Here is a 72089-nt window from a genome sequence, read left to right on the forward strand (position 1 = left end):
ACGCAAAATCAATTTGGGTGTATAAAGCTAGCGAACAGGCCACGAGCGCACCATAAGCATGGTATGTAAGTCCTGGCGTACATGACATGCATGCCATGATTTTCACGTTACCATCTGCCATTTATATTGGTCCTACAGTCACGTCGCTGAATACCAGTTTTGGTGTATATGAAGGTAGCGAAACGGCCGCGAGCGCACCATGACCGTGGCATGTAAGTCATATCATGATATTCATGTCAGCAGCTGTCATTTATGTTCGTCGTACAGTCGCGTCGCGCAATTTTAAATTTGGTACATCTCAAGCTAGCGAAACAGCCACGAGGGTACCACGAGCGTGGCACGCAAGTCATGCCGGCATGACATTCATGCGTGATTTTCATGTTACCACTTGTCATTTATGTTCGTCATACAAAAATGTCTCGTCATACCAGTTTTGGTATACATTCATTTTATTAAACGTCCGCGACCACCCCGAGGTCATGTCATGTAAATCATGCTGTACATGACATGCGCGTTATCGTTTGCACGTTAGGTTTTCTAACTTAGGTTCGTCATACACTCTTGTCACGTCACATCAATCATGGTAATGTGAAGGTCACGAAACGGCCGCAAGAGCAACCAGACCATGGTATGTAAATCATGCCGTTCGTAACATGCATGTCATGATATTATTGTTGTGACCCGTCAGTATTTTCGTCATACAGTCCAGTTATGCCATACCAATTGTGTTACACATCTCGTGTATGGAATGGCAAGGAGAGCACAAAGTATTAGGCGGATAGATAGATAGATAGATAGATAGATAGATAGATAGATAGATAGATAGATAGATAGATAGATAGATAGATAGATAGATAGATAGATAGATAGATAGATAGATAGATAGATAGATAGATAGATAGATACGCTCAATGTCGCACTAGTTCGCTAAGAAATACTTCGCAATGAAGATTCACAACCAGCACAACTGTACTTGTGCACTGTGTATCTCAGCCCACGCTTTCGTAGCTTCAAGGATCAAAATGCAATTGTGCTGCACTTGCAGCTTTTATCGTTGCGACAATCCTATTCGCCTTAGTAATTTAGTCCCGCAAGCCAGGATTCTAGGAAATCTGCAACATTTATTAGATTTCGCATCCTGAATAAGTGCGCCAGATAGGGGCTCAGCTCAGCCTATCATTTTGATGAACACCACCGAGTAAGAACATGCTTAAATTTCATTTCTCCCGAATGTTTCAAATAATCCACCTTGCAGAAATGTAACGAATAGGCGGAAATGGGGAATCTCTGCTCGGTTATCTAAATGTAATATTCGAGCAAACAATTTCTTTTCAGTTGATAGGAACGTGTAAGAAGAGCATCACATGATGACATGAAAATATTGGCAGCCAAAATTATTACAATGAGGAAAAGAAAGTGGCATTAGCCGGTCGCGCATGTGGAAATAGGCAGCAGGAACATTTGTTACTATGAAACTTTAGTTCTTGATTACAGACTGGCTTAGTCTGCTTCCAATATTGCCTTTAAGGTAAGATTGCAACGGAGAGGTGTATTTTGTTACGTGAAATGTCAAGGTATCTCCTTTTTCTTTTCTTTTTCCTTAAAAATCACAATTGTTATTCACTCTGTTAATAATAATTAACAGGCACTTGCGAGAGTTGCAATTCCAGAGTATGTGCGCCTTTTCAATGCAAAATATTTCACAGCGTAGCTGTTGAAGCTCGCTATGATTTGTCGGTCGGAAACAGAAATGATCCTCATCATGAACTTGCACGAGCTCTCTTCGCCATCTTCGTCGTAGTCGTTTATTCGGCGTGCCATCTGCTTTCTTTTCTTCTACATGTGTGCTTCTTCTTGTGAGTTGTCACCTTTACATCTTCCGCGGCTCCACATCATGGTGCAACTTCCGTTTATCATACTGAATAAAAAGAGCTTGCTGATATTTTCTCATCGCTGTATCACTCAGGCTGATATATAGCATGAGAGGCGCACGGTTCTTAAATATTAGGAACGCAGGATGGAGGTTCAGTAAAGAACGCGAAGAAAAAACTCCAACTCTGGTCTTGAGCATAAACACTTAAATATTGGCGCCACGCTCGTGTTTTCCCAGTCCTGGCTTAAATATTTTGGCTTAGCGCAAAGGCAGGTGAGAAAGAAAACAAAACAAAAAAAATTGCCGCGTATCTGCGTGCTCTGCTGCAAATGCCATGTAAAGACGATAGAGGAGGCGCTGCGTGAGATATGGACGCCATCTGGCAATACATCGGGAAACATGAGCTTGTGCAGAGGGTTTCCTTCCTGAGCGGCAGAGGGCGTTCGTCGGCGCGCATAGCATGGTATTTTCAGCGCAGCCGCAGCTTAAGAAACTAGGGTCTTTAGAAATATGTATCTATGTATTTTCTATTAAAAGAACACACCACCTAATACTTACCTAGTGATGTTGCGCCTCAGATACGCGTAATATTTACTTTTTGATCGACAACGTTCACAAGTATGAACAGCCGTACCAGTTCAAGATGTGTGGGCGGTAAGCAACTGGTTCAACTTTGGCCGGGTGGCTGAATCGGGTGACAGACAGACAAACAGACAGGCAGACAGACAGACAGACCAAACTTTATGCGTTTAAGTTCCCCAAGAAAGACAATAGTCTTTAAAAAAAACCTTGTGGTGTGTGGTTCGCTGCTACGCTTTGTCCTTGTTTTCACTGCGCTGTTTCCTGATACAAAAAAAAAAAAAAAAACTTTCATTTAACGCGTTTCGGTGTCGCTTCGTCCTATATTTTAAAAGTTCTCTACGACAGAAGGCGGGTCTTTGTGCTTCTACTATGGAAAAGCGTCTAATGTTACAGCCCAATAAAGAACGACATTGTACTTTTCAAGCAGCCGTAGGCTTACCCATTACCTCAACTTCTGTCTTCCCCTAACGTATTATTTTTAGTGCAACGGTGCGCGCCGTGCGGGAATCGCAGAAAGAAATGAAGGTAAAAAATGTATGGTTCCAAGATTTTATTGATAGGCTAAGAAATAAAATTGTGGTTGTGTGTTTCCTGTAGAGCCATATGATCTAGGGCTTTTCTGAATATCCTTCTCTACTGCTGCATTGAAGGTTGTTGTATTTTAAGTTCAACCCACTTCGCTCCTTCAGTGCTTCTTAGTAAAGCATGACAATAACCAATTGCGAAATCGCATTTCACAAATTACAGAATATAGTTATGTTAATACTGTGTGAACAAACCACATCATTACAGATTGCGTTAAATTGGCACGCCGCTTCTTTACGTTTGAAGGTGCATGTAATAAATGACTTTGATAGCAAATATAAAAAATCCGGCAGATCCCATGCACTATGGGAATCGATGTAATGCGAAGCAGCCAGAAAACAGCTGCGCACATCGCCTCGTTTACCTCTGACCCAAATGAAATCATTCATGCCATGGCATCTAGTTCACCATATGTCGCATGTTTGCCATGCACGTATGCATGCACAATTTGGTATATACCATGCTCATGAAACGTATATACTAATATATATACAATGCATGACCTGTCATTTATGTTCATCACGCACTCGTGTCACGCTATACACTTTTTGGTATATGTTCAGTTAACAAAACGGCTGGAAGCACTCCGTGACAGTGTCATGCAAATCATACCGCACATGGCATGCATATATTATGATTCGAATGTTAGGACCTGTAATTTATGTTCGTCATACAGTCACATCGCGTAATACCAATTCTGGTGCGTATCAAGTGAGCGAAATGGCCACGAGTGCTCCATGAGTATGGCATGTAAATCATGCCATGTATGACATGAATATCATGGTTTTCATGTTACCACCTGTTATTTATGTTCTTCACACAGTCACATTGCGTAATACCAATTTTGGTGTATATCAATCTAGCGAAACGGCCACGAGTGCGCCAGGAGCGTGGCATGTAAATCATGCCTTACGTGTCATACATGCCATAATTTTCATGTTACCACGTGTTAGCTATGTTCGTCATACAGCCGCGTCACGCAATGCCAATTTTGGTGTATATCAAGCTAGCGAAACAGCCGCGAATGCACCATGAGCATGGCATGTAAATCATGACATGCATGTCATGGTTTTCATGTTACCACCTGTTATTCATGTGCTTCACTCAGTCACATCGTGCAATACCAATTTTGGTGTATGTAAATCTAGCGAAACAGCCACGAGTGCGCCATGAGCGTGGCATACATGTCATACATGTCATGATTTTCATGTTGCTACGTGTCAGTTATGTTCGTCATACAGAAATGTGTCGTCCCACCAGTTTTCGTATATATTCATTCACTAAAACGACTGCTAGCGCCCCAAGAACATGTCGTGTAAATCAGGCTGCACACGAAATGCGTGTCGTGATTTGCACGTTAGGAACTGTCATTATGTTCGTCATGAACTCTTGTCGCGCCATACCGTTTTTGATATATATAAAATTAACCAAACGGCCGCAAGAGCCCCAAGGCCGTGGAATGTAAATCATACGGTTCATGACATCCGTGTCATGATTTCCATGTTATGACCTGACAGTTATGTTCGTAATACGGTCATGTTATGCCATACCAATTTTGGTATACATCCGATTAACGAAACGGCCAGGAGAGTCCAAAGTCGTAGGCGGCTAGATAGATAGATAGATAGATAGATAGATAGATAGATAGATAGATAGATAGATAGATAGATAGATAGATAGATAGATAGATAGATAGATAGATAGATAGATAGATAGATAGATAGATAGATAGATAGATAGATAGATAGATATGCTCAAAGTCGCAGATGTTCGCTAAGAAATGCTTCGCACTTAAAATTGTGACATTTGTAGCTGTGCGCGTCTTGTGATTACAGAGAATCAATGGTGGAGTTATTCGTGCAAGAAATATATTTCGAAAGGGTGGTCACACGAGCTTGTTGGCACGACACACATACAGCGCCTGCGTCGTGTCTCCCCTTATTCTGCGATCCGCTTTTCATGCATTAGCAGCCGAGGAAAATCTAGCTGATACAACCTAAACTATATATCCTGAACACTTCGCAGCTTAAGCAATTTCGGAGAATGTATTTCAAATATTCAACTCTAAATTTTCCGTTATTCAAATAAATATTTCCGATCTTATATGAAGTATCTGAGCACTGCACTGCCTAACATGGTGGTTAACTGCGTTACGTAAATATATCGCTTCAAAGGAGAAGAAAATTTTTATTCAGCTTGGAGGCAACGTATCAATTTGCGTTAGACTATTTGCTGTCTTGGGGGAACTTTGAGGTAATGTGACATCTAATTCACATTTTCTGAGAAAGCACTTCCTTGCTGGGTTGTTTATCATGCCGCATAGTATTGCCCTGTATTGCTGGCCTTGCATACACTGAGTTTTACAAAACCATGAGCTTTCTATCCCTGGACAGCACCGGCCGTCAGAAAAACAACGGAGCAATAGCTGTCAGCCGTGGTCGTTATTATTACGGGCAATCGCACGTGTCCACTACAGTCGGTCGATCGATATTAGCGAAAGCCTTCGATGTCGCATACTCGCGTCCGTCCGTCCGTCCGTCCGTGCCCTGGAACGGTGCCGGCTATGTCCTCTCCCCCTCACACTTTCTCAGCAATCACGTGATCACGCGCCCAGCAATCACGCGCGCGGCAATGCTTCTTCGTCAGACGTCTCGTTGCCGCAGTCAAGTTAGTCGGATGGCTCCCAGGCAGCTCGGTGATGATTCCACGGCCAGCGCTGAATGTGCGTTCCCCCGATACCATGGAATAGTAAGTCATTGGCCAGAGGCTTTCGCCAAACACACTTTGGAAATTACAGTGTGCTTCAATTTTTAGATGCCAAGCAGCTTTTGCTCGGGGCTGTGTCCGCCGTCGGTGATGGCATCCGTGCTCCACTGCGCATGCGCCTACTCTCTCTCCCGCTCTCCTACTTTACGCAGGTGTTCGGTCGCCTTCTCTCCTCTCCTCCCCCGCGCTGCAGCCGCGGCGCAGCCTCTCCTCCGACGTGATGCAGCCGCACCGCAGCCAAATACAGCCTGTAACCCACTCTGTCCTCTCTCTCCTCCATTTCATGTGTATATAAGCGCGTGCACTCGGTCGGCTTCCCTCGTTCTCGCTTCGCTCCCGTTCAGATGAGTTGCAACTTCAACGTCGGCGCCACTCATTCACTTGGTGGTAACGGAAAGCAGCACACAAACACAACGTAATGATAACACAAACACTAAATACAAAGCTCACGCACTAGCGGAAACGCCGAGTGAACGTAACGGAAACGATGTGCGCCCCCAATGTTGCTTTGCATCCCCTCATTGTTCCCTTGAGTGGGATATGGTGTAATTTTTTTAATTGAATAACGATTAGTCGTTCACCGGTTTATCGAGAAATCGAACAATCACTAGAGACGAGGACTTCATCATTGTTGAATGGATTTATAGATATAGTTCGCAGGTGCCTTGAAAGTGGCGTAAACACTATTACATGCTCGTGTAAGAACCTGCGTTGTTGTTGAGAGGAGGAGCCAGAATAAAAATTACACATATATGAATGGTTTATAGACAGCAATATTTCATTTCGGAAGTTACCATTCAAGGGCGCAATGACTGGGAAGATGCAGATTTGCAGCGATAGGAAACCATCTAGCACTGAATATCGTGATATTATGCAGTTTTTGAATGAAACACTGCTGACCTAAACAAACCATAAGATATAATGACATAAGTGAAAGTGAGGTTGCGGAAAGCTATGCAAAAATGCAATATATAAAGGTGAAAAATCAATTTACACGCCTTGATTTTTTGAACCGCATGCTTTTCTCCACAGAGCGAAGGAATGTCAATTTGCTGAGACGTTAGTATCGGTACGGCTGCGCTGGAACCCTGGGTGACAACGCATGCCCCTAATTTTTGCGAGCCTCCGCCATGCCTTTTCATCCATATGGTTCATACCGAGGCATGGTGGCTCCCAAAGAAAAATACACGTGTTTATAAACCGATGCCTGAGAGGTCACCCAGGTAGCACGTGAGAAAAGGCGCTGGACAGCTTCGAGTATGAATACAATCGACAACACTATTGTGATATATGGGCGTGCGCGTGGAGGGGAGATAGGGGTAATAATTAAATATCATAACTGGCAACTTTTATTTATTTGTTTGTTTTAAGTAGTACCTGGAAGTTCATATTTCTTAGTTTACATTATGAAGAAGAGCCCACAGAGTGCGGCCAACTAATAACGTAACTCTTTATGCCCGGGCATTAGTTAAAATCAGGAAGCCTCTTTAGCATAAGATTTGTTCTTTAAGTACCCTCACCAATACATTTTTATGTAGTTTGCATGGTAAGACAATTGGTAGGATAAAGTGAAAGACTTAAATGGCAGCGCAAGCACGTAGCATAAATGTCGCTAAATCTGCGTAACAGGCAGCCCCCCCCCCCCCCCAGTGAAAATTATGTTTCGTATGTATAGATGCACACAACACACGCATGTACATACAAAAAAGGGTTCTAAACCACCTGACATCTGATACCTGATATCTCCCAAGGTGTACACTTAAGGCTCACCCTCCGCGTTCTTGTCTCAGCTATTCACTAAATAATTGCCGGTAGTCACTGCAGTCGTACAAGTCAAGAGACTGGCAGAATAAAGTTGGGAGGGAAGCTCGCGTAATCTACGTTCTTCAACGCAGAAAAAATACGTTTAGCTTAAGACAACCATCATGACCTTAGACAAACGAGAATATAGAAAATATCTACCCATACCACTGAAGACGCAGACATTTCAAAGACAATGAGCACAGTTTGCGGAAACTAGGTTCCAGTTACTTGCTCGGTAATGGTGCGATAGTATCAGACACATTGCTATGGTGATCTCAAGTTCCCCGGGCATTGAAAGAAACTGAGTAGTCGCCGGTGCAAGTGAGCACGAACGATCGGGTGGAGACCAATCGTACAGAAGAACGGAACCAACGACGTCACAAAACAGCACCCTATATTTCGGACGGTAGTGCACTCCTTCACTTTATCGATGGAATAAAAAGCCGTGTGAGAGAGAAATAGGAAGGGGATAGTAGCCGGCGAGGCGTTCGCATGCACCAAAGACAGGGAGGCTGCTGCCGATGGGCTCCCTTCTTTTTCCAATTTACCCTTTTCGGTGGGCGCTCCCGCCTTGGTCACTCCGGCACTTTGCCGGAACTGGTGAATGGTGCCACCGTGTCACGGCTCTCGCCTTTAGCGAAATGAATTGCCCAAGCCGAGAAAGCCGAGATTTCTAGCTGCCGTGGAGACCGCCTGTTTCCTGTTCTTGCACATCCCTCTGGAGAAGAAACCACATCTCACTATTTCTTTGTTAGTGGCCCATATGTGCAGATTATTTTGTTTGATTATCCTTTTCTGCCACTACTCTTATATTTCCGAGGTCTTTGGAGTGGTAGGTGTAGGAACGTATCTAGAATAAGCGGAAGCTTCGATCAGTTAGCGTACCAAAACCTAAGCAACCTGAGTGTCAAATACGCAACTTTCAGTACAGACTGCCCCGTTTCAAAAGCTCGTGACGAAAGTGTACCACATTGAGGCCCTAAAAATTATTGTGGTTTCAAACAGTCCTACCGTCCCGATGGCATCGTATTTTCACACAACACTCAATATATGAATTGAGCTTCCTGTTTTTGTGTTATTTCTCTCAGCGCCACCGAGACCCGGCAGCGGTATGTGCGCACCGGATTGTTACCTAAATCTTACATAGCTTGAAGCTCATTTCAAAGATTACTGCTCATACTTTACTTCACCTCATATTTCTCTTCTTATGTTATTTCATCTACATTACCGTTATTCGGACGCGTAAATGAACACAAAGTACTCAAATTCTGGCGGCAAACTGCACGTACAAATATTTTGCAGTGCGAGACGCTTTTATGGTCACACATTAAAACAATGTATGCGTTGGTTCGCAGAAAGGGCGCAAGAGAAGCGGATGAAAATTTGTGGCTGACATCACATAAATAGGGCAATATTGGAAGCTAATTGGTGTTACCACTACAGTAGAAGAACAGTGCAAATCATAAATGTACGTCGTCATTGCCCTAAAGCAATGTAACTGTGAAAAATCAAACAGAACGTAACGCCCTTTTCTGCTTCTTTTTTTAAGTGACGCTGAACTCAATTGACAACACGGAGCTTTTCAATATGTAAGACATCTAATACGCACTTATTAGTTCATTCCTTTACATTCACGCCCCGTTGATCTCTTTTCTGTGAACTCGCTTGTCCAATAAACTTTTAAAAAATACTGTTGTATTATTAAGACAGTACCTATGTTTACACATTTTTGATGGATGACACCGCAATTGCATTCTTGAAAATCACACGCGTTTTTGGCGGGCAGCAGGTCCCTTCACAGACAAATCCGGAACTGGCAGTACTTAGGGTAACAAAGTACAAAGAGCTGAAGGCGCATCAAAGAACGACGAAATGTTCCATTGCCTGATCCCCTCCTCACCCTTCTCTTCCCCAGTAAGACATATCAGTGATGAAAACAAAGAAACATGTTGTTATGGTGGAGCGAGTACCGGAACGCCAAACCTGATCAGCGTGCTTCATTACCGCTGTTGATCCGTACTGCAGCAGGATAGGCGGAACAGAGTCAAAACCATTCTTATCCGCTGTACTAAGGCACACGTTAATGTTCGAGGAGTAAAGCATAATATATCTCATATCTCCTCAGTTGTTCTCCTCGCACGTGCTAAATGCTTTACCTCTCTTTTATTGCACCCGAAACAACAGAGCGCCGATCCATTGAAGAAGCAAATAGCGATCGTGTCACAAAACAACTTATTCAGCTCCCTAACAGCGCCGCCACGTCATCGCGTGAGGACGTCCTGCTCCAGCCGCCGCTTGGTACTGCAAATATTCTGCGCCTTGAGTGTCGAGAAATCGAGGCCGCATCTCCATCTGCTCCGCAGGAACATTCGCACGATGAACTACGCCTTTCAGTATCGCAAGGTCAAGATGTCGTGCGTACAGAATTGGTGAACGGTGTTATTGAGACTTTCTGTGGCTTAAGTCGTCGTGCAGTGAGCAGTGCCCCATTCTACGGCCCATACATGAACTATCCCAGATACCATGGTTGGAACGAGTGGCCCACACGTGCCGATAGGCCAATATGCTTCTCTTGCAAAGGAGCAGGTCACATTTCCCACCAATGTCGCTATCGTGGGCCACCGTAACACCGATTAACTTACTGTTCTGAAAACTGTCGATCCTCACATTTTCACATCGGCGAGGGCCCCCCGAACCTAAATGTCCTAGCCCCGATGTCACAATATGAACACAAGCCGGTTGTTACAGGAACAATGGACTTCTAGGTCATCATTGCCCCGTCGCCAACACTCACTGTCCATCTTCGGAAAGCTGAGCAGTGGAACTATCAGTGTGATGCTGCAATGGCCTAATGGCCAACGTATCCTCTGTTGATTCGCTACATTACAAAACCTTTTGGACGTAACAGAGTACGGCGTGCCTCTTTCGGCGCTCACACACACTTGATCTCAATTATCATTAATGAGCGCTCGCCTTTCCTGCCGTCTCACGTAAAGTTCTAAAAACTGCTTCGTCGCCTGTTCTTTCTGGTGCCGATGGCGGTACACCTTGAGTTGTTGGCAGGCGAAGTGCGCGTGTGAGCTTCGCTACCCCAGACCTCAGTTATTTTCAACTTTCTGTACGAGTGGGCCCGGCAAGTCATCCTCCCCTATCACTTTGTGAGCACGCATACTGCCCTTATATAGTGTTGCTCGGGTCCTATACAATTAGATCCTCCTCCTGTATCCGCTCTCATCCCCGAGTCTCACTGACCTCAGGTTCTCCGGAGTTGATGGTGAATACGCGATTTAGGCTAAAATGAACGTTAAATTCAAGCGACGTGTAGTTTTACCTAACTCGGTTGTGGCAATGTGCGAAGCTGGCATGCATGCCTCTACTTAATTTTGTCTCCATAACGGCTGACCGAACGCATCACGTTGAACAGTATAGCACATTTACACCAACGCTACCCTGTGGCCCTGACTTTTGATCCTCTGCAATCGTTTCCTGGAAGCACTGCCCCTAATACAACGCCTGATTACCCGTTTGCAACAAGGTTTCTTCTGGCCTTTCTCTTTCTGAGATCGATGACCTACGTCTTTTGTTAGCATCATGCCGAACGTGTTCAATTTTGCTTCGCCCAAACCTCGCCAAACGTATCTGGTGGTATTGCAGCAGGGGAACGCACGATCCAATAATAGACGTCTCTATCGATTGAGTGCGACCGAGCACCACGTTATCTAAACGGAAGTCGTCAAAATCCTCGCTAACCACAAAACCATACCATCCGTGAGCCTTTGGGTGTCCATTGTGGTACCTGCAGGAAAGACAAACCCTGGTGGCTTTACGTCGACTATCCGTACCTTTAACAGCGGAGCTATTCTTTGTCGAGGCTTTCATGTCCGGGAACGTGGTAGCGGTGATCACGTGGCCTCGCAGTGTGACGACAGTGAGGCTTGGTAGGAAGGTGAGGGCTGCGTGTGCTGCAAGAGGTGAGGGCGAGCCAGGAGGACGTCGAGGGCTGAACCTTCAATAAACGCGCCACGTTGGGTGGCGGTGAGGAGCAGTGGAGTGTAAAATAGCGTGTCAGTGTCAGCGTTCAGGAGTTTGTGCTTTCAAGATGGCGAACATTGCCCATTCTCGCGATCAAGGAGCCGCCCGACGTGAGCGTCAGTGAGAGCTGACGCGAGAAAGTGCATGTCGTCGCCGCAACAACTGTGACGATGGCGCAAGAGAGGCCGAAGCTAAGCGTCAACGAACGAAATATTTCAAAAACATAGAGTTACTATACAGCCTTATGATGAACGGGCATAAGCCTCGCTGTTTCGACATTGTTTGCGTAGTGGAGCTGGCTGGATTCTTTTTAGATGTCCAAGAAGGACGTCTACCTTTTGCAATGAAGAGACAACGTACCTGATTATCTTTATGACACATGCCACGTTTCTGCTAAGACTTTCACTGCGGCTTATTGCAATTGACCGTGGACGAAAATGATAGGGATAACAGCGCCTTCATTACAAGAGATGGGCTCCACCAGTTTAAAGTCATGTCCTTTTACTGTGTAACGATCAAGCAACATATTTACGAATGATGGACTCCCTCCTTCGTGGTTTCAACTGGTCTACGCGTCTAGTGCCTCAACGATGCCGTTGATTTTCACCTATGCTCACAAGTAATCTGAAACGCTTCTCGGCTTTTCTTCAAATATTTCGCAACACTGCTTTTCAACTAAACTCTTCGATAGGTGTTTTGGCCGTTGACAGATTACCGTGTCTGGTAATATTCTAGATGCTATGGACGTACGACATGACCCTAGCAAAATACACGCTATTACAAATTTCCCAACTCACCGTTGTCAGATTCCTTGGCGTTTACTCGTATTTGATGCGATGCGTCAAAGATTGCAGCAATAGAGAGTTTTATCGCTGGGTACACAAGCGGTTTGCATACGCAAGACGCTGGGGTGGCAGTACTGCGCATATGTGAAGTACCAAGCACATGTGTTCCCGGGACGCCGGGACCACGCGTACGTACCGCCAAAACATCGATGCCACAACTGACCTCATAGTGGAGATCAGCTGTCACTAGAATTTGACGTTACCCGTGACGTCAGCTACGTTGCTCTCACGGCGAGTTAAGCCGTGGCGGGCCAGATGCGCCAGATCAATTCGCACAAGTGCAAATGTGCCAAATCCAGAACGTCATGGCTAGATTGGCGCAAGCGACAGAAAAGGTGTCACCGCCGGTGAAGCAGAAAAGACGGCGCCGATCACACCGCCGCAACATCTCCACGTGTATGTCGTTTTAGGAATAGGACCAGCCTTCTGGATTGCATTGCACCGGCTTCAGTCGCAACTTCGACTCGTACGAAAATCCTTCTTGCCTCGCGTTGATAACTTCGCCATACTAATTTATTAGTTCATCACCAATTATGACAAATGTCTAACCATAGTTACATTGTTTCCGTTTCAGTTGTAGTGCTTTTTCTAAGTTATTAGTTCTCATACATTGATACCTAGGACGCAATGAGGAGCAAATGGGCGTGAAAGAAGGAGAACATAAGAGTGAGTTCAAGCTTGAAACATCTCTTCACAGCTATCTATAGCCGTGGCTTCTGTGCTGCACATTACTGAAACCGCCTTGGGAGCATCCTTGCTTGATCTCGACTTCAGTTCTGCACTCCCATGACTAAACAGGAATAACTCCTCAGATGCGTCGTTACAGCGAGCGAATACAACAGAAACAAAACAAAATTCAGCGTACCGGAAGCAGACGGAAGTAATCCCAGCAGCCACTATGCAGACAGGAGAAATAGAACTTTATTTATTCTATCCGGTTTTTTCTTTTAAATGACAACCACTCTTTGTCTTGACTACGGTAGATTTACATTCTTTGCATAACTTGGCACTGCATAGTCCGAGAAGAAAGTAAAATAAAACATGTGCGCTGTTTTGTAGTATGGTCAACTCGGCAGGAAAAGTAGGAAAGGTGATGTACAAGATTTTCTAGGAGGAAGTACTCTGTCTTGCCTATACCTCGTCCCTTCCTGCTCCTCAAGACGAGCTATTCTCGGCAAATCCTCGCGGAGACTGCCGCTGAATACAAATGAGCTCATTAGCATACAGGACTGTCGCAGTAATTCGCAGTCGTATTTTATATTACTTTACCTTTAGAGATTATTTTTGCGCAGGCAACACGACAGAGCATTTGCAAGAAAACAGCGCGGAGGTAAGCGTCCCTATCACGAAATTTCAAAGTATCTCTCACTTTGTAAAAAAAAAAGGCGACATTCGTTTGTTCCTGACAAACCCCCGCACGCTTCAGCGCAAAACCTGCACCTCGTATTCGCTTCAGTGCGGGACGCTCGTCAGAGCGTTCATAATATGGGTCTTCATAGTATGGTTTGACGGACTACGGCTCAATAAAGTAAACAAAGAGAAGCTCTTTATCGAAAGAACAAAATATTCTGAAGGTGGAGCCTCCAACTGACCCAAACTAAGTGATGCGTGGTGATAAGGCTCTCGTGCCGAGTGATATTTAAAAGTTACGCGCATGTCTATTCAGCGCAAGTTTAAGCACGAGTTTCGAGAGAATGTAAATAACGTTTAAAAACACATTCATTTGAAGATTTTTTATGAACCTAGCGACAATAAGTGTCCCAGGGAGCACACCGGAATTTTCCCCCAGGTTGAACTAGACCGCTGACTCGTATGCTATGAGGCCCCACTGAAGAACAAGAAATATGAAAATTCGGCAGATGCCACGTACCGTGGGAACCATTGTTATGCCAATCATGAGCGGGACGGTGACTGTGGTGTAATTTTTTTTTTGTATTGAGCGAAACGTTACGAAATGACGCTAAAGATATGTACAAATGTTGTACACACACGTATATGTTTAAATGGACACTAAAGAGAAACAATGAATTGGTTTAGATTGATAAAGTGTGCTCGGAGATCTCTTGTGTAGTTTATTTCACCACCATAGGTTTATTATTGGAGGAGAAAATCAAGTTCAAAGTTTCATTTTTAAATTTCATTTTTAAAATCAGTGAGCACCAGCAGCCGGACGTGACATGTTATCGGATTCGTTCGTGATCGCGGCGACGTGGGGTCTATGTTGATTGAAGTATGGTGTATAGTATAGCTATAGTATAGTACAGAGTGCTTAAGTTTGTTGCAACTTTTGAACACGAGCAACTTATACTGAAAATCCCAAAACTTCATGATAACGGGACGCGGTAAGCTTCTATATTACTGCCAAGTCTATGACACCTTTCTATGTGCGGATGTGCAACCTCAAGAGTGTTGTAAAACCACTTAGAAATATTGGCGGAAAGTTCTTCATGATTCTCGCTAGGCCCTTCACTGAGACCATGAAGCATGATATTGTTTGTACGTGACCTGTTTTCCAAACTGTCGTTCTGGCTAGAGAGAGTTGAGATGGCGCTTGTTAATTGTTGAATTTGAATATGCAATATTCTGAGCTAGTTTCTCTTGACGTCTAAGAAGGTGAGTGATCATTGCCACAAGCCCGGGTTGATTATAAGTATCTGTCATCTGGTGTTGTGTAGCAGCATTGCGCTGAGAACGGGTTTGAGGGTCAGGGTTAGATACCACAGCTCCGCTTAGTAGAAATCTCCGGGCGACATTTAGAAGCACAGAGTATAAAGAAGTACACACAAAACCGTCATAGCGATCCCGTGGGCGAGCGAACCGCACCATATATCGGTCATCGGAACGAATGCACCGAGGATTGGCACGTTAACATACATTTCTATGGTATGGTATGAATAACTTTATTGATGTCCTGAGGATTCCGTGATGCGGGCCGCTCCCACGTCGGGACAGAGAGGCCAAGCCCTTCTGCCGCCACACGGACCCTCTAGACAGCCCTGAGTTGGTCCGCCAGCGCGTCACTGTGCAGCATTCGCTGCCACCACTGTTCACCTTGAGAACCATCACCAGCCAACGCTGAGCAGTGCCAAAGCATGTGATCTAAATTGAGAAAATCCCCACACTTACTACAATATACCTTTCTATGTCTTGCTCCCCTCTTTGTGTGTATCCTGATGTATTTGTGTGTATCCTGATGTTACTGTACCTTTTCCACCTGGCAATAAACAAAAAAATAGCTTGTCTCCGTGGTACAAGACCTGCTTGCCATATAGACGGCGTGGGTTCGATTCACACTCGAGCCAATGTGTTTATGTCTTATTTTGTTTTCAGTTTTCTCGATTTCTTGGTCACTGACAAGATGATGATTTTTTGCTCACAACCAACGACACCGCCATCGACACCGATGCTGACGCCGGAATTTCTGCGAAACGAGCTCTTTAACGCTATCGCGTTAAAACAAACAGAAAGGGAACGAATATTCATGATTGGATACGCGTGTAAATGACTTTAAGCCCGTAGTGGGGTCATTTTGCTGAAAGACAGCGGCTCACGAAACTATCCACCAGACAGTGACACGCCGTTTCAGCTTTCGTATTGGGGGTTTCAGATTGAGATCGCAATGAACGGCGATTTCGTAAACGCGTTACACGACGACTTTCGAATAAACCGAGTCCTACTTCACGAAAAGAAACTAAAAGCACACGCAAGGTATTAACCGCATGTCTTTTCAGCAAGCACGCTTCGGCAGAGTTCACTGAGGAATGCCGAAATTCCGTGGACACCCTTTTATTTTGTTTTTGTTTGACAGGACAGTGAGAAACCGAATATTTATCGGGTTTTTCACGGGACATTTACGTCATTACTAGCCATGACTTCTCGCGACTCTGACACGTTTACTGAATGAGTGAGGATTTATTTAGACGTTTATATTCCCACGAAAGATTAAGAATTGCTGGCTCAGACAGAACCATTAATACGGTACGGCTTTGTTTAGGCCTTGCGGTATTTTAACACGAAAGTGTTTTATGCCGGGGTCCACCAAGACTTCAGTGACGTATTTCCGTCGCGGAAATGGCGTCGAAAAAATTTACACGATCAGATGCCGAAGAAAAAAAATGTTCCGTCAACGAACCCACGACCAGTCGATCCGCAACAAGAGATGCCGGGCACACTATCCACTACGCCACGGTCACGTACTCTAAATCCTTTGCAAACGCTGATTACGCTTTCACCGTTAACTACTACAGATGCCACAAGGGCTTGCTTAATCATTTAACATGGACGTTAGTCGTCGGGATGTAGATGTACCACCAATCATCAAAGTGGGTGCATGCACATTAAACGGTGCCATTAGCTGCCAGACATCCAATATAAATTGTACAAACTCACTTATATCAACGTACAGTAAACATTCGGTTACTTTTGTAAGGGCACGCTTTACTTTCGTGTTATTCCGATTCTTATGACGGAGGGATCAACCATGTTTTTTTTTTGACAATTTAATCACTATGCTGCCACGGAAAGCAGCGCACATCAGTGATTTAGCGGAATTTGAAGGCCGAGCACAACAAATGTGCAGACACCACACAAAGCGGATGTCAATTTCATCTGAAGCTATCAGCGAGGGCAGCCTGAGCCTGATTCTTTTTTCTTCTTTGAGCCAGCTGTGGCGAGTTGGATCGACGTATTTGTGTAAATTGAGTAGTTGTGCACACTTGTGCGCTTTTAGGGCAGTGCACGTACACTGGTTTGAGAGCAACTCATGATCCGTGTGACGTTGGCACTTACGTGAGAGTGAGAGATAAAGCGACAGTACAACTTTATTAGAGTCTGTATAGTTGAGATGCTGATGTTGTCCCGCGCCACCCGGCTACTCCCACGTGGGCAAAGGCAGGTGTAGCCTAACGGCCCTCTCGCGGGCGTACTGGACGGCCAGGATTTGCTCTTGTATGTTTGGGCTGCGCAGAAGCGCATCCCACTCGGCCTTGCTGGAAGTCGGGTCGAGCGCCCCGCCCTCCCAAAGCATGCGTGATAATGTAGCAGCCTGCCTGCAAGCAGTGGAGGCGGCTTCGGGGAATTTGTGTGACGTCATCTTTATGGCCACGAAGATCACGATACGATGTGATGTTAATATTGTCATGGGTATGGAAGTGTCACTACGGCGCGGGCTCTGAAATGGCACCCAATGGAGGAAGACGACAACGTTGTTGTTGTGGGTTTGAGTGTGGAGCTGCCCTATTAGGCTGCAATCCTGTGCGCCTTGTACAGCGTTAGCTCTATCAGTGCTGACTGAATAAATACTCCGCGTAACAATATCATAAATAGCGGCCTTGGGCATCTACGCGCAATGCTTGTCTATAACTTGCCGAATCATAGCTGTAAATATTTGATGTTTATTGCTTCGATATAGAAGCACACAGCCAACAGTGCAACTGGGCGTGGTCTTGTCCTGACATGACGCTTGTATAGGGTCCTTTTCTGAAGCAGTTTGAAACACTGCATGGCTCTGTGGTAGAATACTTGACTGCCATGCAGAATGCCTGGGTTCAATTCGTGCTTGAGCCTTGATTTGTATTACTTGCTTTTATCGGAATATTTCACGCATCGACAATGCCGCAGTCGCCGGTACCGCGTTTTTAGCGACTAGTGCGCCTTCACGCTATCCCGTAAAGATTTTCAGAGCCTTGGCGGCTCATACCCACATAACAAGGGCAGCGATATGCTGGTATGTGCCACAATTGGCAGGTAGAAAGGATTTGAGGATGTACGTGACAGTGAAGTCACGTTAGTCATGCCATGATCTGCGAATCGTGTGCTTCACACACTCACGTCCGCCTCTGCAAATTTTGGTATATACCAAGTTAATGAGGCGACCAGGGCAGCCCCAACACGTAGGCGCCTAGATAGATAGCTCATAGATAGTTAAACAAGGTCAAAGAGACTTTGGTTTGCTAAAATGCTTCGCATTTAAACGCTCCCTCTGTAGCATAATCGAAGCGTCGTTTCCATTCGCGTAGTGATGCTTTTTTTTCCTAATATTTTATTAATGCACCGCGGTTCCCGGTTGAGTGCAGCAGTGTTGGTGCTGATGTACAAGTGCCACACAATCAACGCGAAATGAGATTTCCCACAAAGCAAATTATGCAGCGTTTCCATGCCTAGAAACCCTCATTATGTCGCGTTACGCAACGTTTGTGCCGCATAAAGGCATTCGTACGTGTCGGAAACACGGCAGCACCTATCGAGGGCGACCTTAACACCGTTGAAGTGACGCAACGAGGCGTTACCTTGTATCGAAATCGATCGTAGCATGCGCAACCATTCGAAAAGAACGGTGAGGAAGCGCGTGCCTCATCTGAAACAAAATCATTACGGCACAGTATTGTCCTACGCGCTTCTTTTCATGCCAAGGGATAATTACGGAGTTTTCCATGCCCCCTGCCATCGTTTTTCTGTGTTACGAAATGTAATCGCTTTGTTAGAATATAGGGCTTTCGAAACACGCGCGGGTGATAACTCCGTCATTTATACAGATAGGCTCTTCATTTTCGAAATTGAATTCGTTTCGCAAATGGGTATTAGGTTACAATCCTATTTACGCAACACATTTGCGTCGACAGTAAATGAGTGATCACGTATAATGGTGCCAACACTGTTATTTGTTTTTCTTTTGCAAGCGACGGAGAAAGAGCAGCAAAGACGTAGATGCGCGAGGGATTCCCCGAAAATTACCTTTTAAATGCGAAGCATTTCTTAGCGCACTTCTGCGACTTTGAGCGTATCTATCTATCTATCTATCTATCTATCTATCTATCTATCTATCTATCTATCTATCTATCTATCTATCTATCTATCTATCTATCTATCTATCTATCTATCTATCTATCTATCTATCTATCTATCTATCTAGCCGCCTAAGACCTTGTGCTCTCCTGGCCGTTCCGCTAACAGGATTCACACCAAAATTGGTATGGCGAAACATGGCTTTATGACGAACATAAACGACATGTCATAAGAATAAAATCATGATATCCATGTCATGAACGACATGATTTACATGCCACTGTTTTGGTGCTCTTGCGGCCGTTTCGTTGATTTGCTATATACCAAAATTGGTATGGCGTGACAAGAGTGTATGACGAACATAAGAGACAAGTCCTAACGTGCAAATCATGACACGCATGTCATGCACAGCATGACTTACGTGCCACGCTCATGGTGCGCTGGCGGCCGTTTTGCTAGCTTGATATACACCAAAATTGGTATCGCGTGACGTGACTGTGTGACGAACACAAATAACAGGTGGTGACATGAAAATCATGACACGCATGTCATGCACAGTATGACTTACGTGCCACGCTCATGGTGCGCTGGCGGCCGTTTCGCTAGCTTGATATAGACCAACATTGGTATTGCGCGACGTGACTGCTTCGAACACAAATAACAGGAGTTAACATGAAAATCATAACACGTATGCCATGTACAGCATGACTTACGTGCCACGCTCATGGTGCGCTGGCGGCTGTTTCGGTAGCTTGATATAGACCAAAATTGCTATTGCGCGACGTGACTGTTTCGAACACAAATAACATGAGTTAACATGAAAATCGTAACACGTATGTCATGTACAGCATGACTTACGTGCCACGCTCATGGTGCGCTGGCGGCTGTTTCGGTAGCTTGATATAGACCAACATTGGTATTGCGCGACGTGACTGTTTCGAACACAAATAACAGGAGTTAACATGAGAATCATAACACGTATGTCATGTACAGCATGACTTACGTGCCACGCTCATGTGGCGCTGGCGGCTGTTTCGGTAGCTTGATATAGACCAAAATTGCTATTGCGCGACGTGACTGTTTCGAACACAAATAACAGGAGTTAACATGAAAATCATAACACGTATGTCATGTACAGCATGACTTACGTGCCACGCTCATGGTGCGCTGGCGGCTGTTTCGGTAGCTTGATATAGACCAACATTGGTATTGCGCGACGTGACTGTTTCGAACACAAATAACAGGAGTTAACATGAAAATCATAACACGTATGTCATGTACAGCATGACTTACGTGCCACGCTCATGGTGCGCTGGCGGCTGTTTCGGTAGCTTGATATAGACCAAAATTGCTATTGCGCTCCGTGACTGTTTCGAACACAAATAACATGAATTAACATGAAAATCATAACACGTATGTCATGTACAGCATGACTTACGTGCCACGCTCATGATGCGCTGGCGGCTGTTTCGGTAGCTTGATATAGACCAAAATTGCTATTGCGCAACGTGACTGTTTCGAACACAAATAACATGAGTTAACATGAAAATCATAACACGTATGTCATGTACAGCATGACTTACGTGCCACGCTCATGGTGCGCTGGCGGCTGTTTCGGTAGCTTGATATAGACCAAAGTTGCTATTGCGCGACGTGACTGTTTCGAACACAAATAACATGAGTTAACATGAAAATCATAACACGCATGTCATGTACAGCATGACTTACGTGCCACGCTCATGGTGCGCTGGCGGCTGTTTCGGTAGCTTGATATAGACCAAAATTGGTATTGCGCGACGTATGTGTGGCGAACATAAATACCAGGTGGTAACACGAAAATCATGACATGCATGTCATGTAGGTATGATTTAGACGCCACGCTCATGGTGCATTCGCGGCCATTTTGTTAACTGGATATATACCTAAATTGGTATAGCATGACAGGATTGCCGAACATAATTAGCAGGTCACGCATCCTATATATGTAGCAGAATATATGATTCATTAGCATGGCATATACCAGATTGAACACGCATGCATGTATGACAATCTCGCGATATATGGCGAACTAGATGTCACGACATGAATGACTTCATTAGCCTCAATGAGAAACAAGACGATGTATGCAGCTGTTTGCTGGCTGCTTCGCATTACATCGATTCCCACACTGCGTGGGATCTGCTGATTTTTTTTTACGTGGGAGTTTGTTCGCCATGTTTATCGTCGCTGTATCTCCGGTGAGCCTAGTGGTGTCTTGGTATAGAAAATCAGAAGCCCTGTACTGCCTTTGACTATGCTGACATACGTCGAATAAATGTGCTAATTTAGATCAGAAGAGCTCATTAAAAAATAACAATGAAGTAACGTGTTTCAGCAAATTCCCACATATTACCCCGCAAAGTTATTATTACAAGTTCATTTGCAAGTATGTCTTAATATTCATCGCTGACGCCTAGGTCATGCAGCGGTTTGCGGTCGCCCATGCAGACTCCAGCGTTGACCCGGGCCTACGTTTCTCATTGCGGTTTGATGAGATGAGGTTTCATTAAAGGGTCTAAAGAGAGACGTGACAATTTATTTATCACTGGAAATCAACTAGTTCAAATAAGTCGTCTTAGTGAGTGAACCTGCACGAAATGTGCCGTTTCTTAAGGCGAAAGCCTTTGAATCCTTCTCTAAAGCGAAAATTGACCGTCAGCGTGCCGCGGCGTCGGCGTCAACACGAGTGATGTGAAAAATGATCACGTGATGACTCCGCCTTATGACGTCATTGTGAGATCACAGGGCAAGAAAACTTGTCACGCCCCAGTGACACCATAAGCTTTGGTCACATGATATCACATGACATCGTCGCTTGGTCAAAGGTGTGCCGATCGTAGAGGCAGTGCCAAACTACATAAGGTGCAGAAAGCTTGCAGGGCATCCGGTCTTGGTGGCACTGTAAACCCATGTTAGGTGCAGAAAACTTTCGGAGGTGTGCGGGTGTAGATAATTGCATCGAATGAGGAGAAAAATAAGAACATGGCTTTCGCCTTTGAGTCCTCCGAGGCGACTGCATAAGGCACCCTGTGAAGGTTCGGCCGCTGAGATGAAAGACGCGGGCTCCACTTGGCTGCGGCATGCGCTTTTCTACGGAGGCAAAATGCTAGAGCCCCGTTCGCTGTGCCGTTCCAGTGCGCGTTAAAGAAGCCCAGGTGGATGAAGTTCTCCGGAATCCTTCATTACGATGTCTCTCATAGCCTGAATCGCTTTGAGACGTTGAACTCTACAAACCAGTCTGAATAAATAAATAAATAAATAGATAAATAAATAAATAATGTCACAGGATCCCTCACTCTTTCGGCAGCCATCTTGTTTTTCTTCTGAGTCGATGAAGTGATCCTTCCATGCCCCTTCCAACAGAAAGCTTTCTGCACCCAATGTGGCATCCAAACAGCTTGCTTGATCGGCGCCCCAAGACACGACGTCACGTGATGACTTCATCACGTGACGTCAAGTAATGTCAAGTCATGCTGCGCAATGGTGGCGTCACAAATTTCGGCGATCAGCGATGTCGTGGTGAAGTCATATGATGAGGTCATCACATGATGACTTTTTGCATCACTCGTGCTGACACCGGCGCCACGGGACGACGATCCCGAACACTTCGCTATACGAGAGCGATGAGAATTTCATAAAGCGGCCTACTGCGTTTACGATATCGTGGCACAAAGAAGGTATTATAATTTCCTCAAACATGCCGACGTAAAATATATCAGCGCTACTTTGGGCAAGGAGAGGATAGTGCCCGTCATGTCATGCACTTCTTCGTCCTGTCCTCGTCAAAAGAAGCGCTGCAATATTTCAAGGAAGAATCTAACACCAACTATCCCCGCAACGTGTTTTGTTAAGATACTTCAGACACTCGATTCTCCGCGAAAGGTTAATACGTAGACATTCCAATCTCGACAACGAATTAGTAACTAGAGCACGTAGCGAGCCGCCGAACTCCGCCTTCCATGTTCCCTACTTGTGTAAAACCGGGTATCGGACGCTGTTACGCTGCACATGCTCATAAGAACACATGAGCCTGCAAAGTTTACAGTCCTACTTAAAGGGATACTGAACAAAAATTGGAAAAATGTACGAAAACACTTACATTCGACTCGGACGCCACGACTGTTCCTGTAAACAGCGTATACTTCACGTAATTTCGAGCAGTTGGTCGTATTTTTAGTGGATTGTGAGAGCGCGGCGCCTGCACGCCAGTGCGCTTGTCGACGGCCGTGACGTCGAATGCTCCAGCAAGAGGGGGCCAACCGGCACGCTCTCTCCTGCCCTGCCACTTCCCTTTCTCCACCTCTCCTCTCAAGAACCGAGGGTGGCTCGGGGTGGCTGGTGTGACGCTGAGCCTTGTCCCATTTTCCCCACATGAGAGACAAAATAGCGCTTCTTCCTCAAAACCACTGGGTCATTCCACGCCAAACGTCCCAGACAATGCGCTCGACCCTCTCCAATTGTATTGTAAAAAACTGTGAACGTTCATATCAGTGCACTATTTGCCCTCGGAAAGTATTTTTTGGAAAAAAAAAATTTCTTGTCTATTACAGTGATTTGAATTTTGCCGTAGTGGGCGAAATATAGGTTGCGAAAAAATACTCTAAAAAATACAATACTTTACGGAACGCCTTTAATATCTGCTGTTTACTTGAAAAGGAATGGCACTATCTTATTATCGCCCATTGACGACCACTACTTTGTCTCACGATGTGCTTTGTGGTGAAGCAATGCTGCAGTTCTGCGCCCATTTTGATTACTTTTTAAAAAATTTACGAACGTTACAGACAAAATAGGACTATATCACATGGCTGGATAGTTGGCAGTAAGCGTGTCGAAAAAGTATTGAAGTCGATGACCGAGCAGTTTCGAAGTGGAAGGGGCGCAAACATTGAAAAATGTGTGAAATGCCTCGCGTTCAGGCACATGTAGAGTGGTGATGCAATCCAAGTAAAAATGCACGCTTGGTCTCGTTGGGAAGAGTAAACAAAGAAGATTTATTTGTGGAAGTTTAATCGGAGTGTTTTTTGTTTTAGGCGAGAAACAAAAATTTATGTTGAGCGTTCGCGGTGTGCCTGGGCGCGGGCCCGTAAGTCCGCTTCACTGCGTCGCAACTGTTCCTTGGGGCAACGGAAGTATGCAGCGCCCACGCGGGTGGCACGATCGTGTGCTGCTGTGAGTTTTCACGTTTTGACACGCATTCTTCGGCTTTCCGCAGTGCCGCCGCCGAAAGTGTCAGAAAAAATTCGGCAGATCCATGTACCGTGGGAGTCGATGTTATGCGAAGCATGCGGCGGGTAGGTGACTGTGGCGTAACTCTTTTTACTGCGCGACACGTTACAAAATGACGCTAAAGATTTGTATAAATCTTATACGCCCAATTATATATGTTGAGGAGCCGAATATGTGTTATATAACCAGTTGTTTACGGTTGGGTAACGCTGCCAATGGCAACGTGGGTATTACCAAAACCGGAAGCGGTAAGCTGATATGTAGTGCTTATACGTGTCCCGAGAACGCACGCACGTTTCACGAACCCGTGCGCATGTGTGCAAGAAGTTCTTGACAGTTCTTGAACAAGGGCATCATCGCCGTGATCAGTGAGCACCAGCAGCTGGTCATGACTTGTTTTAGGATCCGGTCGTGATTGTGGTGACGGGGGGCCATGTGTAGTGAAGTATGTGGTATAGTAGAGCTGTTGGAATTCGTGGATTCCTCGGGCATTTCGTTGACAAATTGTCTGTTGACAGAGCCGGCGACATGCCGGAACCTGAAGCCACCCTTCGCGTTGGGGAGGTATAGGCCATCAAGGCTGGTAGGCCTGGATAGTGCTAAGTAGACCAACATCAGTGGATGGTGTTTGTCGTTTTCGTAGACTACCTGGGCGTATGTGGCCTACGTAGCCTAGTCTACAAAGCGGCTGTCAATCAATCTGGCATCATCCTCGGTCAGCATGAGGCCATCGCCCAGCCTTGTAAGAAATGAAGAGGACACTGCGTCATTCTGGTGGACGAAGGGCGCTTTACAGTGCGGTGATGTGAATATCATATGTAACTTTCCTTAATGTATTCCTCCGGGGTCAAGCAATGCTTCAATATAGCTTGCTGAATCATATGAATACAAACGTAATGTTTATTAGATTGCTATGAAAGCGGAGCCAACACTGGAACTACAGACGTTAATCTGATATTGCGCCTGTATCGTAGGAGTACACATCGTAGGAATATCATGTAGTGTTTATTGCTTTCTTATAAGATTAGATAGCCAGCACCACAACCATAATTGACGTTGCACTGATATTACGCCTGCGTAGGCTGTTTTTCCAAACCAGTTTATAGAGCTGGCGTGACTCAGTGGTACAATATCTGATTGCCACGCAGAATGCTTGGGTTCGATTCCTGCTGGGATCCTAATTTTCATTCATTCCGTTCGTTGAGTCAACGCTGCTGATGTTGTTTTTTTTTTAACGCTCTAGCATTTAGGTTACCAATGTCTGTTCTCGTCGTTCCTGGGTAGCTATAAACTGTCAATCACCTGTGGCGCATACCCGTACACCGCGGCCCGTGGTAAACGGGTATGTTCCACACGTGTCTAGTGGAAAGGGTTTGACGACGTACGCGACAGTATTTAAACGTTATTCATGTCATGTCCCGGCAATAGTGTTCGTCAAATCCTCTTACCCTCCCATGCAAATTTTGGTCTACACCAAGTTAAGGAGGCGATCATGAGAACACCCAGACGTAGGCGGCTAGATAGGCAGATAGATATATACGTAGATAGAAACGCTCAAAGTGTCAGAGGTTCGCTAAGAAATGCTTCGCATTTAAAAACGAGGGATGGTTCGTTTAAAATATATTATTATATAATAAAAGTTGCTAACAGGCACCGGGAATACACTTATATTCTTTTTTATGGGCAGCTCGCTTGAACGTGACTCGCTTCATTCGTGCCTCAGAGCCGAATGGTGCTACGTATTCTTACGCTCGGATCTTCGGCAGATGTGAACTTTGCTCGGGTGATCGCGTCGCCGAGCGAGCATGCGGCACTCGAAGGTTCGTCTTTCGGCCGCATCCCTTGGCAGCGCGTAAGATAAACATTGCGAACGGTGAGTATACTGCTATTGTGCCATATTTTAGACGGAGAGCCTGTACAACGCAAACCGAAAGCGATAAATATACAAAAGGACGAAGCCGCCTTTACGGCGGCTTCGTCCTTTTAAATGTCTTCGCTTAGTAATCGCAAGGCGATTACTAAGATGAAGGAATCGCATGCAGCGTGGAAGAAAGTTGAGCTCTCAGCAAGGTTTGAGTGCAATCTCTCTCAAAGGTACGCGCACGTTTCACCATTTCGTGCCATCATCACTGACCACTCTTAATGCCGGGCTCACCACCTACTCAGCAACACAGGCATTTCAAATGGCGAAGACCATACGTCGGCAACGGAAGTAAGAACTGCAACCTCCGCAGAGATCGAAAACACAACCTAACCTCTGCGCCTGTCATACGTGTGCATGCAGTGACGTGGCAATGAAATCGTGCTCTGCTCCGACTACTAACCAGCAGCCTTTAATGCACTTCCGAAACATCCTGCCAGCCATATGCACTGTTTGCAAGTTTTCAGCAACGTAAAAGCTCACTGCAGCACACGATCGTGCCACCCGCGTGGGCGCTGCATACTTCCGTTGCCCCAAGGAACAGTGGCAGCGCAGTGAAGCGGACTTACGGGCCCGCGCCCGGGCACGCCGCGAACGCTCAACATAATTTTGTTTTCTCGCCTAAAACACAAAATACTCCAAATAAACTTTCACAAATAAATCTCCTTTGTTTACTCTTCCCAACGAGACGAAGCGTGCATTTTTACTTGGACTGCATCACCACTCTACATGTGCCTGAACGTGAGGCATTTCACACATTTTTCAAAGTTTGCGCCCCTTCCACTTTGAAACTGCTCGGTCATCGACTTAAATACTTTTTTGACACGCTTACTGCCAACTATCCAGCCATTTCATATAGTCCTATTTTGTCTGTAAGGTTCGTAGAATTTTTATAAAATAATCAAAATGGGCGCAGAATTGCAGCATTGCTTCACCACAAAGTACATCGTGAGACAAAGTAGTGGTCGTCAATGGGCGATAATAAGATAGTGCCATTCATTTTTAAGTAAACAGCAGATATTTAAGGATTTCCGTAAAGTATTGTATTTTTAGAGTATTTTTTCTCAACCTATGTTTCACACACTACGGCAAAATTCAAATCACTGTAACAGGCAAGAAAAAAATTTTTTCCAAAAAATACTTTCCGAGGGCAAATAGTGCACTGATATGAACGTCCACAATTTTTTACAATACAATTGGAGAGGGTCGAGCGCAATGTCTGGGACGTTTGGCGTGGAATGACCCCACTACAACTACCCAGCGTTTCGCGAGCGCGGAAAGATGCAAGGTGCGAGTGACAGTGGTTCTACGAGTGGTGATCGCCACTCCGAGTTCAACAGGCCTTCAAAACAGATGGGCCAAATACAACCATACGCGTGTGACCCTTCTGCTTCGTTAAGCGTCAGCGAGGACGACGAGCCTGGCGAGCCGTCATAGCCAAACGTGGGTCGGCAGCCGAGACCAGCAATTTTTACAGTGACTATAGGCCGCAGCACCGTTGCCATGGTAGTGTGGATACGCATCATCCGAAATTGGTATGACCAGAAAGCATGGAAAATTAGCATGCAGGAAAAGAAAGCTGGCGTACATTTTTATTCATTGTTTTTCAGGGCCGCAGCAACGTCAGGAAGAACCCTGAATGATTGTCAGTTATGTTTTTAGATGTCGGCAATCATACCAGCACTTGTAAATATACGGCCCGTGCGAGTGTATTCAATTAATGAACCAGGTGCGTTGTGACCCGCGACAGCAGTAGCCCCTTCCAAATTTTAATATGCTTTTTTGCATGACAACGGAATACTGCAGCGAAAGTAACAAAAGAAGAGCTTTGACGCGATGGATCAAGGCCACAAAATTACAAAACCGCGGTCCTGGGTTATGATTTTGTTATCGCAGAATCGTTGAGGATGTTTTTTGGGAGATTTACGGCCGTGCCCGCACAAGTGCGACCTCAACGGTCGTGCATGTTGGCGTTGTGAGGTCTGACTCCTTCGCCAAGGTCGTCCTCGCCTTCTTTCGGTCCTCGTCCACCTTTCATAGGATGTCTGATGCACGAGGCAAGTACGTGTTAACACAGTACAACGACAGCAGCCCGCGTCGACACGTTAGAAAAAAAGCATGGCGCTAATGTCTTCTGTAATCTAAACGCGAAGGCACACGGATGCACGTAAGAGCCTCAAATATTCGCGCACACAGTGTCGGAGGCCGTGACGCGTCTCTGAAGGGTTATTCTGACCGTAAGAAAATGTTTTTTTTACACCGTGATTCAGACGATTTGGCGGTGCGGCGCAAGCCCACGCTGCGTTCCAGCGCTCGCACGTGCTTGGCGCATCTTCCGCGACAACGCGGACAGCACCTCTTCGTACCTCGGCGGTAGCTTCCGTTCGTATCAAACGTCGCTGGGTGAAAATCGGTTTGCCACAACCGTATTCCATTACATTGCAGGCCAATGGGCCGTGGCCGGGACCAACGAAAAATTCGTATCACCCCGACATTCGTATGAGCTGTGATCGTATCACCGAGGTTTCACTGTATTACTAGTGAGAGAAGCGCAGTCTGCCATTGAAAGGTGCTCGACCTGGGTGACAATCTGTGCTTTCGCAGTTGACGTTTTATGACGTTTTTTTGTTATTTTATTTTTACGCGTTTAGCTTCTGTTTTGCCTAATATGCACTGCTGTAGCTCGACTGAACTACTTAAGTATTTACTTGCTCACCTACATGCAAAAAAAGAAGGAAAGAAAGGAAGCCCGTACTCTTGTACGATGAGTTCATAGCACTGTGCTCAGGAATACGCGTATGTATTTTTTTCCATATCCATTTCTACATGAAATGTAGGACAGTTTATAAGTTTAGAAGGGTACGCATTTGGGCTGGTTGGTTCATGATTACGGGTGAGAAACAGCGCTAAAAAGACAGGACAAGAAAGACAAGGGTCTCGCGTCCTTTCTTGTCCCGTCTTTTTAGCGCTGTTTCTCACCCGTAATGATAAGTTTAGTCGGGAAAGCTACGTGACTGACAGCATTTCAGCGCCACAGAGACGTGTAACACGAACGCACTTGTTCTCGCTCTAGTAACAGTACAAAAATGCACAGTTCAGCACAGAGATTTCATCGACTGATCACGTGCATGACAGTGACGCAACAAAAGTCCGGTAATTGTATGGGACAAGTATGTTTCTTTTTTCAAACGAATTTCCGCTGCCTTCGGTGAATCTATAACAACGCCACACGATGATGTAAAAGAAAGATGGGGTTTTGCGTGGAATTATACGACATAAATTTAAGGCGCGCTGTCTGGATTAATTTTACACATCTGGGTTCTTCTAAATTTGCCCCAAGTTAAAATTGCGCATGACAACTCCGTTTTATCACTTCTGTTTCATTCCATTTTCTGTTCTTTATGACAGTTTAAGTACCGAAGCGTCAGACATTGCTTGACACAAATATTGCTTTGTAGTGGGACCATGACTGTCCAATAAAAGGACATCTTAAGCGCATCTCAAGCGCATCGCATAACCGATAATCTACAGTGGCGCAGTTGTACACCTAACAACAACGCGATAGTTCATGGCCTAGGGCCTCGTTTTTCTTTACCATCGAGTCGCTAAAACGCTGCATTCACACACTATTTAATACTCATCATGTTTGGGAAGATGCCAAGTGCACTTTACAATGCGCTTGAGACAGAAAGCGGCACCCACACTGAAATGATTCTGGCGAACCGAGGGTACGACGACAATACACATCACGCTCAAAAGTTGCACACACGGATGTTCTTACAATGCATACGCAGCCGAGCAAGGCCAAGTGCCTCTGTACATCGTGTTAGGTATACGTACAAGCAGTTAAACTCGCGCTAACACAACAGAACAAACCGCCCTTTGAGGACGTGCATGACGTACGCGCACATGCAAACACGACGTGGCTAGCAGACGACGCAGGGAGCGATCCACACTGGGAGCGCTTCAGCCAGTAGCCGCCAGGTGTCGACGCCTCTCGATCTCGCGGCCTATAGTCACTATCCTCGAAGTGTTCGGAGAACAAAAAGTCACGCTTTGAAGGCACCCATGTTGGCTGCGATGGGCGCGCAGCGCGAATCCATATTCTTCGAAGCTTCGGCTCTGTCGGAAAGGTATGACAGGGCTTGTCTCTCTCGACGCTGCTTTTCGCACACCCTAGAGCAGAACAGTGTTGAGGCATTCTGCGTTGCGCCAGGTGTTTCGCCGTTCACATTACGTAGCAGCACACAGCAATAACGGCAAATTCGTAGAAGTGGGTGCAAGCTCCGCTTGAGAAAACAAATATACGGCCTAGAGCACGGCAACTGCGTCGTTGGCTGCCGGTTGAGAACACGCACGGAAAACACCTTCCCGACCTTCCTCCGTGAGAACACGTTTTGAGAGAGACATGTGGCAGCAACGTTTCTAGTTCTATAAACGTTGCGCGGCAGCGGGTGGCGGCTTGCGATGTCGATTGGTAAGCGATTTTGCAGCGAGCACGGTTGGCGAGTCAGTATCCGACGGGTTTCGCGTCACTTCCTCTCTAGTTCGTGGCGCGGCCGCTAGACGCGCCAATTTGCGAAAATGCGTTTAATTTATTATTTTCTGCTAGTCTGGGTGAAATGAAGGTTGTTTCAACAAATTCAGCAACCAATCTTTCTATTGGGCCATTTATTTCGGCTGCGAAAATTTTGTTCAGTATTCCTTTTACAAAAGTACGCCTCATTCGGCTTAGTCGCCTACTAGCGGACGAGGAACAATACTTACCCCGAGCAATTTATTAACAGCTTTATTTTACCGTAAAAATATTGAATCAGCTTTCTTTCTCCGTAAAATTATTCAGTGAGCTCATTGTAGAGAAAACTAGCGAAAGAACGAAAGAGGCTAACGACGGCAAGCGACACGTGAAACAAACAATAATCATGCAAGAGCTTGCCTAATAAGAGAGAAAGGCTTCATTTTTTTTACGAATTTCTTTGTCACGCTAGACGAGAAGAATAAGAAGAAATGCAAGAAGCAATCGCAGATTACGAGACCTCGTTGAGGCAATAAAAAAATCACAGCATATCCACGGAGTGAATGATGATCAGTGGGCGAAGCTGCGGAGGTTCTTCGGTAAACCGTGAATCTTCCGTGAATTCTGCCGAGTACATCGTCGCCGACGTGAGATCGGGCGCGTTTATACTAAAGGTTCTATGAGAGTTATGACGGCTTGCAGCTCACTTTAATTTTACATGTACGCTGTGAATTTTCATTGTTTAGAAAACCATTGCTTTAGAAAACATCTGGCGTCTTTCGTTAAGCAGCTGGCGTCTTTTCGTTTTGCTTTAGAAACATCTGGCGTCTTTTCGTTTTGCTTTTAGAAAACATCTGGCGTCTTTCGTTGGTTTATTTCATCAATCAGCGGCGTTTTGAACAAAATTTTTATTGTTTAATCACGCACAGGAGAAATCTAACCAGGCACTACCTTGGAGGTAAACAATGGCTGCTAATGGGAATGAGAGACAGAAGAAGTCGGCTTTTAGCTAACACTTACACTTCTACTTCTACTAACGTTTCCTAGTGGAACATGCCAATGGCTGCTAATGGGGAATGAGAGACAGAAGAATTCGGCTTTTAGTTAACGCGCACGCTGCGAATTTTTTATTGTTCAACAACGCACAGGAAAAATCTCCCACCGGCACCACCTTGGAGGTCAAGATCTGGGACTAGCGTTAAGACTGGTTACGCACTACGACGGGGACGAACGGGTGCCCCATTAAGGAGCTTCGCCCAGAAAAAGGCGGCAGAAAACGCCCATTGATGAAGCGAGCACGTGAGGGCGCTGCTTGGGCAGCGTGAGAAACGTGCGAATCTCCGTAGAGAAAAAAATTTCAGCGTAACAATGGAGTTGTGAACCATGAAGGAAAAGATTGATGCCATCGGTCAGTTAGATATACGCAAGAAAAAACAAAACAAAACAAAAGACCAAACCGACGCTTCTTCTCGGTTTTGATTCTTTCCCCCCTTCCGTCGCCCTCGTCTTATCTGGCAAAAGTTATACTGCGCATAATGATTCTGAGTCAGCCGGTGTACGGATGTGAGCGAATTTGCTTGCGTAACGTCGATCGAATTCGTTCCTTACGGCGTTCCGAGTAAGACGCCGCTAAACAGTTGAAAAAGAGGATTATCGCAGTTCGACAAAAAAGAACAGAATAAAGAGATGAAAGACAGGCGACGCTGTCATCAGCGACAAAATGTCATGAACAAACGCATGAGGTATGCTCTTTTTCGCTTCTCGCGATCGTGATCACGCTTCCAGCGAGGAAAATTGCGCAAACTTATTTATTGCGCTCGACGTTGCCGCCATTTATCGACCTCACGTCACGTGTCAAAGACGCCTCCGTTCAGTGGTGTATCCTATCAACTACTCGCCTCTAATAGACTTTGTTGACGCAGCAAATATAGTCGTTAGATTTTTCTTCCTTTTGCCATGCTTTTTTAGAGATCGCTATCGTTGTTTCGTCATAGGCATAGCTTGACGTTGCAATGTCTTTGAGAACGACATCCTAAAAGATAGATATTGTGAGGGAGTGCAACCCGAAATAAGCCGAAACGCAGAAAAAATGGGCGGAAAATGGGAATGCCGCTCAAAAACAAAACTAGAAGCTGCGCTAGAGGCGCTATAAAATATGTGGCATTTCGAGCCTATGGCTATGGTTTCGTCTTTGTGTCTTTCGCTGCGCAGTTCTACTGCATGACCGTATGCTGAGTACGTCGCCCCCAAGGCCGCATGAAAGATGTGACGGTTATCTGTAGAGTTGAAAATGACATACACAAACGTCGCATACACCAACTACTTCAGGAGCAAGGTTAAGCTGTCGGACTCACCAATGTGCATCCAGTGTAACGTCCAAGAAGATCTACATCATGTTCTTTGTGAATGAAAGCGATACGCATCAGAGAGACAGTCTCTGAAGGCGGCCTTGCATCTTCAACGGGGATCGTGCTTAGAGTTGCGACATGTTCTGGGCCCATGGCAAAGCAGCACCTGTGCGCTACGTGCCACGAACGCGCTGTTGACTTTCTTGCGGGCCGCCACAAGCCTGAACGAAACTTTGTAAACTTATGTGACTGTGTGTGTTATGTGGTTATCACTGTATATATCATGATCGTCATCCAGCACCTGGAGCAGCATGTCAGGCGAACAGCCAGGCAAACATCTCCAGCTTCATTAAAATGTGTATCTCTATCTATCTATGCGTTCCACATCAACACCTCAGGAGGACGCGCGTTCTACCATATATTGACGAAAAGAAATACTTGATAAAGCCTAGACTGTGAGGGGACCAACTACACCTACCTTAGGAAGGCAATGCCACTATGTGGATGGCGCAATCAACAGTTGCTGACTCCAAGTTCTTGCTAGAATATAGTCGGGAATGCATGCCTGACGCAGATGTAAAGAATTTATGAGCGAAGCACGGGAGATATGTATTTGTAGGAATATAAATATAGAGTACGCATCTATGACGCACGCCAAAAACATCCCCGCTGGCGCTGCCCCTTGCAGCACTACGATTCCGCCTCCTTGTGTCCTCTGGTCGTAAAGTACTGTGGATGAGATCAGGTCAATGGCCTCCAAGTCCGAAGGAAAAAAATAACATCAGCGACGTCGCGTTTGGCTTTACGTGCAAGTCAATGGTCTTCCTGATCCTAATGTCGCAACTGGATTCCTGACATGGCTTCCTCAATTCTTCTTTTATCTTTGCCGACGATATCCATGCATATATGGCTTTATATTGTTTTATGCGTGCTGCATAAAAGCGGCTAACTGGCTTTTCCTTTTGACTAAGCGCACTTGCCTTCAGAGGCTATATATTGTGAAGTCGGTGACCTGCTAATACTGAACAAAGACCATAGAAGCATTTCATATAATTTCTCGCTTCCCACACTTATATACCCGTGAAGGTAGGGGGGGGGGGGGTGTAATATAAGCAGGTAACAACTGTTCGCCCATGATTTAAACACCGCGAGCAATGAAACGAGGAAGAAAATGCAGCGAAGGTAACGTGCATGCGCCCGCTACACGATTGTCCTTGCGATTGCTGTGAACATCGAAAAATATCTATTCTTTAAAAGTTTAAGCAGATTGTATAGATCTCCATCTGTGTTTGACAGGCCCTCAGTACACTCGATCGACGCTTAATTAATCACCAGCAGAAGGAACAGTAAAGCTCAGGACGAGCTTGTATCTGTACTGTCTCAAAGTGAATATTTCGGCCAGTTGGAACGTACTCATCTTGATGAAAAAAACACTCAGAGTATACACGGACAAAGGTAAAGGAAGGACGATACCGGCGCCAGTGTCCTCCTCCATTTCATTAGTTCGTGTTTATGTAAGCGCCTTTTCTACCAAAATGAACTTCTATCTCTTGCAAAAGAGCGGTAGGCGTAAACTAACTGGACGAAAATGCGGTAAAAGTATTTCCATTGACAGGCGTGTAGCTTATGGCCTTTAGCTTCCACAGCGCTACCTCAGACAATCTTTTCTTATGACACCTTACAATGATTCGTGTGCTTACAGGTGCACAGCTGTGTTGTATACGGATGATACGCATGTTCAAGAATACGATAACGAAATCCTTATATCACTCACACTTTGAAAAATTCGGCGTCCATCACTATTATTCGGCGGTGCCGTGAATTCAAATAATACCAAAATTATAGTGACGTTAGATACAAATATTATGATGCCAAATTATTGTGAGCATAAATTAAAGTGCATTCCAAGTTAATTTATTATGATTCAGCGGAGATTTAAGTGAATTAAAGTGATCAAATGTACAATAAAGTGAGTCAAGAGTGAATCAGCGCACAGTAAACTGAACTGAGTGAATTAAGAGTGATCCAAGTGAATTACGAGTGCCTCGCAGGTCATATACTTTCGCCCGTGATCTATTTAGCGTTAGCTAAAAGGACCCAGGGGCTTTTGAAGGCCTCACGAGTCCCCATGCTTGTAATGGACAAATCTATGTCCTATTTTTTTATTCAGCTATGTGCCATTGGAGAAGAATAAAATAGGTTTATAAATTTGGCAGGGTGTCGTAATATTAGGCTCGAGGACGCGGGTTCGATTTCCGGCAATGACTGCAGCGTTCCGAAGAGCGTTAAATGCCAGAACAACCGTGTACTTGGATCAGGCACGAGTTAATGTATCAGGGCTTAGTTACCTATGTTCTCGTGTTAATGGTGCACAGCCGGGAATAATTTTAGGCGCTAAAATTTGGATGCAACAAGAGATTGGGAAGCAGCAACGAATTGTGATTTCGCGGCCAGCAAGCAAAGTGTCTGAATTTGTTTGTAGTGTCTTATGCCTTGATGTGTGATGGGTGTGCATGTTACCCCGTATCGCGCGCGGATCGACTCTTTCCTCACCCGTAGTCAGCAAGAAAGAACTCGTAATAGTTGGTTCAACTGCGAAGCAAATCTTGTTCGCCTATTTTGCCTTAGACCTTGCCTGTTACTATCAGTATCTTTCGCTTTGCTCTTGCTTTGTGCCGGAGATGTGGAGGCTAACCCTGGTCCCAAGATTGATGATGTTCTGTCCTTAGTTAACGTATGCCATGCTGAAACCATGGAACTACTGAAAAAAATTCAACAAACGTAACAGACATTGAAACTCGGGTAACAGTGATTGAGAGCTCGTTGGCCTGTATTGCTCAAATAGAATCCTACTGCGAGGGAATTAACAACTCAGTAAAAGAAGTTAAGTCGAGCGTAGCCAGAGCAAATGAAGAACTCGGTGATGTTGTAGAAGATACGAACAACAGAATGCGCAGACACAACTTGCTTGTCAAGGGCCTTCCTGAATCAGAAAATGAAAGCTATGAAAAGACTGACAGCATTGTAAAGGAATTATTCTCCGCTCACCTTAAACTGACCCTCGGAGACATTGAACCGGCCCATAGGATTAGCCAACGGCGGAGCGGTTTCAATCACCCCATTATCATTAAATTTCTGAACTACAAATTAAAAACTGAAGCTCTGCGCAATGCATTCAAGTTAAAGCATCTAGCATCACCAAGAGTATGGCTGGAAGAAGACTTTTCACATAAGATACACCAAGCACGTGAAAAGCTTCGTGACATCGCGAAGCAAAACCTCAAAGAAAGCGAGCGCTTTTCGCTCCGTTTTAACACACTACACATGCAAAATGGCATCTGCCAGTACGACTCTTCGTCTGACTCTGTCGCTGTCGTATCTAAGGAAAGACAATCTTCGCAAAAATGACGAGCCGAAGTGCCTAACTGCAGACTTCCTGCGCATAAAGTGTCATTGTTGCTGGCAAACTTTCAAAGCCTACTTAACAAGGCTGATGCCGTAAAGATACTGATCAGAACATGCGATGCTGATATCTTTATCGGTACTGAAACGTGGCTCCCTGAGCATATTGCAGATAATGAACTATCGTTGCCAAAGGCATTCGCTGTTTTTCGCAAGGACCGAAAGGGGTCGCGGAGAGGGGGCGTGACAATTGCTGTCAAAGAAGAGTTGCAACCGTCTATTATTCCTATCGACTCACCACTTGAAATGATTTCCGTAGTTACGAGTCATAGTCACGGGCACTGCGTTATTGGTTTATGCTACCGACATCCTGAGAGAGAGCCAGCCCGAGTTCGTGAGTCTTTTTAATGACGCCCATGAACAAGTCACACATAAGTTACCAAATGCCTTACTGCTCTTGGCCGGGAATTTCAATTACCCATCCATTGACTGGCCAGCATCTTCTGTTCTGGGTAACAGTAATCGCCAAGAATTGCGTCATTTTCTCCACACAGTGCACTTTCAAAACCTGTCGCAAATGATAACACAACCCACTCGAGACGAAGATATTCTTGATCTGATACTAACGTACCATCCTGAATAGGCAAGCACTCTTGTTCTTGAGGAAATAAGTGATCACAAGGCCGTACACTGCACTCTGCATGTACCACGCCCTATGGAACCAAATGAAACCAAAGTGATTCTTAACTATCCTCGCGCAGACGTTACCAAAATGAACCACATGTTTCCGGAATTTGTGGCTGGTTACCTTCACGATTTCGCTGATCGATCAGTTAACGACAACTGGTCTTTATTTAAAAACTTCCTGAAGGAACTGCAAGATTACTGCGAGCCAAAATTAACTCTCGTCCAAAGCAGATGATCCCTGGTTTACTTGTGACGTGAGCAGAGCTATTGACAACAGAGCGTTTAGAAAAGCTTCCAGGTCAAACAATGATTTAGACTGGGCGAACTACAAAGAGCTGTCAAAGTTAGCAATATCCTCAATAAATATTGCTAAAAACATATACTTTAGCTACACTCTGCGCATTATAATGAGGACCGAACCTGGCAAATTTTAGTGGATTATAAGCCAGAATGAGAAGCAACCAGCGTACAGTTAAAACGTGAAAATGGTATCTTACAATCGGTAGAACAATCCACCGAAATTTTCAATCAGCATTTTGCTTCAGTTTTTTTCTGACGAATTGCCGTTGCAAACACGGATGCCTTCACTGGATGCAATTTTGCACGAGTTTCAATTCATCACGATAACAGAAACCGGCATAGCACGCGCTATAGAGAGACTACCGTGCAAAACTTGTCTGGGTCCGGACGGTATAAGTGCAAAGCTTTTAAAGCTGGCGTCAGACAAATCATCCTACCTCTTATCTCTAATATTTCAGCAGTCACTGGATTCTGGGTGCCTTCCCGGTGACTGGAAAATTGCGAATGTCATTCTTTGCTTTAAATCCGGAGAAAAGCGCATCGCTAACAATTACCGTCCTATTTCTCTGACATCCGTTTGTTTAAGATGCTCGAACGTATCTTATACAGCCGCATAATGTCTCACCTTCAATCCAATAAGCTACTTCTAGAAAACCAACATGGCTTTCAGAAACATAAATCCTGTAACACTCAGCTGTTTGAGCTAGTTAGCGATTTACACAACTCTAGCAATAGGTCGTTGTTAATCGATGCAATTTTTATTGATTTTTCTAAAGCGTTTGATCACGTCCCTCATGAACGTCTTATAACAAAACTACGTAGTTTCCGGCTCCATAAAAAAACATTTCGTTGAATTGAAGGCTTTCTAACTGAAAGATTTCAGTGTATTAAAATCGACTCCTACATATCCAAACAGACGCAGGTCAAGTCGGGCGTTCCACAAGGGTCAGCTTTAGGGTCGCTGTTATTTCTAATTTATATCAACGATATATCAATTAGCATGCAGTCTACCGTACGACTTTTCGCTGATCACTGCGTAATATATAAAGAAATAGCCAATCAGAACGACATTCTAACCTTGCAATCTGACTTAACGACACTTTCCCAATGGTGTAGCAAATGGCAAATGAAAATTAACGTTGAAAAGACCAAGTATGTGAAATTTGGTTGAGATGCCAATCAACAACTCTCCCGTTGAAACGGTATCGTCTGTTAAATCCTTACGTGGTATTCTGCATTACAATCTTAAATGGAACAATCATGTAGAATTAATTACCAGCAAGGAATTTCGTAAGCTTGGCATTTTAAAACGCCACCTACGTCTGGCTACTTCAGACACTAAATTTCAGTCATTTAATTCCCTCATTAAACCATCCCTAGAGTATGCTTTTAACATATGGCATCCGCATCAAGCATACCTTACTGACATGCTGGAGCCAATTCAAATAAAGCCGCTAGATTTATTGCTTCCTCCTATTCACGTTTTCATAGTGTATCATCCATAAAAGGAACTCTTGGCACTTTACCGTTCGCAACACGCAGAAAATATTCGAGATTTTTCTTCTTTCACAGCGTTTGCTTTAGCTACAGTCCTTTCTCACTCAAATTCATCCATCTAGCCGTAAACATTTCGGCCCGATGTGACCACGATCACAAGGTACGCCCACCATTTGCGCGCACTGAAAAATACTTACACTCTCCTTTGGTGTTGTTCATAGACGGGTCGAACGCCCTTCCGGGTACCATTGGAAACAATAAAAAATTAACTAGTTTCCAATTAGCCCTACTATCTTACCTTAGCGAACAGTCCTTCCATAACTAGCTGAATTGTCCGATTCCAAATTTTCATTATTTCTATGTATTTTTATTCTATATATTATATTTATTGACTGATTCCAGATTTTCATTTATTCTATGTATTTTTTTCTTTTGCTAGATTGTACTATATATTGATCGCAACTATTCTACTTTATCCGACCTTGCATTACTGAATGTGTTGGCCTTTTTAACATTGTATTTGCATTATGCTTGCTTGTTATTGCATTTTGCTGTTTCCGTATATTTGCTGTATAAAGTATTGTATTCCCCCCTATGTAATGCCCGTTCTCGGGCCCTTAGGGTCAATAATTGTAATGAAATGAATTGAAAAAGGAGACTCGCACAATGGAAGAAACAACGACAGCCGGCGCAGTGATTTTTTTAGAGCGCAGCTCTTAGGCGCCTGTTCCAGCATTGAGTGGAGTCGCCGTTGGCTGGCGTCGGCGGCGTAACCGACACCGCGAACGAGGACAAAAGAGAGCGAACGCGGAGTCTGTCGATATCACGAGCCACTGGCCTCTAACCTCGAGTTTTTCTCCGTCACGCGCGCTGGCACCTCGGTCGGAGCTCGTGCGCACGCAGGGCTGGTACGTGCACTGCGGCTGGCTTCGCTTGTCGTAACAGGGCTGTCGGCGTTTCACTTCGTTCGCGACGCTTCAATACACAGAGTGGTGTGGGTAGCGCTCGAACGCTGGCAGTTTAGGTGGCAGTATGCAACGAATATTACATTGCTACAACTGCGGATAGCCAACATTGCAAACACAGTTGACGTTGCCCCAACACGAAGCTGCGCTCAAAATTTGCATTAGGCAGTATCGTTATCGTCGGTGAATTTTTAACACGATAGTGTTTTATGCCGGGGCCCACCAAGACTTCAGTGACGTATTTCCGTCACTGAAATGACGTCGAAAAAATTTACACGATCAGATTGCAAAGAAAAAAAATTTCGTCAACGGGCGTCGAACCCACGAAAGCTTGATGCGCAAGGACAGATGCCAGGCACGCTATCCACTGCGCCACGGTCTTCTTTTTTCTTTATTTTCGGTTGTACACCACACAAACGGGGACAACAGAATTATGTTACAAGACACCACAAACATGTAGGCACACATCTAACGTCAACCACTGAATAACCAACATTATGATTTCAAATTCCTTCACAGTAAGCAGGGGTTCTACTCTAGCCAACAATACAAATTTGCTTAGAAGGGTAAAGAGTGGAGGCATTGGACTGGCACATCTGTTCATAAAACAGTTGGTAAATAGGTTTTTCTTTTTCCGTAAGGCAAGCGACCCCTTCCTGTTAACAGTGTGCCAAATAAGACTTGGTCGACTGTTGCCCGAGTTTGTTGTCAGCACTCAAACGATGAAAGGTGCAGTACAAGGCTATCTGAAGGAGGTTGTGCCAAGTGTGCGTTTTTCGAGCGTCCGCTTTTCAACCGAGTACCTTTTTTCTGTTAGAAAGAAAAAGCTTTATAAGGATGTACGTGACCTTGTGTTGCCCATCCCAATGTACAGAGCGCTATATGCTGCTGGCAAGGGTCAGAATGTACTTAAGCGAGTCAAAAAAAAATGGAAGCACCTCCAAATGCAAAATCTTTCTTCTTTAAATTGCACACAGGAACACTAGCGGTAAAAACCTTTTTAGAGGAGCAAGGTTTCTATATGCCATGGGGCACTGCGCCATGGTCACAGACTTTACAGGCTTTACAAACGCGCCTTTTATATCTACCAATCTCCCGGTCGGCGGGGTGATGTTGCCCTCTGGGAGCGGTAAAGTAATTCGTCATTACTGGGGCCTCCGCGATCAGCACCAGCAACGTGCTACACGTCCGTCCCATTCGGCGCGTTTTCAATAACAGTCCAATTTTGTCAATGCCTAAACATACCGTGAGGTGGCGATCTTAGCCCAAGCGTCGTAAAAGCGTCGGCCTCGCTCATAGCATCACCACGCATCACGCTAATCCAAACCAAAAAATCACAGCATATCCACGGGGTGAATGATGATGAGTGGGGCGAAGCTACGGAGGGAATCATCTGTAAACCGTGAAACTCTTCCGTGAAATGCGCCCAGTACATAATATAAAGAGTGTGAAACATCGTGTATATATTAAACATCAAATTTTTATTGTACTGTTGGTTTACGTGGTCCCTTCATTATCACTTGTGATCGGTGAAATGCAAGGAAGAAGTCCGCTCCCGAGCGAAAGAGCGCCAAGAGCGACCGCATTCCCCGCTCGCCCTGTGCGAATTAAAGGCAAGGCTAGAGGGAAGACAGGACGCGCGTTCCACGACGCGAGGTCGGTAGCATGCCCAACGAAAGCCAACGGAACGCGATCGTGCAAGTGCTCCGGCTTCGCATCGCCTCATGGTTCCATTTAGCGTCCCAAAACCAAACATATTGCTCAAGGTGTGCCTTGCGTTTTTCATAGAAATAATTTCTTTATCATGTACATTAAGACGAAAAGTTGAAAGCTTACTAGAGTGTATCGCCCGCAAAGTATGTCTTTTAGTGTGATTTAACTCTCGTACGGCAGGGTCCTCGCGCCGTTGCCGGTCCACCTCGCCCGTTGACGATCGGGCGAGGTGGCTACATACAAGTACTACTACTACACTTTAAGAAAAACATCTGGCGTTCTTTAGTTCTGCTTTTACAAAACATCTGGCGTCTTTCGTTGGTTTATTTCATCAGTCAACGGCGTTTTGAACAAAATTTTTATTGTTTAATCACGCACAGGAGAAATCTCACCAGGCACTACCTTGGAGGTAAACAATGGCTGCTAATGGCAATGAGAGACAGAAGAAGTCGGCTTTTAGCTAACACTTACACTTCTACTTCTACTAACGTTTCCTACTGGAACATGCCAATGGCTGCTAATGGGGAATGAGAGACAGAAGAATTCGGCTTTTAGTTAAAAACGCGCACGCTGCGAATTTTTTATTGTTCAACAACGCACAGGAGAAATCTCCCACCGGCACCACCTTGGAGGTCAAAGCGTAAGACTTGTTACTCACTACTACGACCACGACGACTACGAGGGACGAACGGGTGCCGCCTTAAGGAGCTTCGCCCCTAAAATAGCTCTGCGACGCGCGCCTGCCTCACCTGGCTGTAACACCGCGTTCCCCGCTCACGCGCTCGCTCCGAGAAAAATCGCGGCTGGGCTACCGGGGCGGCACGACGCGCTTTGCGTTACTCTAGTCCGGCCGTGGTGTTCAATCACATTTTAACATGCCGCGGGATGCCGACCAAATTCTGCGTCCAAAAGGCGACGCTCTTCTGGCTATCACACCTCGTTCTCTGATTACGCTTTCACCGTTAACTACTCCAGCTACCACAAGGGTTTGTTTAATCATTTCACATAGACGTTACTCGTCGGGATGGAGATGTACCACCAATCATCAAAGTGAGTGTATCCACGTTGAACAATGCTATAACTGCGAGACGTCAATATACATTGTACAAACTCTCTTATATCAATGTACAGTGAACATTCAGTTACTTCTGTAAGGGCACGCATTACTTTCGTGTTATTCCGATTCCTATGACGAAAGGATGAATTTTTATGTAGCGGCCGTGCCACAGCATATGGGATTAACACGAATTTTGTGACACACGTCGACAGCTTCCCTATGCCGGCAGGTTCTCTATGACTAAATTTAAAAAGTAACACATGTTGTTTATCTCACAGCAAGGAGATTAAGATAACATTTGGCGCCTGTTGTGTAAAATAGCCGGCACATGTGTTAAGCATAGAAAATAATTATATTCTGGCATACTAATTTCTTTAAACAGGCCGCGGATACTTGTGTTGTTCGTCAGGCTGAAACAAAAGAAATCACTGAGTGAAATGTAACGTTCTGGCTCCATCAGCAGTTGGAACGCAGTGTGTGGAGGGTTTCACTGTTTACTAACACAGGCCCTGGACCGCTTCCGGTTTCCTGCGCTGGCGTAGGCTAGCAGGATTGGCGGGGAACAAAAGCCTTGGCGAGTAGCCCGTAGAGTTTCAACACTTTTCTCCCTGTGTCTCGCAACATATTTGAATTAAATATTCTTCTAAGCTACACACAACACTAAAAGAGTTAGTGTTTAACTATAAGCGCCTTTCGTTTATGTGAAACTGGAAAAAGAGTATTCCCTTACTCTGACAAATCTTAAAGAAACGCTTTACGCTTCGGTGCTGCAGAATAATAAATGAGGTGACCGGAAGCTTCTTGGGGTACACCACGTGCTCCTGCAATCGGTGACGGCTAGGTCGCCTATGTCTGCAGCCGGGCAGCTTAATACTGCCCCGTATTAGGATACAACCTACCCTAAGCCCTGGAAAATTTTAAGGCAAAGCTCCTTAAAGCGGCACCCGTTCGTCCCCGTCGTAGTGCGTAACCAGTCTTAACGCTAGTACCAGATCTTGACCTCCAAGGTGGTGCCGGTGGGAGATGTCTCCTGTGCGTTGTTGAACAATAAAAAAAATTCGCAGCGTGCGCATTAACTAAAAGCCGAATTCTTCTGTCTCTCATTCCCCATTAGCAGCCATTGGCACGTTCCAGTAGGAAACGTTAGTAGAAGTAGAAGTGTAAGTGTTAGCTAAAAGCCGACTTCTTCTGTCTCTCATTCCCATTAGCAGCCATTGTTTACCTCCAAGGTAGTGCCTGGTGAGATTTCTCCTGTGCGTGATTAAACAATTAAAATTTTGTTCAAAACGCCGTTGATTGATGAATTAAACCAACGAAAGACGCCAGATGCTTTCTAAAAGCAAAACGAAAAGACGCCAGATGTTTCTAAAGCAAAACGAAAAGACGCCAGCTGCTTAACGAAAGACGCCAGATGTTTCTCCTCTCCTACGGTGTGAGACTCTCCTGCGGTGCGAGACGCTGCCGCGACGCTGCCCCGCGACGCTGCCTGCGGCGGCGCAGCGGCGCCGACACAGGCAGCGTCGCGGCAGCGTCTTGATTGAAAAAACCGACCGCTCGCGCTGCACAACCGTTCACTGACCACCCCGTATATATCCGCCTCGTGCGCTGCTGCTTTCAGTGGTACTGGTGGCGCCACCAACGGCAAACGGTGGCGAAAGGTGGATACGCGCGGCTCATAGAAGCCGTGGGCGAAGCGCGCGTTACTCGCCGTTTTTCTATTAAGTTTTCATTCTGTTTTGATATTTGTACTGCCGACGCTGCTCCACGCCGTCTGTTACGTCAACCATGCCGTCTGTTACGTCGATTGCTCATATTATTTGTTTTAAAATGACAGGCCCGCTTTTTATGCGTGCGCACGGTGCACTGCGTACGGTTCTTACGTGCATGTGTCCAAGTTGTTTGCGTGATCTGTTAACACAGATGAAATAAAAACTGCTGCTGTACAAAACAGCATTCTTTTATTGAACACCCCAAACAGTACAACAACAATGACTATTACGGCTGTATGCCTGCTTAAGAAACGCACATAAGACACGCGTTTTTATCTTCGCAAAACACTCGTAGCACTCAACTAGGCCAAGAAAACGAAAATCTAACTTGCTCAACGTTTTAACAGCCGTCACACAGCTGCATAATAATGCATGAAAGTACTTTAGCAAACGACCAACAAACATTCACACAGAGGTTTTTTTTTTTTGTTCACAGACCGCGTTAACACATGAGAAAGTTCTAACTGCACTGCAGTCACATATTTCGGAATATCTAATCACTTTCACCATTGAAGCCACAATCCTCTAACACATACGCTTTAAATTGAGCATGGCATTACTCAGACTTATATAGGGAATTCGCACGTGTGGCATTACTCAGATTTATACAGAAAATGCGCACGCGCGTAATGTATCTCGTATGCTAGATTCTCCTTTGGTACGTGCAGCTCAACATAAAATGCGATTCTGGAAGTAATGTTCGTGGAGTAGCGAGCATATAGAAAGGCAACTACTTACAGCTTCACTTACCTTTGCAAAAACGGTATTCCAATTGCAATTCAATATTAACAACGCAACAACGATAACAACACACTTGTTGCACACAGGCGTACCAGGTTGACGCGCGAGGCCAAGCGCGGTATTTTAAGTGTAGCACAATCGTGCGCGTACAGTACGCTAGAATATTCTGGCACAATGTCGTCAAGCTTGCAGTCACTTCAGCGGTTCCCACGATGTAGCACCAGTTGACGTCCTCGCGTCATCAAACTGTTACGACGCCGAGAACTACACACACAGCTGACTTGGAAAAACGCGGTCTTGCAGGAGTCCATCTGGTCCAGCAACCAACGCACAAAAGTACACAGCTGAGGCGTCTGAAACATTGCCGTTGATGAGATGGCAGCTGAACGAAATCAGTTTCATCGTCCGACGTGTGGCCACCGCCTTAACACAACATTAACGTTGCAACGTTCAAGGAAGACGCGACGAAAGCGACGAGCCCAGCCGGTCTTGTTGGGTGCGTTACTGCACAAACTGCACAGTGCAGAGCGCGCGCTCTCACGGCCACCGAATGAAATAAAAGAAAGTGGAGAGATGAGTTAGCTTGGAGCATGGCCAGTCGGTGGAAGCAAGAGGACGTGTTGCGTCGTCGGTGTGGCGTATTGTCGAGAGATGGCGCTAGTTTGTTTTTGCGCAACGGAATCGCAAACTTCATTGAAAATGCATGGGATCCTATGGGGGTTTGTGAGAGAGGTACAACCGCCTGAGCCGAGCGGTGCCGCCACCATACCGATGCACGAGGCGGATAGGCACTGAATTTTGACCTCCAAGGTAGTGCGTGTGTGCGATTTCTCCTGTGTATGATTAAACAGTGAAATTTCACAGCGTACATGTAAAATTAAAGTGAGCTGCAAGTCGTCATAACTCTCATCGAACCTTTAGTATAAACGCGCCCGATCTCACGTCGGTGATGATGTACTGGGCAGAATTCACGGAAGATTCACGGTTTACCGATGAACCTCCGCAGCTTCGCCCACTCATCATCATTCACTCCGTGGATATGCTGTGATTTGTTTTGATGCGAAGCATCTTATGGCGGAGTTCAATACGGTGGTGATATAGTGTACTAGAATAATTTCCTAGTGACGCGTCTGAGAAGGAGCGCGCGTGCCCGTTTGTGTAGACGCCACCAGGCGCCGCCACTGCGCCTTTTTCTAGCCGTCTGCTAGCGTTACTGCCGCAGACCGGCGGATTCATTGCAGTTCGGGACATCGCCTGCAGCAGTATCTATTCGCATTTTTTTATCATCTATTTGCACAAACCCATCATATGAGTAACTCTGCATGTTTTGCTTCTATTGCGCAATACCTAGCACAACATTTAAATCGCATGCTCATCGCAAACTACACAAAAGTGCTCAGCAACGTATACGCTGCGTTGCTATGTCAGAAGGCGTACGATGAAATAACGGCCTCGACGGACGCATATTGATGGTGGCAAACTTTTCGTGATTTATTCTCGGTTACAGAAACGCAGCTAAACACGATTATTCCTGCGTTTCCTTACCTCATTTTACGGCGTGCAATCGAGAGTGATTCGTGAAGGAAATGAAAAGGGGCGCTATTTTCGTACTACATGGAAGCATCCCACATGTAAGCGCCCGGAGAAAAAAAAAGTCATCCACCATTTCTTTCTTTTTTTTTTTTTTTGAAGAACTGCGACGTTGAACGTAGCGTCGCAGGGGACGCGCACGAGGCAAGCAGCTGCAAAGCGCGTCTGAACCGGCCTAAACCGGCGCGAACTGGCTCCGCGACTAGAAAAAAGCGCAGCAACGCCACCAGTGGGGTCTACTGGCGTTTGCTTCAACCGGCCCATTGTCCCTGCCTCCTGGACGCGTCACTAGGAGATTATTCTAGTACACTATAGGTGGTGACATGCAGCGTGACCACCCTCACTGCGCTTGCGCAAACACTCTCCACACACTGCTCTCCACACGCCTCCTCTCCCCTTTCCTGCGCAACGTCTCTCCTCTCCTACACTCCCCCCCTCGCCCGCCTGTCGACCGCGTTGCCCGCTCGTACTGTGAGAACGGCCACGCTCGAGGGAAGACACGACGCGCGTAGCGTTCCTCGTCGCGTTCCACGACGCGAGGTCCGTAGCATGCCCAACGAACGCCAAATGAACGCGATTGTGCAAGTGCTGCGGCTTCGCATCGCCTCATGGTCCCTTTTAGCGGGAGATGTTCTAAACGCGCAGCTGTCCCTTAACAAACGGTCCAAATCATTCACCTTTTCTCCTAAACACAAGACGCCTCTGCAATGGAACACACCAGCAGAGTACTTGGTTGTCTATGTCATCCCATTTTAGGGGCGAAAAGGGAATTTTTATTTTTCCTCTATAAGTACAAGGCACTAGTTCCACACAAAGTACGGTTCCACAATCGATTTGACACTGGGTTACATCGGCACAGGTTCCACAATAAAGTCACAATATTTCACATTTTCACAGTCAATGTTTTAGCACTCATCACACCACAAGACATGGCAGTGGGATTTATGTAGTTCGTAGACCCTGTATGGGGCCACAAGTGAGCGTAACTCTGTTGTTGACAATTTTAACAAATGCACATGACCAGCGTTTCAAGAATTCTTCCTCGCCCAAGAGGAAAAATTCTGTGTCCAAGTGATCTAATACAATATTGTACATTCGCATCAGCAGCGGCCACTGGTTTTGGTGAGCCTTTGCCTGTTTGACTGCTAATCCCCTGTTTTCCCACAACGTAAGCATTCCGGCGGCCAACACTAGTCGTGCCAGTGCGCCGTTGGGGCACCTGCCTCTTTTAACAAACCTTTCTATACCCAACGGGTGGTACGCCTTGTCCACGAGGGACCAGAAAACCTTGGCCACGCGGCAGGCTATCAACGCGTGTTTGTTATCTTCGTGTTTATGGCAGTGCACGCACTGCTCCGAACGAACGTGATGCCACTTGTACATCCGGTCCGCCGTAGGCAAGACGGACCACCCGAAACGCCACACCACATCCTGAATGCTGCCAGGCAGCCAGCTAGGGGTCAACAAGACCCACGGAAACCCTGGGTTCTTAGCCTCGCAACCAGAGTTTACCAATAACTCTTGTGCTAGTTCTGTATTTCGGCACTCCAGGAGAGGAGTGTCCAGGTTCAGTTGGGCAATGCGCTTGTATATTCCGATCACATGCCTGTAGAAGGGCGTCGGGTTTATCGCCTTCGGCCCCGGTGGCTGCGTCTGTAAAAACAGACGGCTCTGGACTCCTAGGAAGTACGTCGCCAGTTTCCTGGCGGGGTGCGCCTCAGGTGACTGCAAAACCCTGAGGGTCGTTTTCAGAGCGTATGTGTCTGCCAAGACGACGGCCGAAGGGATATTCCACCTGCCCCTCTCGCGAGGCAAGCCTAACTGTTCGTATTTGACCAGAGGGGTCTTTGAGTTCCAGAAAAACTTTATGAAGTGAGACTTTACCTTACGTGCAACCTGATAGGGCATAACTAATGAATTGGACAAGAACCAGCGGCGACCTGTAAAGACGCCCATGAGCAAGTACCGGCGTACATAATACGGGAAGTTAAACTCTAGGGCCCTGGTGATCTGCTGTTTTAGCGCCTTCACCTCCTCCTCCCAGCTCTCTCTGGTCGCACCACTGGCCCTGTAGCTGATCCCTAGTATGCACACGCTATCTACCACGGCGATGCCGTGAAGACTTGTTAGTGGAGACCTGTGAAGACATAACGATTTACACTTGTGTAAATTAAGTTTTGCCCCGGAAAGCTCCGCGTACACGGAAAAAACCTTGAGGACAGCAGCGAGGCTGTCCGCGTCTCTATGGTATACCGTTATATCATCTGCATAAGCAGTTACTTTAACTGTGCCGCTACCTGGGGTCTGCAACCCAAGGACACTTGGGTGCTTTTCTACCTGGGTCAGGAAGGGTTCTATCGTCAGCGCGAACAACAGGGGGGAAAGGGGACATCCCTGTCTCACACCTCTTGTCACTGGAAAGGAGGCTACGGTTTCATTATTTATGGATAGGTCGCTATTTATGTCATTGTAAAGTTCCATTATGAGATATACAAATTGTCTAGGAAAACCAAACGCCAGCAGGGTGGCGAATATAAACTTATGCTCTACCCTATCAAATGCCTGTGCCTGGTCCAGGGAGGTGAGCCATCCCCTCGCCTGTCTCTGTCTCGTGTAATCTATAATATCCCTGTTGAGCATGTTCAGGGTCTGGACATTACGGCCCACCACTGAGCACGACTGCCAAGACGTGATAAGCGAGGGCATGACTCCCTGTAGACGCAGGGTTAAAACGGTAGTTAACATTTTATAATCTGTACCTAATAAAGTAATCGGGCGCCAGTTACGGGGGTCCTCGAGACGTTCTTGCGTCTTTGGAAGCAGGATAATCCTGCCGCTCTTAAATGAGTGTGGCAGCGTGTGCCTACTCGTGAATACATTCAGGACTTCACACAGGGTGGGTCCTATGACATCCCAAAATGCGCTATAAAATTCGACAGTTAAATCATCGTTTCCCGGTGCGGAACCTCTGTGGAGGTGGCGCATTGCTAACGTTAATTCTTCCAGAGTTATGGGAGCAACTAAACTACAATACTCCTCGGGGGAGAGCTGTGGGAGATTGCTTAAAAACGGATGATGAAGGAGTGAATCCAAGTCGAGACGTAATTCACTCATCCCCATGCTTTCAAAGTGTGCACTGAACCTAGCTATATCCTGTTTGCTCAAGTTACCGCGCTCTTCCATCTGTCCGACTCGGATACTGTTGACATAATTAAGTACCTCCGGGTGAGAACTGGGTAGATGTCTGGCCTGGTAAGAGCTAGCCGTGGTGGACGTCAGCGTCCTTAGTCGTGCTAATCTTAACTTTAAGTCATTAGCGTAGGTCTTCATAAGTAGAGAGGTGGGTTCCCCTCTTTCGACTATCCGGATGCGCTGAAGCGTTGCTCTCACGAGCCCAGAGTAACGATGTTTCAACTTTTTTCCCTCGTCGGTACAGATGTCACGCCACATTTGCTTGAGAGCGTCCCAACTGCGGTCGCTTGTAGAGGCTGCCAAACGGTTGCGTAGGCTGGCCCTCGCCGTCTCGTCACTAAAGAGTCTATTGTCCACTCGCCACGGGTGGCGGTATGGCGACCTGTCTTTAACCGCTAAAGTCACTACCACAGGCCTGTGGTCAGAGATGCCCAGAGCGTACGAGGGTGGATCGACCGCCTGACAGTCCACGACTGCCGACCGCAGTGACGACGTCACATACACACGGTCTAGACGCGCCTGCGTACTGGTACGCGACCAAGTATGCTGGAAGGTCTGCCCGTGGCGCAGTACATAAGCGTCTGCGAGGTTGAATTGTTCTACTATTTTCCTTAGTTCTAGACTATACTTGTCTTTTTTTTCTCTACCCGGGCCTATTCTATCATTTAAATTATTCAAAACGCAATTGAAGTCCCCTATTAAGATTAAGTGCTTCCTTTCCAGGAGCATCGGGTTCAGTTGCCTGTAAAAGCCAGCCATGGCCGGACTTTTTACCGGCGCGTATATGCTAATGAGTCTAAACTGCTCCGCCTGAAACTCTAAGTCGAACGCTACCATTCGACCATCTGGGTCGAAGGTGAAATGGCCCCCGTTAAGGAGAGACCAATTGAAGACTATTATGGCTGTGCCACACGCTTGGTGTGTGGGAAATGAAAAAAACCCACGGGCTGAGAACTGCTTTTCGAGTTCCCTGGCTTTGCTTAAAGTATCTATGTTCATCTCCTGCAGGCATAAAATGTCGCACTGCAACTTTCTGGCTGTTCTAACTACTAACTTTTGTTTCTGTGGGGTGCGCAAGCCCCGGACATTCCATGTGACTATTTTTAGGGACATTTACATTTATCGAGCAACAGAAAAGGACGTGGCGCTTTTTTTTTTCCTGCTGCCCCTAATTTATGTGCCTATGCTATTCTAGAAACCATATAAACAGAAGAAGATTGCCGAGTGACAGATTCTTTACTAAGCGATGCGAGAACACGAATTGGTTGGACTAGGAGTGGAACCTAGGCAAACGAAATGCAACAAGTATCTCACTCACTTTATGGTAGGCCCCCGTCAACACCTTGTAGGGGCGGGACTAGACACGCGTCTTGTGGGGCCGTCGTGCATGAGATACCATTATACTGGCGAGAATACCCTATTCTCAGAAAGTAAAAACAGGACATAATGCATCAGTCACTCATGTTTGGGCAGTATGCCACTTCACTGTATGGCAGCCCAACTGTGCACATAAGGTCAGAAACGCGCATATTGCGCTTGCACTTCACTACTATTTGATCCCCGTAGAGAAAAAAAAAAAAAACCGTGGCCATGTACTCTTGCCAGGTGTCTCGAGCTGTATGCCCAACTTGATATATGTCGTTCCCGAGCGAATATATCACTATCACATGTCCCTCGAGATGAAACAAACATAAAAACACGTGCCCGCTATCGGGAACTCGTCCACTCCATCACTGCTAACATGACGTTAACCTTATGGCACAGTCAAATACAGTTTGCACTGCGAAATGCACAAACTTGTGCGCAGCAGAATCGGCCAACTGCCTATCGTCACCACCTAAAAGGCAGGTGACCGCTCCGGCGCATGACACGTGGGATACATGACACTTTCACTTTCACGCTACACAAGAATAATTCAATTGATTGACCTTTGTGCACGACTGAGCAATGCCCTGTGTGACAAATTGTTTCTGCTTAATAAAAGAAAGGAAAGAAAAAAAGAAAAAAAAACTGGCGCTCATTTGGCGCGGACTTCACGTTGCTTGGTATCACGGGCACGCTACCGTGCCAATTCTGACAGATCGCTTGCACTAGCATTGCTCGGCTTACCACGCGCCTGTTTCACGACCTAGAGACGTTTACAGACATTGCGCGACTTAACATTTCTGCCGGGACGAAAACCCCGCGTGACAATTATTCGAAGGTTTCTTAGGCATATTGCTGGAAATGTTCAGTCAGTCTGCGGCGCCTCGTTGACGAGGACAGCCTTGAAGACACAGGGCGGTGGGGGAAAGCATGGAACGCACCCACCTATCAGAAGAAGTCGCTGTCTGTGTCCATGTCGTCGGCCGCCGGCCGCTGGCTTGGACGCTGTTTTGACGTCGCCTCCTCGTGCTCACTGCCCGACGTGCGGCTTCGCAGGCGCCCCGCGGCGTCACGTCGCGCCTTTTTGACGCTGCGTTGAAGGCGCCCCCCGTCAGCCTTGTGCGCGCCCGGGCCCGAGGGCCTGAGCGACTGGAAGAGAGTTCCACCGTGGGCGGCCTCAGAGCCTCGGCTCCGGCTGTACCGCCCTCGGCCGACGCCTGCCGGCATCGACAGCGGTTGCTGCTGAGTATGTTTCGGGGATTCTGGAGATGTCGGTGCGTGCTCGTCGATAACGAGCTCCCCGGGCTCAAGCTCGTCTGACGACGGTGTTCCTGCAGGTTTCTGGGCTTCCAACACAGCCGCCGCCGTCCTCTCTCCTCGGCTTGTCTTCCCTCCTGCTTCGCCATGTTGGACGCCATGTTGAGCTCCCTCCCGGCTATGCTGCTGCGTGGCGCCGCCATGTTGCGGCGCCGGCTCGGGCCGCGGTTGCTTCTGACTGGAAATGGGCGGTTCGGTGGGTTTCGGCGCGTCTCCTTCTCCTGGCGCTTTTCTGGACTTCTCTTGCTCGACTGAGCCGCTGACGGACTGGTCGTTTGTGGGCTGCGGGGCCCCCCGGCCGCGCGGCACGTCGTCGTCTCCTGTCTTGTTCCACCAAGGGCTGTGCGCAGCGGTACTGGCTGCCGGCCCCGTCCTCTCCTTAAGGCTCAGCTTCCGTTCTCCCTGTGACCCTTTGCGCGCCTCGGGGCGGTCTTCCTTCCCGACGCCTTGACCGTCCTCGTGGCAGCTCTCCTCGGCGGCCGTTTCGTCAACGCTGGCCCAACTGACTGCGCTGGCGGCATCGTCTTCTCCTTCGTCGTCGCCGCCGCTCGCGCTTCGTGCGCCGTGTACACCGCGCTTCTCTCCCTCGCCGCTGTCTGCGGCCCTCTCTGCCTCGGTAGCGGCGGCAGCTTGGTTGGGCTCAGCATGGCCATGGCTGCCTTTCTCCTCCTGCCCCTCGCCGCTGCGCATGCTCGCTGGCGTCTGCGCATCTGTTTGTCTGCCTTCCTGCTGCTGCGCCGGTGCCGTTGGTGCCGTAATGGCCGCAGATTGCGCGAGCGTTTTTTCACGGATAACTTGCGGTTCCGAGCCGTCCTCGTTTGGCTTTGGTCGTTTCGCCAGGCGCAGGGTAGTCAGACGCCTTTGCGTCTGCCCTGCAGCGGTCGCCGTACCGAGTGCCGGGAATTCGTCAACGTCCATTGCCGCCGCCATGCTGTACGACTTCCTCGCGGTACAGTCGACGCTCGCGTGAGTGCCGCCACAGCGTCGGCACGGTTCGGTGCAGGTATCTGTGCGGTGTCCGAAGACGCCGCACGTGGCGCAGTGCGGGGTGTCGCATTGCGCCTTGAAGTGGCCATCGTGGTTGCAGCGGCGGCAAAGGCGACGTACGCCGCGGTACTCGAATGTCGCACGATGACCCCCCACTCGCGCGAAGTTCGGAAGTGGGTTTTCCAGTCGCATGTCCATTTTAATGTACCTTGTTCCTGTGCGGATGCTGGCTCGGTCCTTGTATCGGGCCTCCTCGATTCTCAACGTGGTTCCATACGACTTCAGGCCTGTGACGACCTCGTTGTCTGGCACGTAACAGGGCAGGTACAGACAAGCGACACTTGCCACCTGTCGTGCCACCGGTACTAGTGGGACTGTTCTGGTTCCGAGGCGGAGACCGCCGGTTTCTAATAAAATTTGGACTGCTGCAACAGAGTTGACGCCGACTTGAAAGTCAAAGCCTCCATGGTGCTGGACACTGTATATTTCCTGAATGCCGACCAGGCCTTCCAAGGCATCGATTACTTCGTCCACCGACGTCCCCGGCGGAGTACGAACGTTGAAGAAGTGTTCCTTCGGTGGCGGCATGGTCGCAACCCGCGTGCCGCCCTCGCGCGGGTACTTGCTGGAAAAAAAACCCGAGGTTCTGGCGGCAAAGGGTCCTGCAACAAAGAAACAATTAATACGAAGCTCCTGCGGCACCCGTTCGTCCCTCGTAGTCGTCGTGGTCGTAGTAGTGAGTAACAAGTCTTACGCTTTGACCTCCAAGGTGGTGCCGGTGGGAGATTTCTCCTGTGCGTTGTTGAACAATAAAAAATTCGCAGCGTGCGCGTTAACTAAAAGCCGAATTCTTCTGTCTCTCATTCCCCATTAGCAGCCATTGGCATGTTCCAGTAGGAAACGTTAGTAGAAGTAGAAGTGTAAGTGTTAGCTAAAAGCCGACTTCTTCTGTCTCTCATTGCCATTAGCAGCCATTCTTTACCTCCAAAGTAGTGCCTGGTGAGATTTCTCCTGTGCGTGATTAAACAATAAAAATTTTGTTCAAAACGCCGTTGATTGATGAAATAAACCAATGAAAGACGCCAGATGTTTTGTAAAAGCAGAACGAAAGAACGCCAGATGTTTTTCTTAAAGTGTAGTAGTAGTAGTTCTATGTAGCCACCTCGCCCGATCGTCAACGGGCGAGGTGGACCGGCAACGGCGCGAGGACCCTGCCGTACGAGAGTTAAATCACACTAAAAGACATACTTTGCGGGCGATACACTCTAGTGAGCTTTCAACTTTTCGTCTTAGTGTACATGATAAAGAAATTATTTCTACGAAAAACGCAAGGCACACCTTGAGCAATATGTTTGGTTTTGGGACGCTAAATGGAACCATGAGGCGATGCGAAGCCGGAGCACTTGCACGATCGCGTTCCGTTGGCTTTCGTTGGACATGCTACCGACTTCGCGTCGTGGAACGCGCGTCCTGTCTTCCCTCTAGCCTTGCCTTTAATTCGCACAGGGCGAGCGGGGAATGCGGTCGCTCTTGGCGCTCTTTCGCTCGGGAGCGGACTTCTTTCTTGCATTTCACCGATCACAAGTGATAATGAAGGGACCACGTAAACCAACAGTACAATAAAAGTTTGATGTTTAATATATACACGATGTTTCACACTCTTTATATTATGTACTGGGCGCATTTCACGGAAGAGTTTCACGGTTTACAGATGATTCCCTCCGTAGCTTCGCCCCACTCATCATCATTCACCCCGTGGATATGCTGTGATTTTTTTTAACACGAAAGTGTTTTATGATGGTGTTCACCAAGACTTCAGTGTCGTATTTTCGTCACGAAAATGACATCGAAAAAAATGTACGCGATCAGGTGGCTAATAAAACTTTAAAAAAATTACACCATCACCCGCTAAAGGGGCCCATGAGGCGATGCGAAGCCGGAGCACTTGCACGATCGCGTTCTGTTGGCGTTAGTTGCGCATGCTACCGACCTCGGTCAGATTGTTATTGAACCAAAGTCGGTTGCACACGTTGCAGTTGTGCCCGAAGCGCCGGTCGAGGAATTTGCGCTGGAACCGGGCGTCGGTTCCAGCGCGAATATGAGCAAGTGGCACAATGCTCACGCGTATATTTGATAACTCTACTAAAGCAATTTGCCTTTTCTTCTGTGACAAAATTATCATAGTGGCTATTGATATTGAACCGTTTGCTGCTTTTGTTTTCTTCCGACATATCAACTGATGAAAAAAGGGTAACAAGGAAGTGACCATTAGGAATACCACTTTTATAAAGACCTCTACAATAAAGTACAATAATAGAATATAGAAATATGGGGTGTGATATAATTGAAATGTCCACGAAGTAGTAAAGCTCTTGAGCCGCTGATGATGATTTTCTCCATAAATGTCGTATTCCTGGAGCAGCATTCTTCTCCCGCTAAAGCAACAGCCACGGGAATTCGATTGTGGAAAAAAACACTATAAGTATAAACTGACGCGACACCTTGGCGCCTCAGCTGCTAAGCGCCCACCCTCGAATATTGCACCCCACCGCACCACAGTGGCAAGGGCCAACTCCACGGGCTCTATCTGGTCGCGAAAGCGCGCGGCAACCGCTTCTCCTGGGGTCCAGCTTTTGCTGTCAATTTACGGGCTATCACGGACAACCTTGTTATTAACATGTTGCAGCTACTTCGCATTTCCAGCACTGTTCATTTGGCTAATTGCGCCACATTCGATGCCTTCGCCATTTTACCGAGCCTCAGTAATTTTCTGGCTGACACTGATTACACGAGTACCTCGATTTTTCTTTCTAAACACGACTTTTTTTTTGCCCTCGCCTTGATCGCGCAGCGTGATTACAACCCATCCCAGCCTCAGCAACAGTGAGCCTCGGGTGCCGAGTTAATCACCTTTCCTCGAGGCTCATTATGAGTCGCTGCGAACAATTCCGGAAACACGGTGGCCGTGCAAGTCTCTTGCTCGTTATATACGTTAGCATTTATTTTTATATATAGCTGGCTTCTTCAATAGTCTCTTCGCAACACTGCGAAGGAGGGAAGCGCACACAGCGGCAGCTCATCGGCGTCTCCTTCGTGCTTGTCTGACTAGCTTCGGCGATGAGCTTTCGCGCCTAACATCTCCCAATTCCCCGAGGTCTATAGTGGTTTTCGGTGGAACCACCGCCTCCAAGGTCGGCCTCTCTCTCTTCGAGCCAGCGCTTTTCAATCTCCTGTGCAACACTGCTTGGTTGTTAAACAATGGTCCCTTCGTACGCCACCTCTTCAATTCACCGCCTTCTGCGAGCGACGTGCGCGCTAGTTCGGAGCGTGCGTGGAAGGAACTAATATAGGCAAGCGATTAATATGGTTCCAGCGTAGATTGTCAACTTGAAGCGAGATGCGTTGATCCTATGTACCTGCGGCTGCCATTCCGCGTTCTTCGCGGCTTGCTCGAGATAGATTGGAGGCACGTGCCTTCCTCTCGTCGTCTTGTTCCCGGATCACTTGTACTCTTTAAACCACGCGCTAGCTGTAACGTTGTCACGGATAATTGAACACCGAGCAAAAGTTTGCTGTATATTTTTCAGCAGTTGGCGCTGTGGTTTTTCACAAATCCCCTTGAGTTCGAAAGCGTAATTTATGTTCTTGCAGCTTAGGAGCGTGACGCCACTCTTAGGAGACTGCGAAGCAGTTGCTTCTAGAAGGTTTAAGCGGATATTATGTTGCTTTTCAATACGTGGATGAAAGACACGACGGTAGTAAGACTTTTTAAAAGGAATGTCACATTTGGTATGAAACACATATTAGAACACTATATTTGCAGGTGATTATTATTCTTCATATAATCATGTCGATGTGAATTAACAATAAAACTATCCTGCTTAGTGCTTATTGCTGGAATAAGTCAACGTAAATGTCTTCTTCATACCGATGCTATATTGCGAGGCAAGCAGTCGTAGTCACGTTTAGATAAAAACTAGTTTTACACTGAGTAATCAAATGGGAGTAAAGTAGATCGACCAGATCAGTGACAAGTGTCAATTGAAAATATTTTAGTTTATTGCTATCAATGTTGCTTTCATTTAGGAAAAGAACAAGAAAACGGGGAAAATCTAGACTAAGTGAGTCAAAATAGGTGATCAGGAAAATAGGAGAGAGAGGAAAGCAGGGATGTTAACCAGTTTGGCGTGACCGGGTCTCTACCCTGCACAGGGGAAATAGATAGGGGATGTTGAAAGAAGAGTACAGAAAGAAAGAAACAGGAAGAGAAGGTGGGGGGGGGGGGGAGGGGAGGTACACACACAACGTCACAGCCTGGCAGTCTTGCGTGGTATACGGTATCGTTATCAGTTATCAGCCGCTCCTTCAAGCCTGTAATCCTTAGAAATTTTAACAATACCATCGTTGCTTTAATTTTCGATGACGCTTCAGGATGAGATTCGAGGAAAGTTGCTAGCGACCTTGCTCTGTGGGCAAGCGAGAGCGATTGTGCGTGGTCGTCTCTGCACAGCGTAGCGAAGATAGTCAAAGATGTGCTGCCAAGTCTCCTCGATACCATTCCTATACGAAAAGAAAATGATTTTGTGAAAGCCACTCTTAGCCATAACCGGCAGAGCGAAGTGGTCTCTCTTCGGCGGAGTCCATTTGGCATATGAAAACGTAACAACGCGTTCAGGTGGTGTTGCCGATGTTTTGGCTGCTTGCTCTATTCAGTGTGGAGTGCTTAATGTCCTGTGCGATCATTAGAAGGTTCGAAGCAGCATGAGACTTTGAAACGGGTCCTTGTCGGCTTGCAAATCTGACCGAGCAGCATTATTCTCATGTTCGTTTGCTCTCACGCCGCAGTCACTTCACAAACACTGAAATGACGCGTGGTGCCCTTTCTGAAATGTGGTATAAAATAATTATCCGATCTGGGATAATTTCTTGTGGCACGTCTCCTTTCGGGCTGTTTTTTATCGACAAATTCATTTTAAAGACTATAACTGCGCTCTTAAACAAAGGCAAATACGAGGGAAGACAGGACTCGCAAAGTTCCCAACATAACGTTTAATGATCGAAAGATAACATATATACAGCGCACAACAGAAGGAACAAGTTAATTAGAAATGATAAGCTTTCGTCAGGGGCGTAGCCAGATATTTTTTTCGGGGGAGGGGGGGGGGGTGTTTCAACGATACTTTATGTAGATTCGTGCGTACTTTTTTTTGTGTGCGTGTATGTAAGGGGGGGGGGTTGAACCCCCCCCTTGGCTACGCCCCTGGCTTTCGTCACAAAGTAGGATCCAAACATTTTTGCTCACAATCAGCAACAGATACCGAAAGTTCGCTTATGCACGCACGTGCAGTGTGAATCTTGAATCCGTCGAACAGCTCTCGGGTGCACTGGTCCCTGTGACGATACAGAATCTTGGTTTTACTTAGAAACGGTTGGCACTTATTGTTACCTGCTTTACACTCCCTACAATGCTTAGACACCTGAGAATAGCCATCTGGGGAGCAATCCTTAAGATGCTCTTCTAACCGAATATTTACGCACTTACCCGTTTGCCCCACATACACCCGCCCACAAGAAAAGGGAAATTCATAAACCACAGCGCAGGCTCAGGGCACAAACCTTCACCTGTGGTCAGGAAGGCAAACAATGAATGTGAACCATCTAGCCCGACTAGGTGCTCTACTATTGACAAACCTTCTCTTTCTTCCATGCCCCACGTATATAGTTGCGCTCATGTTATCAGTACATGTACACGGGTCATTTAGGGGCTAAAATAGAAAGATAAACATACAGGCAACATTGTTTAGCAACTTGTCATATTTTCTAGGCGTGATTTCCTCGCTTGAAACTTTTCCTAGCGCATATGAATGAGATGTGTAAGGTCGTGTTATAGGCAATGTATTACTTAGTAAAGACGGAAGGTTTCACTCTACCTTGCCCAAGAAAGAGCCTAAGTCGGTTTAGCCTATTTTCCACGAAGAGCGGAAGTAGGTAGGCGATGCGTACGGTGGTGTTTCGACTAAGGTGTTTTCCTTTAAATTAAATGTTGTTACAGGAAGATATCAGTAGAGAGATGTAATCTCAATATTTACGCTAAGTCAACGAACAGGACCACAACAGCAAAAATATTCAAGGAGACTCGCAAATGGCTCGATAACGTCGTTAGCGAGGATGTTCTCGACTTCCGTTTGGATGACGTGGCGCTCAGTCGCAGACATTTGGTGATGACACACATGGACGGGCCTCGCAGTTCTCGGTGTAAATAAATCAGAGACGTTCGGCCATGTTCGGCCAAAGCAAAATCAAGAACTTCCCGACATGATGCTATGAAAAGATGCTGGTCATCGCTCTGTGAAAATGGAAAGGTCAAGGGAAACGCCAAACGAGTTATCAAGCGCAGTGCTAGTTGCAGGGCATCCGGGACATGACTGTGGAGCATCAGTAGTGAAAGCCACATGGTCGTGTGTGTGAAACGGTGCTATACTGGCCAGGGGGATGCGTTCTGCAAGCAATAGTAGGGAGCGTCCAAACTTCAATACAGGCATGTATGCCCGGAGCGGGAATTTCAATTGCTTTGCCGCAATATGCAGTTGATTTTCTGATGATTAGCTTTGCGATGTGTGCGCAGGCGCGCTTGTGAAGTACACTCTGTATATTTTCCCTCAATTCTATCGTAATAAATTCAGTTGGTAGTGAGCGCCCGTCCCGTCTTCTTATCTCTTGTGTCCCGTCTTTTTTGCGCTCTGCTTTTATTTTCAGATGTATGCCCGGTTCGCTTAAAAAAGTCACAACTGAGTGAGGTAGAGCTAAACGTCCATTAAAAGTAGCCACCGAGGTATGGGAAATCACATAGTCATCATAAATACCGGATGCTCTGAGTTCACGGTGACATAATTTGTGGCACGTGGTTGCAGGCGGTCAAACTCGACGTAACATACATGAAGTGGCGACGCAGTGACGATTTCGGGCACACAAGAAACTTCTATGTGTAAAAGAGCAGAGGAATAGTCGATACGGGCAGAATACGTAATTTTGTTATCGTAACTACTGCAAGTACTAGAGTTGTCGGTGACGGGCGCGTGCTGCTCAACACAAAGGCTAATGGTGTTCAAAAATGCAATTTTTATACCATGCATCGCCAGCGTGTACACATAGGCAAAATCTTAATAATGCAGGAGTATCTTCAAAAAGTTTATCATCCACGCGACTTTGCCTGAGATTAAAGTGGCGTGGAGAAAAAGGAATAAACTTCTGAGCTATGTATTAGCTGTGGTAGAGGTTCAAAAGGTGCGGCACACGTGCTGTCATTTCATTTCGGCAGCTTTTTCAAGAAAATAAAAAAGGGCCTTCTGGGCCACTTGGTGTGACCTTACGCTTTTGATGTGGTGTGATCCATCAATTTCTCTTCCCTACTGTTGCACCCTTTGTGCCAATCCAGGCACGCAATCTTTTAATGCATGACCATAGAAGCGTCTCCGGCAGCAATAAATTTCTAGTTGCTCTTCTTTGCCCGAATTCGCGTGAGTGGTATTATTCTGCGCGTCTCAACAACGGCGCTGTAGGCGAAAGAAGAAAAAAAACACGAGGCCAAGTCAACCAAGTATGAACTCTAAGATGGAACTATCTTCCTGCTGAAACCAGATAAGATTGTGAAAACAGGTCGGTACAGACGCTCCTCGCCCAGGTCTCGGTGACTCTGACAAAAATAACAAGAAGACAAAAAGCTTTATTCATACGATCAATCTGGTGCGAAAAGACAACGTTCTCTGGACAATAAAGAATGTTCAAAACCACAATGACGGTACTTCAATGTGCTGAAGCAGTGTCACCAGCATTTGAAACGTAGCAGTTAGTAATGAAAGCGTAGTATTTCGCACTCAAGTTGTTTACTTTCTGACGCGATAAATGATCAAAGCGTCCTCTTAACGTAGATAGTTTCCCACAGCACCGCTACAGATACCTCGCAAGCGTAAGAGTAGCATTGGCAAAAAATAATAAACCTATTGTTCTGCCAGCGTGTGGCACTATCAGAGAAGTAGTGAAATGTGGTCTCTTGTCCCGAAGGAGGTGGAGTAAGAGAAAACGGGTGGTGTCCACGGGAGCTAGAAAGCCTGGATTTCTGGGCTCGGGCAGTTCATTTCGCTAAAGGTGAGAAGCGCGACAGCGCGGCACCATTTCTATGTTCCCGAAAAGTGCCGGAATGACCAACGCGCGAGCCGCCCACCGAAAAGCCCAAATAGGAAGAAGACAGTCGCGTACCGGCAGAAGCTTCCTGCCTTTGATATGTGCGGGCGTCTTGCAGGCAAGTAAGTGACCCTTATTTTACCGCTTGTATCAGATTGCTCTTCCTTCTATCTACAAACTGAATGAGTGCATTCCCATCTCAAATCTGGGATGCCGGTAAATGATGTCCGTGCTTTTCTTTTTTTTTGCAAGGGTGGCCTCCGCTCGATCATTCGTCCCACTGGTACCAGCGGCTTGTTTCCTTGATGCCCGCTGAACCTGCGAGCACAGCAGGAATGTTTGTGACACACTCGCACACTCTTAGAAAAAAAGTTGGTAAATGATTACTAAATGCTTGCATTTACTAGTTTCGAGCGTATTTTACTACCTTCGCGAAATCTGTTTACTAGCCAGCAGTTAGTAAAGGTCGTAAAGTGCTGCGTTCACTAACCAGAATATTTACTTGGTGTTTTTAACTAAGTAACTACTAGCCACCCACGTTGCCAGATCTTTCGTAGATGCGCAGTATACTTTGCCGTAATCGTGACGGTCTTTAGCAAAACTTAAACAAACTATAATTTTATTGATTACCTTGAAATTAAAGTTTTGTGCTACGTGATGGAACGCATATAAGCAAATATAGAGGAACACAATATTGTGTAGAAAACAGCAATTATTCTTCTAAATTATATGGTTGCTAAGCAGTACACGGTGTGCTATCCCAAATTAGGAGCATAAATAGTCTTCAAGCCACTGCTGGAGTAGATATCGGCTACATAATGTCTTGCTATTCTGTGTGTGCGCCTGCGTGTGTTCTCATTCGTCATCCATTCATGCCTCTATGTATGTTGCTGCGATGTGTACTTACCATGGTAATTACATGAAGTAATTAGCGGCCATTGGTTAATGTGCGAGGACAAAGCCACTTTGCTTTTTTTTAATCCTTTAGGTACTTTTGTAATAGAATCATCTTGGTATGGCAATGCACACGCACATATGAACAAAATAGGCGTAAACCTCTAATTGGCTAAATTTAGTAGAGATAATATGGTTAGTAAGTTGCTAGCGTGGTTACTAACAACTTAGTAATGGACTAGCCATTCGAGCTAGCACTATTCACTCACTAATTAGGTAGCAAGTTCCACTAACCTGCATTTTACTACCGTCACTTACTAAGAGGCTAGTGTATTTTGTGACAAATAAATGGTTAGTATTTAGTTCGTGAATATGCCGACCTTTTTTTCTAAGAGTGCGCACTTACCGAACAACTTACTGGAAATCCTGGAACAAGTCACTGAAGTTACTGGAGTCTGGCAACAGCGTTCATTCTCTTTTAAGCGACTCTGCCTGCAGTGATATACATAGAGGCTTTCTAATTTGCCAGTTTGTTTCAAGGGTTTTATGGTCATCTTAAACTTAACTCAACTATTATTCCTCCGTCGATGAACTTAGTAGATGCGAACTTTTACTAGCAGCAGCATTACGCTACTCACTTGACTTTGACTTCTACAAGTGCACTTACTGCCAGCAACGACTGAGTTACCTTAATATGTGATAAAAAAAGACCGTTACCTTAATATCTGATAAGTAAGTCCTAAAAAAGGCTGCAGCTAGGAAGATGTAGACACTCTTATTGATGACGAGGAGGAGGAAGAAACCGACGGAAATGCAGGGAGGTCAGCCAGTTATCACACCGGCTGGGCACCCTGTACTGGGAAAAGGGCATAAGGAGAATAAATAATAAATACTAACGGACATTAAATGTTACAAAAAGGAAACAAAGCGAAAAAAGAAAACAGCAAAGAAAGTACAAAAATACAAAATTATTTAAAGTCTGTCTCTCGGACCAGTTGTAGGTAAAAAAGCCGGCAGATCCCACGCATTGTGGGAATCGATGTAATGCGAAGCAGCCAGCAAAGAGCTGCATACATCGTCTTGTATGTCATTGAGGAAAATGCGTGTCATGGTTTTCATGTTGACTCCTACTATTTATGTTCGTCAAACAGTAACGTCGCGCAGTACCAACTTCGTGGTCGATCAAGCTAGAGAAACGGCCGCCAGCGCCCCATGAGCGTGGCACGCAAGTCATGCTGTACATGACATACGTGTCATGACTTTCATGTTAACTCGTGTTATTTATGTTCCTCACACGGTCACGTCGCAAGATACCAATTTTGGTGTATATCAAGCTAGCGAAACGGCCGCCAGCGCCCCATGAGCGTGGCACGCAAGTCATGCTGTACATGACATACGTGTCATGACTTTCATGTTAACTCGTGTTATTTATGTTCCTCACATGGTCACGTCGCAAGATACCAATTTTGGTGTATATCAAGCTAGCGAAACGGCCGCCAGCACCCCATGAGCGTGGCACGTAAGTCATGCTGTACATGACATGCGTGTCATGATTTTCATGTTAACTCGTGTTTTTATGTTCGTCACACAGTCACGTCGCGCAAAACCAATTCCGGGGTAGATCAAGCTAGCGAAACGGCCGCCAGCGCGCCATGATCGTGGCACGTAAGTCATGCTGTACATGACATGCGTGTCATTATTTTCATGTTAATTTCGTGTTATTATGTTCGCCACACAGTCACGTCACGCAATACCAATTTCGGGGTAGATCAAGCTAGCGAAACGGCCGCCAGCGCCCCATGAGCGTGGCACGTAAGTCGTGCTGTACAAGACATGCGTGTCATGATTTTCATGTTAACTCGTGTTATTTATGTTCGTTACACAGTCACGTCACAAGATGCCAATTTCGGTGTATATAAATCTAGCGAAACCGCCGCCAGCGCCCCATGAGCGTGGCACGTAAGTCATGCTGTACATGACTTGCGTGTCATGCTTTTCATGTTAACTCGTGTTTTTATGTTCGTCACACAGTCACGTCACAAGATACCAATTTCGGTGTATATAAATCTAGCGAAACCGCCGCCAGCGCCCCATGAGCGTGGCATGTAAGTCATGCTGTACATGACATGCGTGTCATGATTTTCATGTTAACTCGTGTTATTTATGTTCGTTACACAGTCACGTCGCGCAATACCAATTTCGGGGTAGATCAAGCTAGCGAAACTGCCGCCAGTGCCCCATGAGCGTGCCACGTAAGTCATGCTGTACATGACATGCGTGTCATGATTTTCATGTTAACTCATGTTATTTGTGTTCGTTACACGGTCACGTCACGCAATACCAATTTCGGGGTAGATCAAGCTATCGAAACCGCCGCCAGCGTCCCATGAGCGTGGCACGTAAGTCATGCTGTACATGACATGCGTGTCATGATTTACATGTTAACTCGGTTATTTATGTTCGTCACACAGTCACGTCGCAAGATACCAATTTTGGTGTATATCAAACTAGCGAAATGGCCGCCAGCGCACCATGAGCGTAGCATGTAAATCATGCTGTACATGACATGCATGTCATGATTTTCATGTTATGACTTGTCATTTATGTTCGTCATACAGTCATGTTACGCCATACCAATTTTGGTGCACATTCGATGAACCAAGCGACCAGGAGAGCAAAAAGTCGTAGGCGGCTAGATAGATAGATAGATAGATAGATAGATAGATAGATAGATAGATAGATAGATAGATAGATAGATAGATAGATAGATAGATAGATAGATACGCTCAAAGTCGCAGAAGTTCGCTAAGAAATGCTTCGCATTTAAAAGCGCAAGAGCACTTAAAAAAAAAAAAACGTTCGATTCTGTGAACGCTTCCGCCTAGTGTCTCAGGAGCCTCTCCTTCGACAAAAGGCGATTATCAAAGCTTCTTCTGGCATTTGTAAGTTATTAAAGAACATTGTACTGCCGCTAACCTGAATGCCAGCTACATTGTTAAGCTGTATTCCCATAAGTGAAAATATTATTAAGCAAGGAGAATGATACTGTAGACTTAAAACAAGGTACAGCTCCCTAACAGAGTCAGTACCCTATTGAAGATGGACTGTACTGACACACGTGCTTGTCTTGCTTTAGTTATGAGTGTACCTCATGTTACACGTGATAATGCTAGGAGCAGGCCTCGCCTGATTATACTGGAAACTTCTCGAGTGTTTTAGAAACGCTAATCACACTGCGTGCACGAGTAATTCAGCTGAGTACATTCTGAAACTTATGCGAACACCAGATATACCCAGATATAACGTTTCTGTATATATGCGTTACCAAATATAACGCTGGAATGTTGTATGATGACGAATGTAGGAACGCAGGTCAGAGTTTCAAAGATCGACAATAGTGCTCGCTAGGTGCGTAGGAAGAAACTTATTCTGGTGTTCGGAGGGGGGGGGGTGGCATTAGACATTTTTATGACGCTCGTGGTTGTGTTCGTATGTGTGCGTGCATTCGTAGGCAATGTGATGTTTTTTGGGGGGTTGAGTTTGCGGAAATCTGCGAATGTTTACGCTACCCCCTCGCGGTACCATGTACGCATTTGGATTTTATTGTACATACATGGATAAATTAAAAAAGTATATAAAAAGTACTGGCACAAGTCAAGTAAACACGAGATGGTGTGCTGAGGAGGGCTGGGGATTCAACGAACGGGATGGTTATAAGGAGCTGTGTTACAGCTGGCCGCACAGCGTGGGCTCTTCAATACAAGGTCAACTGAGATGTATGAGCATCCAAGTATTACTTCAGCAAATAAATAGCAATTGTTAGATTTGCCAGTCGTTCGCAACCCCAATCTCGCCTCTACGCGAACGACCATGCATAGCAATAGACTTGTTGATTGCTTTCATATTCGCACATTTAATCACAAAACGCGCCCAGGTACAACATTCATCCTTTTTTATATCCGCTATCAGGGCCCCTTAATACATGTGTCTAATGATTTAAAGTAGCGCAGAGTAATATTACGACAGTATGCAATACTATGGCTTCCCTGATGCAGTAATAATAACATTGTATATGACACTTTGTGAAATTCGATTTCATAATTGAATGCTATGTTTTGCTAATGAGAGCTTAAGGAGCGAAATGAGTGGAACATGAAACGTAGACGCGAGGCTCTTTTTTCAGCAGTCAGGAAGATCGAAAATGTTATTGCAATATAGTTAGGCAACTACACAACCAGAGTCAATGGAGCAGTACAGAAGGAAAGCCAGAAAACTCCTAGATCATATGGCTCGAAAGAAAATACATAGCACTTTTTTTTTCTTTCAGAGCGTAGAAAAAAATATTCAAACCATACGCTTTTCCGGCCGTCATTTCTTTTCTGGGATTTCGGCACGGCGAGTGCTATTGCCCCAAAGTAATACTTTGGAAGAAAGACAAAAGTTATCAAAACAGGTAAGTCTCTAGCTGCAGTATTGTGTTGGAAGCGTTTCAATTCCAGAAGCACAAAGACCCACCTTCGGTGACAGAGAACTTTTAAAATCTAGTACGACGCGACAACGAAATGCGTCGAATGAAAGTTATTTTTTTTCTGTTCTTTCGCACCTGCCTTCGCGCTCGGCTGTGTGCGCACATCAATTTTCAAACGAATTTGTTTTAGCCGGGGCTAAAAGAACCCGAGCATGGCGTCGTCATTCCACTGTTTGTTTTAAAGTCTGCAGTTTCTTTTTTTTTCTCGCATTCTTTTCTGCACCTATTTCCTACGTTCCAAAACTTGGCGCACCGTGCGCCTCTCACGCTATATATCACTCTGAGTGATACTTGATAAGAAAGTATCAACGAGGTCATTTTTTATCTTCAGTGTAATAAATGAAAGTTAGATCATGATAAGGAGGTGCGACAGAAGTGACGGTGACAAATCACAAAGCAGCACGTAGAAAGGAGAAAAGAAAGCCGATGCGAAGCTAATACAAATCGTGGGCTGTAGTATTGGTGGAGACAGTAGCGACATAAGCTACATGTAGTGATCGCTGGCCAACTCGCGCAACTGGTATAATGGGAAAATACAATGTGAATAAGGAAACCTGTGTTTATGGATGAGAAAGACGTATCTTCGCATTAGCAATTCGCGAGTGAGCCCTCCTGTGTTTCCTGAACCAACTAGGGTCGTTGTCGATGTATATCGAAAGTACCATTGTAATGAGATCGATGGCGACACTGTTATTGTTGTAACAGTAGATAACTAATATTAACTACCACTTAACATTTTTGTAAATAATATCCAATATAGCTAAAGGGTAGCCATCACGTCCTAATAACTATATATATATATATATATATATATATATATATATATATATATATATATATATATATATATATATATATATATATATATATATATATATATATTGTACTGTAGCTGATTTGAACTTGCTCATAATATTTGAATGCATAGCCACATAGCTAGTTGCCGGCACAGGAAGGTAAGCTCTACATGTAGGTCACAGGAACCATTCTGGTGTAACATTGCACAAGAAAAGGTAACATGGCATATATGAAGAATGACTGAATCATAATACGAATACCAATTCTTCATGAGAGTAAAAGTGAATATAACATAAAATGGCAACCAATAATTCTAGTCACTCAAATGATTCTACGAATGATTCTACAAATGATTCTACAAATGACCACAAATGATTCTAAGCTAGCTGAGAAGATGTCTTGAAGGCTAGGTAGGTTCTATTTTAAGTAACCATTTATTCTGATGCATAGCTCCAAAGATTGAAGAAGTATTTCGCCATAGATATTGCGACATATCGATACAGTTGAAGTATAAGTTGATTCTTTTCTAGTGTTGAGGAGTCGCGCTACGAACTTAGAAGAAGGGAGTCCATTGTTTTCTTCTTTGATAACATAGCCAACCTTACCGACCAGTCTACAAATACGACAAGTGCCATCCACTGATGCTGGCCTACGTAGCACTATCTAGGTCTACGTAGCACTATACCTTACCAACGCGAAGGCTGACTTCAGGTCCCGAAAAGTCGCCGGTTCTATCGACAAACAATTTGTCGACGAAATGACCGAGGCATCCACGAATTCCAACAGCTGTACTATACATCGTACTTCACTACACATGGACTCTTCGTCACCGTGATCACGACAGGATCCGATAACTAGCCATGACCAGCTGCTGGTGCTCACTGATCACGGTGATATTAACCTCGTTCAAGAAGTGTCAAGAACCTCTTCCACACATGTACACGGGTTGGTGAAACGTGCGTGCGTTTCCATCATAAGGGACAGGTATAAGCACTGCATATCAGCTTGCCGCTTATGGTGTTGATAATACCTACGTTGTCGTTGACAGCGTTACCACTGCAAACAACTGGTTATATAACACATATGCGGCTCTTCAACATATATGAGTGCGTATAAAATTTATAGAAATCTTTATAGTCATTTTGTAACGTTTCACTCAGTGAAAAGGAATTACGCCATAGTCACTTTCCCGCCGCACGCTTCGCATAACATCGACTCCCACGGTACGTGGGATCTGCCGAATTTTTTCCGTCACGCAAATGACGCTGTTAAAATGAACGTTATTGAATGAGAAATAAAATCTATAAAAAAATCTACAGCATATCCACGGGGTGAATGATGATGAGTGGGGCGAAGCTCCGGAGGAAATCATCGGTAATCCGTGAATACTCCGAGTATTTCGCCCATTATACGATCAAGTAAACACGTGAGAAACACCGTGTATATAATAAACATCAAACTTTTATTGTACTGTTGGTTTACGTGGTCCCTTCATTACAATGGTCTCCCTAGCGTACGTCGCCGCACTAAATCAACGATTGCCTTACACCAATGACACGTGCCATATGTGAATCTTCCGCGAATTCTGCCCAGTACATCATCAACGACGTGAGATCGGGCGCGTTTATACTAAAGGGTCGATGAGAGTCATGCCGACTTACAGCTCACTTAAATTTTACATGTATGCTGTGAATTTTTATTGTTTAATCACTCACAGGGGAAATGTCGCACAGGCACTACCTTGGAGGTCAAAATCCAGTACCTATATATACGGGGTGGCCATTGAACGGTTGTGCAGCTCGAGCAGTCGTTGTTCTTCAATCAAGGAACTCGCTAGCAGACGCTGCCTGCGTCGGCCTCGCGAGGCGAGAGAGGGAAGGGGGGATGGAGGGACTAGAGCACGCATCTGCAATGCAGCGAGCGCGGAGCGTCGGCGTTGCGAGGCGAGAGAGAGAGGGGGGGGGGGGGGCAGAGCACGTATCTGCAAAGCAGCGAGCGTCTCCGCGCCATCTAGGGATCTTTCTGAGACCTAGAGGTGGCTACGACAGCGCCATCTAGTGAACACGCCAAGAACTAGAGGGACAGACCCACACCCTAAGGAGCTTCGCCCCTAAGAAAATTTCGCCCGCAGGGAATCGAACGTACGCCTTCTTGGACACGACTACAAGCGCCCGGCACTCTACCGGCAAAGCTGCCGAGACAGATGCACGCCATTTCACAAACACGCGTTATATCTCTCACAGATTCTCTCTCGCACGGCGCTTTCTGTTGGCGGCGCTAGGCGGGACGGAGTAGTGCCGCCGTCTGTGAGCGGGGAAGTGAAGTAATTATTATGGTGTGAGACTTACTAGCGCCGATAGAGAACGATTCGGCGACGACGCCGTTAAAGCATGGGCTCGAAGATTGCGCGCCCGCGAGCAATCTTAAAGGCCGTAATAAAGCGTCTTGATGCCAGCGAAAAACACTGCCCGTGCTAGCGTCGGGTAGTTGCCCTAGCCGCAGTTACGTTCGTTGCCTTTCGCTTGGTCTTGGCGTGTGACGTCTCATTGTCGGAGTTGTGCAGCTTCCACATGCACCAACGGTGTTTCGCAGTTGACTGCTTCGAGTGCGATATCACCGACTAATGAAAACTGCTGCGGTAACGGCTGCACAAAACAACGATGTCTATCAGTGAAAAGCGTTCCTTCGTGGAGCGAGGCAGAGGCCAGCGGGACGTGGAACGCCTGCACGCGTTCGCGGCTAAGCTACGAACCTCTGCCTCCCGTGTTGCTTAAGCGCAGTGGGTAGCGTATGCATGAGCACAGGCGTAGGACGCTAACACTCGGGAGTGCACGCCGTGCCGTTTCTCTCCTCAATTGACGACGCTTTGAAGAAGTGCATATCCAGTAACAGTGTTTATTATGTGGTTGTTGATGTCATCTTAGCGCGCGATTCAAGAAACGCTGTGTTCATGTATATGTTAATAAGTTCAGCTACCACAACAGTTAAATCATGATAATGAGCGTTAGTAGGCGCGATGGAAATATGCCACTAGGCGTCAACGTGGATGCATCCACGTCAAACGGTGCTACAGCTGCCAAACAGCAATAGACATTGTACAGGCTCTCATATATCGCTACACAATAAGCACATCTGCGAAAACATGATTCACTTTCTTGTTATACCGATTCATATGATGGAGCCATCAGCCATGTTTTTTTTTATACTCTGCCTTTGTGTCTCTTCCATTTTCTGGCTCTTCGTCTTCCTCCTCTTCCAGCGCCCCACCGGCAGCGCCACACCGGTAGGAGTGCGGCGGCCTGCACGGAAGCAAGGGATGCCCTGACTGTCTCCGTGTATTGCTGCAGCCCATGCCTTCAAGGCTGTTGTGGCACACGAACTGTTGACAGACTGCTCCATGCCGCTTACATGACGAAACTGGCATATATCGCCTTACGTTTTCGAGACAGGATGAGACGCAGGAGACATAGAACTTGACCATTACTGATGTATTCTCTGGTCGCATGACATTTTGATGTCCTGCACTGTCTTTTCGCTGAATGATACGTTGGTAACCAGGAACCGCCACGGGAATGATGATGATCTCAGCACGATGTTCGAGAGTGCGACCTTTGCTCACGGGGCTTCGCACTCTCTTTAAGTGTTGTCTTGACGTATGTCATGAGTCGGATTAGTCAGAGGAGTGCTTTGGTCGAAGCGCCTTCTGTTGGCGTTCACAGGGGTTGTTCTCATCGCTCTCACGAAGGCCGCAGGATTTTCGTCGGACGCAGATTCGCCGGGAACC

At 46.1% G+C, this 72089-nt stretch overlaps 1 protein-coding gene across 1 annotated transcript; it reads right to left on the bottom strand.

Annotated features, from left to right (window-relative positions):
• Positions 1-17356: 17356 nt before the first annotated feature.
• LOC119385681 (uncharacterized) lies at positions 17357-49749 on the bottom strand. Its single transcript, XM_037653079.1, has 3 exons — positions 49559-49749; positions 48281-49180; positions 17357-17534 (listed from the first exon to the last, which is right to left on the bottom strand). The coding sequence occupies exons 1-3, from the start codon at positions 49747-49749 to the stop codon at positions 17357-17359; spliced, it is 1269 nt and encodes a 422-aa protein (XP_037509007.1).
• Between the last annotated feature and the right edge of the window lie 22340 nt (positions 49750-72089).

The sequence above is a fragment of the Rhipicephalus sanguineus genome, chromosome 3, assembly GCF_013339695.2.
Source record: "Rhipicephalus sanguineus isolate Rsan-2018 chromosome 3, BIME_Rsan_1.4, whole genome shotgun sequence".
NCBI lineage: Eukaryota > Metazoa > Arthropoda > Arachnida > Ixodida > Ixodidae > Rhipicephalus > Rhipicephalus sanguineus.

Coding starts and splice junctions, on each gene's coding strand:
- LOC119385681 (XM_037653079.1), bottom strand. CDS start 49,749: ATGCCCTCGCTTATCACGTCTTGGCAGTCGTGCTCAGTGGTGGGCCGT. Junction 49,181..49,558: donor ATATTCGCCACCCTGCTGGC/GTTTGGTTTTCC, acceptor ATGTCTTCACAG/GTCTCCACTAACAAGTCTTC. Junction 17,535..48,280: donor CACCCGTTGGGTATAGAAAG/GTTTGTTAAAAG, acceptor CACTGCTTGCAG/GCAGGCTGCTACATTATCAC.